Genomic DNA, 55,703 nt, shown 5'->3' on the forward strand with positions numbered 1-55,703 from the left:
GGATCCTGCCCACCAACCACTGGCGGCACTACTGGATCCTGCCCACCAACCACTGGCGGCACAACTGCTGGAAGTCGCTGCAAAACCTGAGCTAGCAAGTCCATCAAGACATCCTCCCTGCCTGGAGCACCTCCCGCTGCAACCCCCACACCCGGGGCAACACCGTGACCGACACCGGGCCCATCCGCCCTGCCGTCACCCAAACCAGCCTGGTCTCCAGACACACTAGGATGAACCTGTGACTCCGCCACCTCCTCACTGGCCATGCTCTGGGCTACACTCACACTGGCCTCAGGAACCTGACCTCGTCCCCGACCACGACCACGACCACGCCCACGACCACGACCGCAACCAACAGCATCCTCACCTCTAACCATCTGTGCCATCCAAGAACAGAAGGCTAAGCAAAACAATAATTCAAATACACAAAACACAACTCACCGTGGAATCACAAACAGGCTCGAAGGAGATGTTCTAGGACTTCATGCCACACACAATTGACCCACTCACACAATCAATCTTAGCATGGAATCCTAAACATCAACAGCAAAAGCACAATGAACCCTAGACCTAGAACCGTAAGGGCTCTGATACCAAAATGAAACAACCCTTCCCGTTTTTTTTTTTTTTTTAATACCTTAATTTACTAGTGGTCCCATACCCACTAACATCCTATCAACAATCAACAACCGCGGATAATCAAATAGCAACTTCCATTAAACCAATAAAATTCCAACAATCCAAAACAATAACCAATACCATAATCCAATAAAGAAATAGCCAACAACTAACATCCTACAATGTTCCGTTGACTTAATCTAGCAACCTAACAATAGCTAGACCGCAATCAATCAAGCCTCTAGAACATCCCTTCCTCATCGCCTTGATTCCACGATCACACTTTGCCTTTACCTGCACCACAAACACATATTGCAATGCATGAGTATTTTATAAACACTCAGTAAGGCAATCCTCCCATCTACTGGGCTATACACACAAGCAATAGAGTAACCAATAACCACACACCACAATCAACACACAACGATCAACGAACCAGGACTCAGCATCGACCGATGCCAACATGCATCGACCGATGCCAACTGAGGAAGCATCGATCGACGCAGAAGCTGCATCGACCGATGCAAGTGCAACTTGCATCGACCAATACCCAGTCTGCATCGACCGACGCATGCTCGACGCAACACGAAAACCCTAAAGTTTATCGCGCCGTCCTCGCACTTGCATCGACCGACGCAAGCAATGCATCGATCGACGCAACGTCGAGCACCGTGATTTTCCCGAAGCTTCTCGCCGGATCTCGTTCCTACAACCACAGAAACTCATTCCCAAGCCACAAGAAAGCCTCCTAACGTCCTTAACTACGATCTAACACATCTAACAACACCAAACAGGTAAGTTAAAGGTTCCTCTAGCTTAGATAAGCCATGGTCATGCACTTACCTGTGCCAAGACGAATCTGAACAATAAACAAGCAAGAACAAGCCTCTAGGAAGCTCCTACAACGATCCCAGCTACAGATCTCTACAGGAACGCACCAAAACTCCCAGAAATCTCCAGAAACTCTCAAGAACTTTTCCTCTCTTTCGTTTTCTCTCAAAAACGGCCAAACAACACGAATGGAACAAAAAGTCGACTTAAGGGTTTTTCCCTAACCCAAAACGCAGCGTTTGACTTAAGTCAAAACGCACAAGAACAACCTTGCATCGACCGATGCAGAACCTAAACCGGGATTTTGGTTCACGGGTGTTACAAGTAGCTCAAGATAAAACAGAGTAAAAGCGGCTGAATAATATTTCTACATTCATAGGTTTTTAGACATTACACATCTTGTCCTTATATAGAAGGAGACATGATAACCTAATGATTACAAAGGTAGATTGATGACTGACAACTGTCATCCTTAGTTGCACCAGATTTGTGAGGTAAGAGCTGAGAATCGGTTCCCTGTTTGGACTGTAGCATGAGCTGTGTTTGATGTCATCACCGTACTTTGCAGAGCACATGGAGCATATATCTTTCCCTCATTGCCATTGGAGACTAAGGCAAGTAAACAAACTGCAGTGGGCTTATCAAGGCCCAATCTTGTTTGTTGGACTGAGTTTTCAGTGATACTCCTTATATCCCCCCTCAAACTTGGGGTGGGTGGAGAGACCACACCAAGTTTGTACCTGAGATCAGTAAAAACCTGCTGTGGTAAAGATTTGGTGAATATATCTGCAAGTTGATGGGTTGCAGGAATGTGATAGACGACTATAGACCCTTCTTCTACTTACGCACGAACGTAGTGGTAGTGAACCTTGAAATGTTTGGTCTTCTTGTGAAGTGTTGGATTGGCAGAGAGATTATTACAATATAACTCGGGTGCATGTGTGAGTGGCATGCCAATGTTTGCGAGCAGGTCTCTTAACCAGTTGACCTCGGCTGCAGCGTCGGATAAACAACGTTATTCTGCTTCTGTTGAACTGCGAGAGACAGATGTCTGACGTTTTGCAGACCAAGAGATGAGATTGTTACTAAGGAAGGTACATAAACCGCCTGTGGAGCGGCTAGTGGTTTAACAACCCGCATAGTCACTATCACTGTAAGCTCTTAATGTGAAATCTACATTCTTGGAGAAGGAGACACCATAGTCAATAGTGCCTTTGATATATCGGATTATACGCTTGAGCAGAGTGAAGTCAGCAACAATAGGTGCGTGCATACGTTGACAGACAAGATTTAATGCAAATTGAATATCCGGTCGTGTAAGAGTAAGGTACTGGAGCTTACCAGCCAGACTGCAAAAATGAGTAGGTTGATCAAAGAGGTCATCCTGTCCTTTGACCTTTTGAAGCTCGAGAGGTAACGGTGTGGAAGCAGGAGCACAGTCTGTCATGCGTGCTGCCAAAAGCAGTTCCTCTGCATATTTATGTTGATTTAGAAACATCCCATCGGTGTTATAGTGTGCCTGTAGACCAAGAAAGTAGCTTAATCTTCCAAGGTATTTCATACGGAACTCATCATTCATCGATTGTAGTAACGCATTAATCAGCTGTGGATTGTTTCCAGTAAGAGCCATATCATCAACATAGAGTAATAGGATGATGATGTCATTGTTCTTGAGGTAAACAAACAGAGATGGATCCTTGAAGCTGCACTCGAAGCCAAACTTCAAAAGAAAGGAGCTGAATTTGTCAAACCATGCTCTTGGAGCCTGCTTCAGCCCATAGACAGCTTTATTCAACTTCCAAACATGCGATGGATAGTTACTGTCTTTAAAACCAGGAGGTTGTTGCATATACACTGTTTCATTCAAATCACCATGAAGAAACGCACTTTTGACATCTAGCTATTTGACTTCCCAATTGTAAGCTGTTGCAGCATGAAGAACCAGACGAACAGTTGCAGTTCGAACCACAGGACTGTAAGTTTCAAGGAAGTCAACCCCTTCTTCCTGATCGTATCCTTTAGCAACAAGACGTGCCTTTAGTCTATCTAAACTTCCATCAGCCTTAAGTTTTGGCGTAAAAACGCATCTGCAACCAAGGACATTCATATCTGGTTGATATGGAACCAGAGCAAACGTGTTTGTATCGACAAAGGACTCAACTTCATCACCCATAGCCGCCATCCAACCAGGATGTTTTAGTGCAGAGGCCACTTTTTTTGGTGCTTTTTCAGTGGTATGTGTCACATGGAGTGCATACTTCGGATTAGGTTTACGAACTCCATCTTTGCCTCTAGTTACCATAGCATGATCATTAACAACTGGTGCTTGAAGAGGAGGAAAGTCATCCTCTGCAAATAAAGGAGCATCTGGGAAATTTACAATGTCACTGTCTGTGTCAGTATCGCTTGAAACAACTCCTGAGTTGTCAGGTTCTGCAGGTAATGGATCCAACACCGTAGTCAAGATTGGAGTTGCAGGTGGTACAGCAGACGTAACTGTAGATATTGGAACTGATTCCTCAGGTTGAGAAGTCATTTCACACGGAGGAGACCGCGGAGGTAAGAAACTCTTTTGCCAAGCTGACAGCAAAGGTGTTGTTGCCACAGGAAGAAGAGCTGAGTAGTCAGAACCAAAAGGATACTCATTCTCATCAAATAGAACATGACGACTGATGTAAGCCCGACCTGTTGGAGGATATACACATCGGTAGCCTTTGTATTTGTCATTGTGTCATAGAAAAACACACTTTAAGGACTTAGGATAACCATAAGCTCGAAGTGTTGGATAACAGGTGGTACCAAATATTCTAAGATACGAGTAATCCGGTTTGGTTTGGAAGAGAACCTCATGAGGACTTGCAGAAGCAGAGTGAACTGAGGTTGGAAGAAGATTGATGAGATGATTAGCAGTGAAGAAGGCCTCAACCCAGTAGCATTGCGGAACCTTGCTTTCAAACATCATACTGAGACCAAGCTCACACAGGTGCCTATGTTTTCTCTCAGCTAATCCGTTTTGTTGTGGTGTGTGCGGACAAGAGATATGTTGTTTAATACCATTGTTCTCAAGGTGTGTAACTGATGTCACTATATTTTACCATATTTATGACCTTGTTTAGTTCATGTTTTGCATCATATAGAAGTCATTCCTTAGGTTTTATAGCCATTTATGTCCAAATATGCACTTAAGATGTTTAGAAGCATGCATTGCATACATTTGTGCATTTGGAGTATTATTAGGTGTTATGGAGCTCTAAAAGGGTAAGGAAGGACTTGCTGTTATTTCTGGAGCTAAACAAGAGGATTGGAAGTATCAGGAAGGGAAAAGAAGGCACTCGACCATACCACTCGAGCAGGCACACGGTCGAGTACATGGTCGGGTTCATAACGAGCTCCTCAAAGATCGATCCAAATGTAGATTTTCCGTTGCGATTCAGCTTCAGTCTTCTTCATGAGAGTTGTCGTAAATCGAGCTATCTTTCCAATGCCGGTGGTCTCAGGTCAATCGAAGCTTTCATTTAAGAGTTATTCTTGTTATACTGAACCGATATCATTCCAGATCGAAGACTGGAATTACTTGACGGACCATGCACTCGACCGAGCATGGTCGAGCACTTGCGGCCAACTCTCTGTTTTGTCCTCTAGTTAACTATGGCTTCCCCCTCTTTACTATATATATGTGCTGGCACTTGTGGCCGAAAAAAAGACCCGGTAGACACCTCATAACCTACTTTTTGCCATTTTTAGCTATTTTTACATTATTGCATCATCTCTTATCTTTTCTCTAGATTTTCATAGATTTGTAACCTTCATAACTTTGAATCTATTGAGTATTTTCTTTCACTTCTTTGTATTAAATTGTTCATCTCATCATTATCTATCCATCCATGTCTATATCATCATTTTCTGGGTTTGTGTTCTTCATGATGATTTTTAGATTTGATTAGTAGCTTAGGATCTTAGAGATGGGATAGGTTGGTAAAGAGTTATGTTTATCTAGATTGTTTAAGCTTGATTGTTTATAGATCCCTTCTAGATTAGATGTGCTTTATGATGTTCTTATACTGAGAGGGTAAGGATAGATCTTAAGCTTCTTAGCATCACACCAATGTCTAAGTTGTTAGATAAGGCTAATACTAGAGATTATCATGAAGCATGCTAAGAGATTAGATGTTTAATATGATTTTTGACATTGATGATCTGAGTTTATTGCCTGTTTAGTATGGTTTCACCAATGAGAGTTGGGTTAGGATGTTACTAAACTTGATTGCTATTGTCATGAGAATGGATTAGCAAGTATTAGAAGATCATTGTCTAGGGATAGCTTTTATGAAGTTTGTTAAACAATCTGGGTAAGCTTAGCTTGTTACCAACCAATTAATCCCATCTCTAGGACCTATTTGCTCATTGTTTATTACTGCTTTCTCTGTTTAATCGTTAGTTGTTTGCTTTACTTTCGTCCTGCTCTGTTTTGTTGATGCTCTGTTTCGGTTCTGTTCATTTGCTTGTCAACTCGACCACCCACTCGACCATGCACTCGACCGAGTGCTAGGTCGAGCTCTTGTTTACTTACTTGTTTATGCATTGTTCTGTTTCATTTCAGTTTGCTCTTAGTTGCATTTGTTAGTAGTTTTCTATTGCTTAGCATAGTTTATTGCACTTGTTCTACAGTTTAATTCAGCATTAGTATTGTCTTAAGTTGTCTTAGTTCATTGCATTTCATTATTTTCATTAGGTTGTTAGAAACAAATCAACTTGATATTTGGCTTAACTTGAATGCATTGATCACATCTTGACTGCTTACATATCATACTCTTTATGGATTGACATCCTTTATGCTACAACATCATAAGGGTATTGAAACACCTTGCCTTCCATCACATCATCTCTGTTTATGTCTTTGTTTGCATGTTCTCATACATTCATTGCATAAGTAGAACCTAGATAAATTCCTTGTTTCAGTAACAAATTGATTGCTAGTGAATTCATCTCCTCCATGACACTGAAACATCTTGATTTTCTCATTAAATTGTGTTTCTACGAATCTTTGGAAAAGTAGGAAGATTGAGTAGAAATCTGGTTTATTCTTCAAAGGATAAAACCAACAGTAACGAGAGTAATTGTCAACAAAAATCACATAGTATCGAAACCCTTGAGAAGAAGTGACAGGAGCAGGACCCCACAAATCACAATGCAGCCTCTCAAGAGGTCTACTAGCTACAAAAGTAGAAGAAGAAAACGGAAGTTGAGCACTCTTGCCAAGCTTGCAAGACTCACAAGGCTTGTTGGTGCGTTTATTAACCGAGATTATTGCAGAAGAGGAGAGATGTTGAAGAATCTCTGCACTGGGATGTCCCAACCGTTTATGCCAGACATCATCACTTGTGGCGAGCTGTCTTGTAGAGTAGTGAGCTTCGAATGCAGGATTGTTCAACATAGAGTGATCCTTAATCCTGTTTCCTGTTGTGAGGAGCTTCTTGGTATGCTTGTCCTTTACACGCACACTATCAGAGTCAAACTTAATGGAACATGGATAGTTTGTACAAAGCTTAGAGACCAAAAGCAGTGATTTGGTCACATTAGGACAAACAAGAACATCTTTCAGAGGCAGAAATTTACCTGTCAGAGTTTGCAGTGGCACAGTACCAATGTGAGTGATTGGCAAAAACTCTCCATTTCCAACCATGACAGAATCATTTCCATGATAAGCCTGAGAATGTTGCAGGTTTGCAGTAGAGTTCGTGATGTGTGCCGTTGAGCCACTGTCAGGTAGCCATTCAGTACCATTGTGACAATCACCCTTAGAGACCCGCATAGCAGCTAAAGCAGTTGTTTGTTGTTGGACATAGTCTTCATTGAAATGGTTGTAACAGTCATACGCATTGTGCCCATACTTTCCACATATTTGAGAGGTTGGTCTAGAGGAAACTGTCGTCTTGTTCTGATCATTCTGATCTGTTGCACCTCGACCATGTTGTTGAAAACCACGTCCTGTTGTTGAGTAGTTACCTCTACCTCTGTAACCTCCACCAGATCTACCACCTCGATTGCCTGAGCCTCCTCTATCGAAGTAAGTTTTCTCAGCCTGAAAAGCTAGATGAGGTGTTACCGCAGAAGTAGAGGAATACGTCTTGAGCTTATCATCAAAGGTTGTGACTTTGAAGACCACATCCTCATAGCAAGGACCCGGGATTGAATCCATCGAATACTCAATAACCGTGAAAACAGATTCATATTCTTTTCCCAAGCCAGACAATAAGCCATGAATTTTTTCCAAGTCGGTCATAGGAAAACCAATAGAATCAAGTTGATCAAAGATTTGCTTAAGTTCACTAAGATACTCTTCCATGGTTCTTCCTAACTTAAGACAAGCACGCAGACGGTTCTGAAGCTCAAACTTTCTAGTGGTCGAAACCCTATTGAACTTATTAGCGAGAGCAGTCCATACCTCTTGTACAGATTGCATACCATAGACAACTCTCAAAGCTGGTTCGGACAAGGACTCAAAGATCCACGCCATGACAAGCTGGTCTTTCTGAATCCACTTAGCAAAATCCGGATTTGGCTCTGTAGTGACTCCATCAGCACCAGTAACAGAGCGAGTAGATTCCGGACGAGTGATTGAACCGTTGACATAGCCGAGCAGCAGTTGTGGTGAGAGAAAGGACTCAAACTGAGTCTTCCATAGCAGATAGTTGGACTCTGTTAGTTTAAGAGTCACAACCTGAGAGATAGAGAGAGGGGCATAAGAGAAAGACTCTATCGTAGCCATAGCGGCGTACTACCAGAGCTCTGATACCATGAAAGCTAGAGCAGTAGCTCAAGATAAAACAGAGTAAAAGCGGCTGAATAATATTTCTACATTCATAAGTTTTTAGAGATTACACATCTTGTCCTTATATAGAAGGAGACATGTTAACCTAATGATTACAAAGGTAGATTGATGACTGAAAAGTGTCATCCTTAGTTGCACCAGATTTGTGAGGTAAGAGCTGAGAATCGGTTCCCTATTTGGACATATTAGAGCCCACAAGAAAGACAAGCCCAAGCCCAATGTGATGACATGTAACTAGGGTTCTTAGCAAGATGAATACACTAGATTGTCACCAAGAGATTAGGATTTGATTGAACTTCATACAATGATTAAAGAGGAGAGTTACCACAAGAGGCAACTCTCAAAGATACACTCTAAATTCTCATTACATCAATATATATATATGATTTTCATCTTGCTAAGAACCCTAGTTACATGTCATCACATTGGGCTTGGGCTTGTCTTTCTTGTGGGCTCTATCACATTGGACTTGGGCTTGTCTTTCTTGTGGGCTCTAATATCGTCAACGTCATAGATAATGTCAAGAACTAGTTTCTTGTAACCATTTTTGATTGTTTCTTGATCTGCAGTTGGATCAACTGCTAAAACAGCATACAAATCAGTTGATTCACCGTTGATTTTCTTCGCAAAAGCGGTCTGCACATGAGGAACGTAACTACATTGAGACGGAGAGGACAACAAAGTTCAGAATCAAGATCTTTTGTCCTGACAACAAATTTTTTGGCTCCAGCAAGATCTCCCGCTTTGTACTTCTGTACATCAATATTTGCTCTTCTAGCTTCTTTTCTAAAGCATTCTGCTATTGATCTCATTTGCATCACTTATGGGTCCAAATAGTGTCACAAGATCCTGCAAAACAGTGAGATTGATCATTGGAACAACCAAAAATTGCAATAGTGTAATCATTTATTGAAAAAATACTGTAAATATATATACCAAAACAAGGAAAAGTGGTAACGGTCAAAACACAAACTTAGTCAGGAAAAACCAAAACCACCAACGAACAGATATATTCCTATTAGACAAGAGAAAGATCGATAAAACATATGTAATAGATTAGCAAATGAGCTCAAAAGAACGTAACGTAGGTCATGAAGGTAAACATACCTCTATGTTAAGGAAAATCAAGAGTATAACAGCTTTTAAACTTGAAGGTGATTTTTTAAAGCTTCAAAACATGTAAAGTTTATTTTTTCCTATATTCAAAATTGCATCCAGTCAAAGTTTCTATTGCTTAATTTTGATTTGTTTCTATTGATGAATCTTCAAAGTTTCTATTGCTCTGATACCATGATAGATTTGATGAGAGTAAGAACACATAATGTGTTAGAGGAAGAATTATATTAGACTCTCATGATCATAATGTTACAACTTATGTTCTTTTATATACACAAGAGAATTCCTAAACTAAGATAATGTAAATGTAAATAATATACTTAGATAAATATAAATATTCCTAAACTATATCTTCTAGATTCTTCTCAATCTTCATAATTAAAATATTTTTGGGTTTGTCATCTCGACCGTCAATCTTGGTCGATCTCCGGTTTATTGATCAAGGATATGAGATCAGTGACATGTGATCGAGTATCCGTACGACTGCCCGTACGACTGTCCGTATAAGTCACTACTGGGCTATGGACCGAATAAGAGAATGGTGAACAGAGAGACCTTATGAATATCAAGTGACATTGGAAGAGAAGGATCCAGAAAATAAGAATTGCAGACTACCACAGAGAAGTCACATGTTGTCTAGATGAGCGAGATAGGCGAGTCAAACAAGGCACAAGTCGCTTTCAGTTGAGATGCTCTGTAACAAGTCTATGTTCAGTCCTTTTCATTCTTAATGTCTCTATGTAACGGCTATGGTGCAGTAGTAGCTATATATGTCATGTAACCTACAATTGATTTTTGTTAATCTAAGAATTCTATTCTGTTCTTTGTTCATTCTCTTTCTCTTTATCTGCAATTCTACTTCCGCAATTCTAACATGGTATCATAGCATATTTTTCGATTCTTGATTCTCTAAACCTACTCTTTCTATACTCGATATTCTCCTTGTTTACTCAGTATAATTTCTCTCATACTCTGTTTCTACAACAATCTCTACGGTTAAAACTCTGCTCAAAGAGCTATACTACTAAAACATGGAAAACTCAAAACCTCTCGTGTTACCAACTGTTCTTAAGGGAGGAAACTACCTCATGTGGTCAAGGACCACCAAAACCACACTATGTGGCCGCGGACTTTGGAGCCATATTGAAGGAACAAGAGCTCCAACGAAAGTCACCAAAGAAGATGGTAGAGAAACTACCAAAGAAGACAAAGAAGAAGCCAAAGAAGAAGCTAAGCTCGAAGAAGAAGCCAAATGGTTTCAAGAAGACCAGACTGTACTCTCCATACGCCAAAACTCTCTTGAGGCTCCCATTCTCGAAGCTTATTTGTACTGTGAAACGGCTAGTGAATTATGGGAGACACTGAAGACTGTATTTGGAAACATCTCCAATCTTACTCGAGTTTTTGAGGTTAAGAAAGCTATCAATGACCTAACTCCAGAAGATATGGAGTTCAACAAGCACTTTGGCAAGTTTAGGTCTCTGTGGGCAGAGTTCGAGATGCTCCGACCAAACACCATGGACCCTGCGGTTCTTAATGAGAGAAGGGAACAAGATAAGGTCTTTGCTCTCCTCCTAAGTCTCAATCCGACCTTTAATGACCTCATTAAGCATATCCTTCGGGCAGACAAACTACCTAGTCTCGACGATGTCTGCTCACAAATTCAGAAGGAACAGGGCTCACTCGGTCTGTTTACGGGAAAAGGTGAACTTCCAATGGCAAACAAAGGAACCTACCGACCTGATGAGAGAAGATCAAAGGGAGGATGTGAACACTGCAAGCGTAAGAACCACACTAAAGATAAGTGTTTGTTTCTACATCCTCATCTAAGACCCAGTGTGACCAACAAGGAGCCCAGAGCCAACATAACCAGAGTTAAAGACAAACAAAGTGACGCGGGTGCATCAAAGAATGGAGAAGGAATGGTGTCAGGAGATTATGTGAAGAAATCAGACCTGGAAGCCTTCTTCAAATCTCTAGCTGCCAATAAAGACTCTGGTAAAACCTTCTTCACCCATAGTTCAAATAGGTCTCTTGTTGTTGACTTTGGTGCATCACACCACATGATTAGTAACTCGAACCTACTTGACAATATAAAACCGGCTAGAGGTAACGTTATAATAGCTAATGGAGATAGCATTCCGGTTCAAGGAATTGGTAGTTTAAGGTTATTTGATAAGGAATCAAAAGCTTTCTACATGCCTAATTTTACTTCCAATCTTCTCTCAGTAAAAAGGGCAACAACTGATCTAAACTGTTATGCAATATTTGGGCCTAATGATGTTCAATTTCAGGATATTGAGTCTGGAAAATTACTTGGAGAAGGTGGTACCAGAGATGATCTTTACATTCTTGATGACACCTCACCAAGTGCTTCCAAATCTACCTTTGCTAGATGTTTGAATTTTTCTTTTAACGCTATGTGGCATGCTAGATTAGACCATCCTCACTCTCGAGCTCTTGAGTTAATGCTACCTAATGTTTTGTTTGATCACTCTAGATATGAAGCCTGTATTCTCGGTAAACATTGTAAAACTGTTTTTCCTAAGTCTACTACTATCTATGAAAAATGCTTTGATCTAGTTCATTCAGATGTGTGGACATCACCTTGCATATCTAGGGACAATAACAAATACTTTGTGACTTTTATTGATGAGAAATCCAAATATACTTGGATTACTTTGCTTCCATCAAAAGATCGTGTGATTGATGCATTCATAAACTTTCAAAGTTATGTATCTAACCAATTTAACACTAAGATCAAAGTATTTAGAACAGATAATGGAGGCGAATATACAAGTACTCGGTTCAAAGAACACCTATCCAAACAAGGCATCGTGCACCAAACAAGTTATTCGTACACTCCGCAACAAAATGAAGTTGCAGAGAGGAAGAACAGACATTTGATGGAGGTTGCATGCTCAATGATGTTTCACACTAATGTTCCTAAAAGATATTGGGGAGATGCAGTGATGACTGCATGTTATCTCATCAACCGAATACCAACGAAAGTGTTAGGCGATGTGTCACCGTTCGAGGTACTAAACACGGTAAAACCACCCATTGATCACCTAAAAGTATTTGGTTGTGTTTGCTTTGTGTTTATACCAGGAGAACTGCGAAACAAATTGGATGCTAAGAGCACCAAGTGCATGTTCCTTGGCTACTCGACTACGCAAAAGGGATACAAATACTTTGATCCCACCAACAACTGTATATTGGTTTCAAGGGATGTTAAGTTTCTGGAAAACCAAGGCTACTTCGACAAAAGGGACTGGAGCGATTTGGAAAACTTGGCAACAGCGACTGATAGATCGGCTAGTCTCAAGTTTCTTCTTGATCATCTTGGAGCTCAGTCAGGAACAGAAACATCACTGCAGATACAAGGCGATACGGCTCCTGAAAATGTAGAAGAAACCTCGACAGAGACTCTAGACCAGAACCTCCACAGAATCCTCCTGCAGCCCTGCTCGACTTGACGGCCAATGAGTCAGAGGGGGAGAATACGAATCCACCAAAAGAAGCAGAAGAGGTGGAGACGACTCACCAACCATTAAGACGTAGTGCTCGTAAGAGACCTCCTATGTCTATTTGGAGAGATAAAGATTTTTACTATAACAACCAAGCCGTTGCTCATCCAATCCAAGCAGTATGTTCACTCGCACGACTACCAGCTGATCATTAAGCATTTCTTAACAAAATAGAGGAACATAGCATCCCAAACACTTATGAGGAAGCTAAAGAAAGCAAAGAATGGTTAAACGTGGTAGACGATAAAGTGAGAGCCATGAAACGCAACCATACATGGGACGAAGCTGATCTTCCACCAGGAAAAAGGACAGTAAGCTCTAAATGGGGTTTCACAATCAAATACCTGAGCAATGGAGACATTGAAAGATATAAGGCTCGACTGGTGGCGCGTGGATTCACACAAACTTATGGGGAAGACTACAAGGACACTTTTGCACTAGTAGCCAAACTCCATATGGTAAGAGTCGTGTTATATCTTGCTACTAACCTATTTTGGGAGTTATGGCAGATGGACGTCAAAAATGCCTTCCTACAAGGAGAGCTAGAAGAAGAGGTGTATATGACACCTCCACCGGGTCTTAAAGACACCATTGCTCCTGGAAAGGTGTTGCGACTAAGGAAAGCTATATATGGTCTAAAACAATCCCCAAGAGCTTGGTGCCACAAGCTAAGCACTACACTCCTAAATCATGGCTTTAAGAAATCTCATATGGACAATACTCTGTTTACTCTCCAAAGTGCTGAAGGTACTGTTGTTGTTCTCATTTATGTTGATGATTTAATCATCTCTGGAGACAACAAAGAGGTATTAAAGAGATTAAGGCTCATCTTAAGTCTGTTTTCGATATAAAAGATCTTGGAGAACTTAAATATTTTCTTGGGATTGAAGTATGTCGCTCTCCAGAGGGTCTATTTCTTTCACAAAGAAAGTATACTCTTGACTAGTTATATGAGACAGGAAAACTCGGAGCTAAGCTAGTAGACACACCACTTCCTGATGGATACCAAGTTGAGCGAAAGGGGGAGAGGAAAGATCCACCTTATAAAGATCCCTCTCGCTACCGGCGACTGGTAGGTAAGTTAATATATTTGGCTCTAACTAGGCCTGATCTCTGCTATGCTGTGAACCAGGTGAGTCAATATATGAAAGCCCCTACAACGTATCATTGGAGCCTTTTGGAGAGAATCCTTCACTATCTTAAAGGGAGCCCTGGACAAGGAATTTGGATGGGAAAGAACGCTAACACTGAACTTGTGGGTTATTGTGATGCTGACTGGGGTGGTGACAAGACAGATAGAAGATCTATCACAGGCTACTGCACTTTCATCGGAGGTAATCTAGTCACGTGGAAGACAAAGAAGCAAAAAGTGGTCTCGATGTCAAGTGCAGAATCAGAATACAGAGCAATGAGGAAGCTTACAACCAAGCTCACATGGCTAAAGGCACTACTCGAAGACTTAGGCATCAAGACTTCCGCTCCTATCACTATGCATTGTGACAACCAAGCAGCTATCCACATCGCAACCAACTCTGTGTTTCATGAGAGAACCAAACACACTGAGTTAGACTGCCACAAAGTTCGAGAAAAGATTGAGGAAGGCGTTACTCTCCCCTGCTACACGCCGAGTGAAGATCAACTAACCGATATTTTTACTAAGGCTGCAAGTTGATATGCTCAAATTAATCCCTAGAGCTACTCTCTCAAATAAGAGATCAATGTAGTACTTAGGGGTCGGATTCCACAAGGACTCTAGATTACACAATAAATTGTAGAGTTTTATAATTATGCTAAACAGATTAAATTAAAATTCAAATAACAATGCAAAATATTAAATAAAAGCTGTTGTAAATTCAGAAGATCAAAAAGCTAGGCATAGGGAATTTTTCAGGAAATTACAAATTATTAAATCAAGAAATAAATAGGATTCAAGCAATTAAGAACAGATCTAGAACTCTAAACAATTCTGTAAAATAAATCAGTTCTCACTGCAAATATTATCTAAATTTAAAACCAGAAAATCCAAATCTCTTTGCAAAATTCTAGGTTAAAAATCAGCTTTAAAAACAGGTTTAAATTGTTCAAAAAATTATTAAATCAAATCTCTTTGCAAGAAATAATTCTGCTCATCAAAATGTTTTATCAGGAAAATCAATTATATTCTCATATCAATTTATTTTCCTAGGTTATTAATTCTAGGTGATCAATCAAAAATTAATATGAAGAACAACCTATGATGAAGATCTAGATAGATATTGAATCCTAAATAAACAGATCTAATAATTCATAAAAACCCTGTGAAAAAAACCTGAACCTAACAAGCAAACTACTCAGACATATTCAATGAAGAACAAGACATCATTCTGAATAACATGCAATAGATATTAAAAGAGTAAAGAAGGAGTTTAGAAATTCTTCTCTTTACAAAGGAGTTCAGATCTCTCTTTCTCCCAAAGCTCTCAGGTTGCAGAAAATAAAACTTGCTAGAAAATAACTTAAGGGTTCTCAACACCTAAAAATACTATTTATATGTCCAAAAACACGTCAGAGACTTGTCTTGCAATTATGGAAAACTTTGGGCAACTTTTGTTAATCTTCCAAAACTTGGGTCTTGAGTCGGCAGACAGGGGTGTCGACCGACACCAAGGTGGTGTTGATCGACACTATCACTCTATGATTCGAATCCAACTTCATTTCCTCCAGATTATTGCTCCAAAATAATCCAAACTGCTCCACTTTGCTCCATTCATGCTAAAATCCTAGAAAACCTGTAAAGACTCAAAAACATCCTACAAAACAAATCAAAAGACTCTAAAAGACTCTTTATATCATGGATAAAAACCACAAAAACTATGATATATCACAAGTCACAAGGTTTGCTCACATATCTATAGCAAACTTGGACTTGTGGACCTTACTCGTCCCTGATCAAAAATCCTCTCTCTCCGTGATGATCACACTCTTTTTCCCTGGATATAGTTTTGTCCTACTAAGTTTTCTATATCAAGGTTTTTAACGAGGTGGTATATCACGGAGATCCAAGTTTAGTCATTACTTCGACTAAACTTGAGGGGGAGTATTGATCAAGGATATGAGATCAGTGACATGTGATCGAGTATCCGTACGACTGTCCGTACAAGTCACTAATGGGCTATGGACCGAATAAGAGAATTGTGAACACAGAGGCCTTATGAATATCAAGTGACATTGGAAGAGAAGGATCCAGAAGATAGGAATTGCAGACTGCCACAGAGAAGTCACATGTTGTCTAGATGAGCGAGATAGGCGAGTCAAACAAGGCACAAGTCGCTTTCAGTTGAGATGCTCTGTAACAAGTCTATGTTCAGTCCTTTTCATTCTTAATGTCTATGTAACGGCTATATGGTGCAGTAGTAGCTATATATGTCATGTAACCTACAATTGATTTTTGCTAATCTAAGAATTCTATTATGTTCTTTGTTCATTCTCTTTCTCTTTCTCTGAAATTCTACTTCCGCAATTCTAACATGGTTCTCCATATCCCAATACTCCCGGCAAGCTCATACGTGGTAACACAGGTGAGATTGGACAAGTCTTCAATATAACGGCTTTATACCTGGCCGTCGGGTCATCATCGACTTTTATACCCGGTCATAAGGCATTTCTGGTCCCTATCACAAATGCAAAAGAACCCAAAAGTGTTTCAGAAGCTATGTGTGATGATAAGTGGAAGAATACGGTCGGCAGTGAAATTGGTTAACTCGAAGCAGCTAAGACATGGACACTCGAAGACTTACCAAAAGGTAAAAAGGCAATCGGGTGCCAATGGGTGTTTAAGATTAAACACAAGTCAGATGGAATGATCGAGCGCTATAAAGCGATACTTGTGGTCTTGGGAAATCGACAAATAGAGGGTGTTGATTATGGTGAGACATTTGCACCAGTTGTTAAGATGACCACAGTTCGTTCCTACCTTGCTGTAGTCACGGCTCGAAATTGGAAAGTACATCAGATGCATGTACATAATGCATTTCTTCACTATGACCTTGAAGAAGAGGTGTATATGACTTTGCCACCTGGATTTCCCTCACGTTTTAATGGTAAGGTCTGTCACTTACAAAAATCCTTGTACGGACTGAAGCAAGCTCCATGTTGTTGGTTTGCAAAGCTTGCTCAGTCTTTGGAGACCTACGGTTTTGTGAAATCTTTGGCAGATTACTCATTGTTCGTATATGAGAAGAGCATAATTGAGATAAGGGTACTTATCTACGTTGATGGTTTAGTGATTACAGGAAATAAGGCTCAATCGATTGTGGATTTCAAAAATTATCTTAGCACATGCTTTCATATGAAAAATCTAGGTGTGTTAAAATATTTTTTGGGCATAGAAGTTACGAGGAGTCCACAAGGAATATATTTGAGCCAATGAAAATATGTTCTTGATCTTTTGGTAGTCACTGGAATGCTTGGATCAAAGCCGGTTACATTCCCGCTTGAACAAAATCATCGCCTTTTTGTAGCCGATAGTCTTGTTCAACCGGATCCTGCTTCATATCGACGACTGGTTGGAAAGTTGATCTATCTTGGTGTTACTCGACCCAATATTGCATATTCTGTTAATATTTTGTCTCAGTTTATGAAAGCTCCACTTGAAAAGCATTGGAATGCAGCTCTAAGGGTAGTTCATTATTTGAAAAGCAGTCCGGGACAAGGCATTTAACTTAGAGCTGATTGTGATCTTCACATCTATGGTTGGTGTGACTCGGATTATGCAACCTGTCTTTTGACACGACGATCTTCGACGGGTTGGTTCATACAGTTTCGCCAATCGCCAATTTCTTGGCGGACAAAGAAACAAGATGTTGTTAGTCATTCTTCTGTTGAAGCCGAATATAGAGCTACAGCGTGGACAGCTAAAGAGTTGAAATGATTAAAAGGTCTGCTTGTTGATCTTGGAGTTAAGTTGACACAACCTATGCATCTTTACTCTGATAAAATGGCTGCTTTGCACATTAGTGCTAATCCAGTGTTTCAAGAACGGAAGAATATGTAACAATTCATCCCGTGGACCCCACTAGCCTACCGCTAGCTTGCTCCCATAGACCCCAAGCTGGTCTTTCAGGACATCGATCATAACCCCTCACCGTGGAAAGGAACTCACATCCAAATCCACCAGTAGGTTATTGGTGCGCCAGGCATTCCTCGAACCCTGGTCACCACCCTTTAACAACCTTCCCACCGGACAAGCTGTCACCAATTGACCTGCAACTCACAGATATTTTCACTAAAGCCTTGGGGGAATGAGAGTTCGACGAATTTCGTGATATGCTGGGCATTTTGGATCTTCATGCTCCAACTTGAGGGGGATAATGGAAAACATCCATAGTTACGGATGTGTATATATTGTGTATATTTTATATTTCCTTTTTGTCTAGATCTTTACTTGGTCAAGAATGTGAACTTGTATATATGTTCGACCTTCACGGTCAAGAGAAATACACAAAAATCTTTTCATCTTTCGATTCTTAAATTTATCAAGAATTAGTATTTGTCAAAATGAATTATTCTAAAGTATGTATTTAATAATTAATTTACTTCTCTTTTGTTTGATAAAAATTAAAATAAAATTAAAATAAAATAAAAATAAAATAAAAATAAAATAAAAACTTTGAACAGAGACATATTTATATCTCTTTAAAGAAAAATGAGATTTTTTAAGATTTTTTTTAAAAAATCATTTACTTTTTAAGTTCTATGTAAGGAGTGTGGAACTTTTTCGAATAAAGAAACAAATATATTTCTCTTAAAATGTAAAAGATTGTTTTCTATCTATAAAAAATTATTAAGTATCAAAGTTTGGTCTTAAAATCTGGCTACTGACTGGTCGTTCGGATAAGTAATTATTCTAAGAACCAATCATATTTCAAACTTGTTATCCATAAAGATTTTCAAAAGTAAAACTATGTAATGTGGTCATTTTAGAGGTCTAAACACAATTATCATAACAGACAAAACAGTTTAAGCGCATTAAACACTTTATATAACTCATTCAGCCTATTTCTTCTAACTATTATAAACATATTCAGTGATGATGTCAAAATGACCCGACCCATTTTCTTTTAATGTAATAATTTACTAGTAATCTCATACTCACTAACAACCTAACATCATTCTATTCAAATAGCGGAAACAACCAATATTAAACCAGAAATTATCAATAGCCAAAACCAATAAATTAAATAATCAATAAACCAATGAATTAAATAAAAATGAATCGGCAATGTCATAAAACAAATCATCAGCATTCTAATGACCCAACTCTAGAAACTTCCCAGAAGATAGACATCAACCAAACAATTTACTGAACACAAAATCAGAGAATCAGAAACTTAGATAAGTCATGCTTATGCAATCACCTTTCCAACAAAACTTTTTAGACAACCAATAACGAATCCAAGACCACAACAGGCCTCCCAACATGTCCTTAGCATTAGATCCCCACTCACAGGAACAAATTTCTCCAAAAAGTCTTAGAACTCTCAGGAAACTCACAAGAAACTATTTCTCTCTTCTCAAACTCTTTGGAGGACGAAAAGTGGCTAAAAGAAACAAGAGCCTTGGATTTTCTCCTTAAATATTCGAGCTCTAGGGTTTTCCACTAAACCGAGCCAAAAAGGAGAAATTAGAAACAGCCCTAGCACAAACCGCTAAATGGTGTCGATCGACATCGTTTTTTGGTGTTTATCGACATCCAAACCGGAAATTTGATTTGTGGGTGTTGTGACGTATTTCGCTTCCAAATATAAATTAAAACAGGATATGAGTAAACAAGATGGTTATTTAACTATTTATGCTAATTATTATATTTTAATATCCCCTTTTTAATAAAAAAGAAGTACACAGCATAGTTTTTGTAGACTTTATATTTTTAATAAATGGTTACAAATGGTTACAAATAGATTATAGATTAATCTATATATTAATATTAATCGGTTACACCTAAATATTAGGGATATTCCAAATTGATAATTGATATATTAATGGTAACAAATAAAATCATGGATATTTCAAACTGTATATTCGGAAGATTTTAGTCCTATATCACTTTGTTTCCAAAGATCTTTAAATAAATTACTACAAATTTATTTTCCACAGATTTTATCGATAGACCACAACGTTAACCAAAGATAGATTATGAAATTGATAGATTGATTGGTTACAAGTTAAATAGTGGGTTACAAGATAGATTACGAAATAAAATTTAACCAGTGTTATAGCACGGGTAATTATCTAGAAATATTACAATATAATACTTACAAAATATATGTCTTTTTCAAGCCTTCATATTTAGCATGTGATTTTATTGCATAATGTTTTAGCCAAAACAAAATTTTAAAAAACAATCACATAAATTATATTTTATATAAAAATTACAATATAAATAAAACAAATTTCAACATGTGCTCTAGCACGAGTCTTAATCTAGTTACCTTCTATTCTATAACGTGGGCTCCAGTTTAGAAATTGCGTTCACATTTCCTATTATTGATCTATATTGAAGAAATTGCTTACAAATATATCTTACATTATCTTCAAGTCTTTGAGACTCGGTGAAGCCTCAATTAAAACATCGTCGTCCTACAAACCACACTCAAACTAAACACCATTGTTATTAGACACAACATGGACATGAGACATTGAAACGACAAATAACACACCGAGACAGTATAGATGAGCGACTCAATCTCTATGGTGACCGGTGGGGATGGCACTCTGGCTTACTTTCTAGTGTAGTATGCATATATGGAGATATGAGTTTTAAAATGATAGAGAAAACATAAGATCAAAATCTCATTACAATCTGAAAAACCCTGCTTCAAGATACACCCATATGCTAGGAGCATCAAACAACATCCAAAAAAAAAAATTAAAAGTAAAGATAAATTCACTGAATCAATACAAAATCGATACTGACTCAGCTTCACTGTAGTTTCTTGAATCAAATATAAAAAGCAAAGATAAAACAGGGTATCAGACTCCGGTGACAACCTTGACTTAATCCTCCTATTCACTCATCTCGTCCTCAGTGAGAAGCTCGTCCTCGGAGAGATCCCCGCAAAGCTCCCGTGACAAAGCTGCTGGATCAAGCTCCAAACAATCTTCTGGAACATTCTCACCTTCCTGACCAGTGAGCCTGTGATAGACCACCTGATGTGAGAACTTGAGCAGATCTTTGACTGAGAATGCCAACTGATCAGAATCGCGACGAAAGACAGCTTTGAATCCAGGGACCTTCACTAATGGCAAAACCATTACACCTACTTCCGTATCGAAGTCTTCAACCACTTCAACGACTTCAAACTCGTTCCACTCTTCTTCATCATCGTCCCAATCATCTTCGTCTCCCCAAGATGGTGACCAGTTTGTATACAAAGCCCAAACATCACCTTTCGTAGGATAGATGTGAATAAACCCTTCAGCATCTTTTGTACACTTGAGTCTATGTGAGAATAGCTTGAGAGCTTTGGTGTTGATCATGCGTTCCCCGATTGAGAAGCGTCCGCTTGTCTTGGAAAAACCTGAATCAACCCACTTCATTGTAGCCGGTTCCTCATCGTTGGTAATATCCAGCCAAGAAATACTCAAGTTGAACGGTTCTTGAGAGACAACACTATGCACCAGTGCATAGAGTCGGGGCATTCCATCAACACCACCATAAGCAGCCCATACTTCGTTCTCTTTAAACGAACCTTCAACTCGGTCCTTGTCAAAGTCATAGAAATCATTATCTAGAACAAACTTAGATCGAAGAGGGCTTATCTCTTCAGCATCAACAGCACCAACAGCACCACCGTTATTGTCTTGAGAGGTAGATGCAGTCTTCTTAAGGCGTAGTTTGATTCCATTCCAAGCCTTTTCAGCAGAAGCACCTCCAATCATATTTGGAGTATTCTCGAGTCTGCCTCTATTTTTGCGGATATTTTGTAGGAACATGTCGATATCGTCCATTTCTTGAACAAAGTTGAACCAATAAGAGAGAATATAACTCAGTCAATTACAAATCAATGAAAACGTAAGTTGAACCAAAATTCGTTATGGATCAATCATGAAATTTAGAGTCCAACTAGATTGTTTGCGCCCTAAAATTCGTTATAGATAAATCATGAAATTTAAAATCCAACAATATTGTTCTTCTAATTAATATATATTTTCCTTAAGATCTGTTTCAAATATAGATGTCCAGATCTAAAGATGAACATAAACACTTCAATAAGCAACCCATGCCAAATCTGGAAAATCTACAATAAGTTTGTGGGCGAAAGTTCGTTGAAAATTTATAAAATTTGCGCGTGAAAGTTCGTTACATAGTAAAATCACGAACTCATGAAAACAGATTCGGGTTTCAAAAACATGTTTAGTTAGATCCGAAAATATTGATGCATGTCTCTAAAATTGAAACTAATAAATATCTGAAAACACTAAGCGTTTATGAACATGTATATAAATATGTTTAAGACTAGGAAAGGTGATACGATCGAACACACAAAATTAGTCAGGAATTCACAAACTGGATAACAGCAACCCGTTATCAAAACGAAGGAGAAGAGATTAAAACACGAAAATCAAAACTAAAGTAAAATTTCGATACCTTTACTTCTCCACACAGTTAATCTGAAGAGCCAAACACCAAAAACCACCTATCAAAAGAGAGATATTCATATCATATTACATAACATAACTGAGAAAAGAATGATGCACTGTAACGTATGTGATGAAAGTATATATTTATACATACCTCTACGTCGAGGAGAACCAAGAAAAGAACAGCTTTAGACTTGTCGGTGATTTTGTTTATGCTTCTTCCTTAGATTACTAGATGAAGAAGCTCAATTTATAGAGCTTCGAACAGCATATTTTTTTTCTTTATGGTAAAAATGTACCATGATTTTATTACTAGTTATTACAAAATGTATCTAGTCAAAGTTTCCAGTGCTCAATTTTAAATTATTTCCATTCTCAAAATCTGCAATTAGTGTTTGTCTAAATTAATCAATTTATAGTATATATGTGTTGGATTTATTTCTCTTTTTGCTTGATAAAAAAAAAAACCTTTGAACAAATTAAAGACTTGTTTGTTTCTCTGTAAACTGTAACAAGATATTTATTTATGTTTTTTTTTCATTTTTTTAAGTTACTTTTTAATATGGCTAATTATGGTCAAAGTAAGGACGACCGTATTCGAAAAAGTATATTTTTATTATTTCTCCTAAATGTAAAAGATTTTTTTCTTTCTCTATTAAAATTATTAAGTGGCAATATTTTAGTTTTAAAAATCTGTCTCCTAATTGGTCGTTAGGGTAAGTAATTGTTCTAGGAACCAATCATGTTTCAAATTAGTTATCCACAAAGATTTTCAAAGGGTAAAACTATGGAATGTGGACATTTAAGATGTCTAAACACAATTATCATAACACACAAAACTGTCTAAACGCATTAAACTCTTTTGACTAATTATCTTTTAATATCACATTGAAACAAATATGAACTCTAATTAGGCATGTTTGATGGAACCGAAGCTTGTAGAAATTGCTTACATATAAATCTTCGAAAGATCTAAATGACAATTGCACAATCTTTAAGTCTTTGAGACTCGGTGAATCCTCAAGTAAAACTTCCTAGTCCTATAAACAACACTCAAACTAAACACCATAGCCATTAGACACACCATGGACATGAGACCGCACGTGACTGAATAACAAACTGTGCCCGTGCAGACGAGCGACTCAGTCTCTGTGGTGGTTCCAGCTTGCTTTCTGGCGTAGTAGTCATAGATGTTACTAGCAATCACACCTGAGAAAACAAACGACCCTATAGGCAAAGCTGTAATCTGGAAATTATAGAGAGAACCAAAGCTCTTCAAGCCAAAAATGTCGGAGACTGAAGCAGGAGCGATGGCCCAATGAGCGCCGTAACCCATTCCTATTACAATGGTCACTACGTAGATCTTCCCGGGCCAGTCTATTGCATAGTAGATAAGCCCTAAAGACATTATCATCTGAACCGCAGACATTGCCAATGTTCTTGGAAGTGAGAATTTTCTTGTCAAGAGGAAGAAAGAGATGAAAACGTCAGTAAGAAACAGAGTTGCATCTATAACATAATATGTTTGATGTGAAAGTGAAATGGTTTTAGGGTATTGTACCGTATGATTAGCTCAGAGAAGTAGCCACCAGCAACACGGCCGAGAAAATTGGAGATGCTGATCAGTGAGACAAATATCTTGGTGTTGTTATACCCGAGGGAATAACAAATCTGACCAAGATTGTCTATAACCGTTATCCCCGAACCTACACCTAGAACCAGAGACATAAATATAAGCCAGAAGTCAGCTTGTCCCAAAGCTTGTAGCAAGGTGAAATCTTCTCCTATACACGGTGCTCTTTTCTTCTCCGGCAGTATGTCACTTCTCTCAATTAAAGTTTTAACCTCATGCTGATCCACATTGGAAGTTCCTTCTTGGGACTTCACTAAGGTGACACTATTACCCGAGGTAAAAACCGATGAAAAAGGGACAAGAACTGGAACAACCATGAAAACGACAAGGATGGCTCCAGAGGTTGTGATAGTAGTTTGAGATATATCAACAAGACTCTGAAGTACCAACAATCCTAGTAAATATACAGCAAGAACAACACAAAAACCGTAAATAGCCAGGAACCGTAAATCATCAGAACGCAAGTTCGTTCTGCAACTCCTTTCATCAACGGGTCTAACAATGAATAGCAGAGCAAGAACCACTACTGGTGGTCCAAGAGCAACCATGAGAATAACCGAAGAATCATGAGAAGGGTTGAACATCAAGTAAACCTGAGTCAAGATTGCTCCACTCAAACCAGAAAAGCCTTTCAAGATTCCAACAACAGGACCACGGCTCTCCGGGAAGTTATGAATACATGACACAAGCGATGCTGTATTGTAGTAAGTTTCTCCATTTGTTCCCACGAATATAGCAACAAACAACTATATGAACAAAAGAAAAAAAGTGTTACTTTCTATATATAGTTTACAAAACCAGAATCAAGAACATTAAATCAAGTGCTTGCTAAAGCAAGCAAGTCCCCAGTGTGGAATGAGATCAAATGTGGAATCAACTTAATGCTATAACCGATTACAAATCTAAGTATACCACAAATCAAAATTGGTCAAGAGCATCACAATTACTTAAACCAAGAAAACGAATGTGTTGATGCAAAAATTGAATCATCTCTAACCATCCAGAGAGGCAAATTAGGCAATTGACCAGTGACGACTAGCCAAACGACACCGTAGCCGATAAGGTTCTGGGTTGCACCGACGATTAGAACCACCCAGGAAGGTGAGACCTCAGATAAAGCACCGGAGACGAATCCAATTGCGTCACCGAGGTTCTTAGCAACGCCGAGTAGAGCGATTTGTTTCTGATTGTAACCAAGGGATGTCTTGATCGCCGGAGACATAGAGCCGCCGAATAAATAACCGACGCCGGCGACGGATTGGATCCACATGGCACAGACGAAGACTAGCCATCGGTCGTTGGCTAGGAGCTCAAGTTTGTGACGCCAACAAGGCATAGTCAATGGCCTCAGGAAAAAACAAGTATGAAATTTAAACTAATGAAATCAAACAAAGATCATTTTGAGAAATGAGAATAAAATAACAAAAAGCAATTCAAAAAATCCGTGTGGACAAAGATATAATTTTGCATTACAATGTAAATATAAACTAATTGTAAACATAAAAATAAATTCTCATAAAAAACAGAAAAAATAAAATTTTGCACGGGACTATATTTCTTAATTTAAAATATATAAAAATTAATTTGTATTAATTTTTTTATATATATATTCAGTTTTATATTGGTTATCACCCGTAATCACCAATTTTTTTTATATATGTGAAACAATATAATTTTAAATAAATCATATGCACGTCTATTATTGTTATTAGTTAAAATAAAATGAGATAATTTTATTAATATTTGATTAGAAAGATGTGTTAAAAAATTTTCCGTGTATAGTTCTCTAATTGCATTTTTTGTTCCATTATAAAAATCCACGTATATACTACACATATATGGTACAAAGAGGACCGGACCGGACAAACCAATCTTTATTAGTTCCATGATAGATGATTCGTATAACTGAACAATACATATATGATTTGTAAGCATTTAAATGGAGTTTTTTTCAGTAAGACCACTCGCCAACCCAGTTAATGGGAGGATCGTAGTTGCAAGTGATGAAGGTTTGACCATTCTTGCATCTCACTTTTGCACATCCCAACTTTTCAGTGTTTCTCCACACAACCTGAGTATAATGGCCACACTGTTTGTCCCAAGCACATGTGTTGGAATTATAATCATAGTCAAATTGTTCGCCCACCCACATGTCAACCGCTGCAACTCCTGTCACGCCATTCTCTCATCACTACGTCAAAATATTAGTATTGAAAATCAGAAAATATGATAAATGTATCAACAACATGAATGTAGAAAAAACCAAATAGTGTGCTAAGGTCACGTTTGATCCCTAAGCTCAAAATCAATGTTCAAATGGTTTTCAGTAAGCTGTAGGTGTTATGTAATTGGTGATGATAATTCTCGTTTATGTGTAAAATATTTATAGGGTGCTTTCTTCTCTAAGACAATAATATTTTAGTTAACAACTAATTACGAGAAAAATCTGTGTAATCAGTTTTATTAAGGAATATGCTAAGAATCACACATTATTACTTTGATTAAGGAGAATTTTTTTTTCAAATTTAGGAAATTTATATTTATTTAATTAATTATTAAATTAGTATTTAATGTAAATAATATAGTTCCGATTTTTTTGGAAAGTTACGATTATGGAAGAATAATTGTTTATAAAATCGAAAACCTTATCATAATTAAATAAATAGTAAATTAAAAAATATTTAATATAATGGCAGTCTTGTAAATAGATGGCAACTTCAGGATTTATTTGCTAAATGTACTTGGAAAATGTATATATAGATATAGATGTCTTTAAAATTCTTTTGATGGATAATTATTATTATACATTTATACTAGGATCAGACTCGCGAAAGTATTTAAAACAAAAATTAAAATTATATATTATAAATTTATTTGAAAGTAAAAGAATTGTGTAAGAGTATGTGATCCTAATAAAATTAAAATTATTTAAAAAGGAAAAAAATAATAAGTAGTATTAAAACTACATAAATATTAAATATAGAGTGTTAGTCAAACACAACCATCAACATAAAAACTAAAAGTATTGTTTATGATAAAAAAAATATTATGGCAAAAAATCGAGGCAATCTTGCCAAAAATATTGTTTAATGTATTATAAATATAAGATAATTTATAAAGAATTGTGATAAATAGTTGCAATCATCATAACAGTTATTGATATTTATATTATTAGTAAAAAAAAAACTGTTATGATAAAGTGATCTTAATTGAGTATCGAACGAATGGTTGTAATGAGTAAATGTAACTTTTTAATAAAGTAACTGTAAATATAAAATCAATTTTCAACGATTTAAAAGTATTGATTATTTTCTAAAAAGAAGAAATTATTAAGTAAGTTTACAAACTCTCCTACACATAAATTATGGTAACTAACTTATTTACCTTCTTAGATTATATTACCTCTCTTTTTCCCTTTTGTTTTATGAGTTATGACTATGTTTTATGCATCTATGAGATTTGATTACAATATTATAAGCATGTAAATGCAAAACACAATATGTAAAAGTTCATTTTAAATTTTTAAATAGTCATGGCCTAAACATAGTATCGCAAGATTATGAGCAACATTGTCTTGAACAACGGTTGCACAATCTTCTAAACATGATTACAATGCTTTTGGACACTTTTATGATGGACTAAATGCATATAGGAGAAAAATGAGAGACGTTGAGAATTCAGCAAAATTATTTTTAGTTTATTCTTTATATATATATATATATATATATATATATATATATAATTGTTTTTAAGAAAGCATAATGATGTTATCCACAAACTATTCTTTTTGCATACCTCGAGCGTTAGAAGAAAAAACGTAAAATCATGTAAAGTTCCAAACTCTCCGGCCTCAATTCTTTACAACCTTCCATTTTTTATTGGCACATGTTTAGAAAAATAAGAGAGTCGCTTATCTCGATCAACTAATGTAATGACGTCAAAATTAAGGATGATAAGATATAGAGTCAACATAGTTACATTTTATAGGTATGAATCATTATTTAGAATAGAAACGAATCATGTAAACTGGATGGATTCAAGCATATACCAAATCCTGTGATAAGTAACATGTGACCATATTCTTCCTTAGACGATTCAGGAGGAAGATAGACTGTTTACCCTTTGATACTGTCAAATACTTTTTTTTACACCGAGTAGACGAGCCGCTGTTGGTAACAATCTGGCAGACTCTTCCAGATACTTTTCAAATATATCTTCTTCACCGGTTTCACCATCAGTTTTTGGATAGCTATCATTCAGTTCCCGTGTGACTACAGCTTTGTACCTTTTGACATCGGTTGCAGGTGCTTTTGCTGTAGTTGAATAGTGAAAAGTGAGAAGGTTAACACTCTCTAAGACGGTTCCTTTGTCAAAAACGTCTGTCAACGCATCTAAATTGTTCATAGCACCCTTTGTTAATTTTCCCCTAGGCATCAAGTTTATCACTTCTTGAATAGACAAGAACTCATCATCGCCTAACAACCCCTCTAGCCTACACAAAGCATCCAAATGCCTAGTAGTGGCAATGGCATAGCATTCATTCCAGGATTGTTTCAAGACCTTTAGGACCAACTTGCTTTTATCGCCTCTATAAAAGAAGTATTTGCGATCCCTGTGACCCTTGACCTTATGCCTTGGTGGTGCTGGTGATGCGACTTTAGGCTTGGGTGTTGCGGCCTTAGGCTTAGGTGATGCGGCCTTAAACTTAGGCTTGGGTGCAGTGGTCCTAGCCTTAGCCTTCGGTGCTGCAGTGTTGGCCTTAGCATTGGCCTTGCCTTTAGGTTTTGGTGGTACTATTCTACCTATTCCAGAGAAGACAGAGAAGTTCCAGAGACTCTTAGAAAGAGGAGAAATTATCTATTACCTATTAACATGTTAGCAACATCAGAATGAAGCCTCCACTGGAAACAGAGTATTTGCTTGCTCCAACTCCAGCAAAGACGCAAAATGACGTCAATTCGACAAAGGAAGAAATGGGCCGTATAAACAAGAATGCAAAACCCACCAAGGTTGAAAAAGTCCAATGGCTATCCCTTCACCAAAAGACAAAACCGAGACAGCTTCACTGCAAGACAAAACTAAAGGAACAAAGGAGGAAGCTGCGTATGAGAAAGCATCAGCTAAAGATAAGCTCAACAAAGGGAAGGAGGTAGCCGCGTGTGCAGGCCGTACAACTAAAGCAGTTAAATGATCAGCCAATCATCAAGCTGTCAAATCGTTTCACAACCCTTGGATTCAATATGTGTAAACTAATCGTGACAAGTGTCTGTAAGCACTAGGGTTTATGTTCGAGTGTATAAATAAGCCAAGAGCTGCATTGTAAACTTTGAGCTGAAATAATAATACAAAGTTCCACATTTACAAACAATCTCTCTTTGCTTTCAAAAGGCTCATAAATAAGAGAAACGTCGGTGTTGTTCTCTCTTGACCAAATGCTCTTACATATCAAACTTATGAAGAAAATATAAACTTTTGAAATGTCCAAACATTTACCAAATCAACCTTAAAAAAAAAAAAAATCACCGTCAATACAAATAAATGTTCACTTATTTATATACAATTCATGTGTAAGGTCGAAAAACAAATAAGAATCAAGATGAGCAACAAGTTCAAAACAACAAACACGAATTAATGAAGAGGTCTACTTCGCAAGCTTTGGTTTGAAAAATTGGTTTGCAAAAGCATTCAACTTTGTACCTCCCAAAAAAGAATCTGTTAGTTTGAGTGGCGTTTAAGGTACACCAAAACTCCAAGTCCAGCAGCAAGAGCAGCCCCGGCTGCCACCGTCTTGTAAGCGGCTGCCCATGAGTTTGACTGGTCGTAGTCCATATCCACTGCGCTTAAACCTCTCATGTGCCCTCTCTCTTCTGTGTGGTCCAGATGCAATTTCAAACCCTGCACCGTTTGGAATCCCAAACCAAAATAGAAACTTCTTTAACACAAAATCCATATTAACCAAACCGAAAAAATAAGCACGTTCTTGAACCAAATAGAATGGATCTACAATTTATTACCTTCCAGCCTATTGATTTTGCGTGTTCTACAGCAGCTCCAAGATCATTATCTGATGCTAAAACGACTTTGTCATTGTCTTCATCTTCGTACTATACACACCACAAAACATGTCAAGATAAGAAGCAGAACTTTTCCTCTTCTCGTTTGTTTAAAAAGTTTTCGAATAATAATTATGTACCATTATCTGAGGCAAGTTATCAGGCTCAATGTCATCCCCCATCCTTTGTAGGATTGCTGTTATCAGAGTTGTCAAGCTCTGTGTTTCTATAATTAGAAAGTAAAATAAGGTTAACGGACTCTGCAGCATTGGCATAAAAGGTGCCCTATTTTTCAAGTGTTATGAGTTAACGTACCACACATAAATCTATGCATTCGTCCCTTTTTATCTTGGAGTTTGAAAGCAAATGTATTAGGATATGAGAATGATTTTGTCCCTTCTATCTCCGAAGATAATTTCAACGACTCTTCCTCACTGCCAAATCATGTACATGGTTCAGTTTAAGAAACCAGCCTATGGTCAAAACTAAATGGTTCAAAGGAACAATAGTAGAAACCTCCTAGTTTCATCTCCATCTTCGTTAGGAGACAAAGCCATAGCAGAATCCCAAAACTTTTGCATCATTGAGTTTGCTGTCTCATTATTTATTCCAGCCGTACTCCCAGCCTTGTCAAAAAGGAAGTACGAGAGCTTATAACAAAACAAGATTCTCAACAAGAATGGCAGGATTGTTTATCGATCTTGTCTCATGTTTCCGACTTCAACTAGAAGAGAATAATAAAGGAAAAAAGTTTTACCGTAGTAACGGCAGCATTAGTTATGTGGATCACATCAATCACAGCGACAACATCTCCATCTGTTTGAAATATCAACATTAGTCAAGTGTTGAAATAACAATGTTTTCAAACTTTTTTGCGGACGTTTTGTTACCTTTATCTAAAACAGGAAGATGCAGAAATTTTCCATTATGCATGATATGCAAGGCATCAACAATAGCCATATCAACAGTTGCAGATTCTGGATTCTGAGTCATAACCTATATAAAGAATCAACAGAGACAGGAAATGAGAATTGATTTAACTCTTAAGGAAGGGATGACTTAAGGAAAACAGTACCTTCTCCACGGTAGTTGTCTCTTGAGGAAGGTTTTGGGCTATCACCCGCATCAAAATGTCCTTTGAACTAACACAAAATCACTATTCAATATCAAAGTTTCACTAGAAAAGTTTGAAACAAAACCAAAGTAGCAGAACAAAGGCTTATATGACACTTACGTCAGAATCCCTACTAATTTGTTTTCAACCATCACCATGGCTGCACTTGACTGATATTCAACCATCTTCATGGTTACTCCTAACACCGTCTCATCCAATCCAACTTTTAAAACTCTGTATGTTTTCATTTCCAAATTTACTCGTTAAGCTTTGCATTGCTCTTTAATAAAAAAAAGTATTAAGAATAATAAGATCAAAGTGAATGATCACAGATTTTAAAGGGGGATATTACCTACTTTGTATTCTCTGGAATTATAGTTGAAAGTGAAGGCTTGAATATTCGTTCTCTAAGTGTCTCCATAAAAGTATTTGGTCCTGTATCCAAAAAAGACGCAATAAGAGACATAACTGTATGTTTAAACACAACCTATGCATACAAAAGAAGACAATTTAAAGCTGTTCTGCAGTTGTGAAGGAATCAAAAATGGAGATATACCAGCGATAGATGTACCCCAGTTCTTTTCAACGCCTTCAACAGCTGCAGCAATGGCCTTACCCTTCTCAACAGATCTTTCCATGCGAGCAATTGCATCATACAAACACTTTGCAATATCGAGAAGTGCAATAACTTCTCCATTCTCTACAACCGGCAAATGTCTAAATTTGCCTGCAGATCCACTTGTCAGTTCATATCATGGAAAAGAACATATGAAGAAAGAAATGTGTTTTCACAAACCTTGCACCATCTTTTGAAGAGCTTCCACAGCAATAGTGTCAGACAAAACAAAAACAGGGTTCTTGGTCATAACTTTAGACACAGGTGTTTCTTCAAGGTTGAGTTGTTTAGCAATTACTTTTGTTGCTATGTCCTTCAAAAGTAAATAGATCTATTCAAGCCACCAATTACAAAAAGAGAGTGAAACTGGTCATGAAAAAGTTTTTACCCTGTCAGTAAGGATCCCACAAAGCAATGCATTAGAATCAGTCAGCAATAAGGCATCAACGCGACGTGCAGCCATCCTTCGGCAAGCTTCATATAAAGTTGTGCTATCGGGTACGGTAAGGGCCTTAGACAACCTTAGTCTCTTTACAGTTCTCTCTCCACTCCTTTCCCCACTCAAACTTCTATAAAAAAACAAAACATGCAAACATATACTTTTAAACATGTATCTGAAATTAAATAGCCAACAAACCAAGTATCCTCATGGTTGCAATACAGAAGCCAAGCCATTTAGGTATAGTAATATACCAATAAAGCTAAGACGCACACCTAATGAATCCAACATTTATAAAACTGTCTCAAAATGTAATTATTAAGAGGTAATCAATGATTACATGGAAGAACGAGAAGATGTGAGAGATCTCCGAGGGAGGAGGTCAGAACCACCACCACCACCTTCGTTGTCAGGACCTTTCTTCCTCCCTTGAAATGAATTACCAGAGAACGAGAGACTTTTTCTCGAAGGACCACCACCTTGGTTTGCCATTTCAACTTTTTCCGATCAAATTCTGAANAAAAAAAAAAAAAAAAAAAAAAAAAGACAATCATCAGATTTTGAATATGGTTGCAATTTTGGAATAAACGAAACAAAGTTTCCCAATTGGAACATTACCAAATAATTTTTTCTCTTGGGAAAATTTTGGGAGATATATCAATTTACAGAGAAAAGAAAATTCAAAATGGCAAATTTTTGTAGGATCGATACGAAAAGAGGAGACCGAGAGGGAAAGCAAGAACCCAATCTGCCAGAGGAAAAAAATAATTTAATTATTAAAAAAATCCATGGGTGGTGGACATGGAACTTTTCTTCATTTGCCAATCTGTTATCGAACAAAACTACATATTTGCCCTTGAGAGTAATTATTTATCAGGCGGGAACGACGACGGTATCATTGTTTTCTTCTCTAATATATCTCTCAAAACGTTTGACAAAAAAAAAATATATCTCTCAAAACTGGAACGTCTGCCTTAATTCTATGGAAGAAAATTAAAATAAATAATCGATCAGATTGCATATTAATGAGTCAGTATTGGTTTCTAGATTTTCCTTTTTTTATGAAATAAATATTTATAAGAAGGCATATTTCTTCATTAGTCATATTTTTCCCAAATAAGTGTTTTTTCAAAGAAAAATTATTTTGGTTGTCAATTCTAAGAATTAAAGTTCATATTTGTTACAAAAAAAAAGATTAAATATAATTGTTGTAAAAAATGTTTTTTAAAAAACTCAAATTTGGTAGGTGCATTTACATATTTTTAACGGAAATAATGTTATATTAAATACGATGGAATAACAAAACTTTTTAGTCTATAAAAACTATGTATAAATTATCTTATAAATTAGATTTTCAAATATTTTAGTGATTTATATTATACAAAGTAATTAGCCTTTACGTCATTCATAAGGTTAGACATATATATATATATATATATATATATAGTTTCAATTTAAAATTATATAATGTATGTGAAAATTATTTGGTGTTGAAATTCATGTAAAATTAGGCTTATATTGTTTAATCATCCAACTGAAAAAATGCATTTAATAAAAATGAAATATCTATTTATAAGCTTTCTTATTTGAAAAATAAAAATATTTGATTTTGATAAGTTTAGTAAATATATATATATATATATATATATATATATCAATTAGTAATTAGTGTTTCGAATCAAGACTAATAAAAAGTATGAGATGTAAGCTTCTAAGGCTGTCCACATAGGATTTTAAACAACCAATAGAGATTAGCCATTTCATTATTTAACATTTTTGAAATATACAACAGTTTTCTCTATTATTAAGAAAAGGAAAAAAGTTTGATCAATGGAAATAAAAGAAATATGTATAATAGCCAACATCGGCTAGAAAAGTTTTAGAAATGGTTCAAAAATCACTATAAATAAGACATATCCTTCCAACTACGAATGAGCAGGAAAACTTGATTTATCAATCGTCTAAATTTAAAAGTTTTATTTAATTTAATCCTATGTTTTTATAGAGAATCCTTTTCAAAAATTCGAAACAAGAACTCTCATTAGTACATTTTTCTAATTTACATTTCGATTAATTTAGTACTTACATTGTTGGGACAATTTTTTTGTAAACGAGAGATGTTGTTTTAGGTCTTAAGTATTTACATAGATTAAGGTGTTGTTCGTATGAATCAGATGCAGTAACTAAACGCAATGCAAAATTGGTTCATGATTTAGTTGATTAGATTTGATTCTTAAACACAATTGAATATGAGAAAACAAAATTGGTTTATGATTCTTTTGATCAAATTTGATTCTTAAACAAAATTGATTTTCATATATTTTTTAATTGTGTATTTACAATGAAATTATTGCCTTAATAGTAATGTAAAGTTTTTATAAGATAATATTTCATAACTATCATTAATTATATATAATTTTATGTAAATATATTAAATAAACTCATGCGTAGCTTGAGTTTAAAACCTATAGTATAAAGAAATTAAAGTGTTTGGAAAGAAGAATAGTGGAGTTTAATTAAATGAAAAATAAATAAATAAACTGAGAACAATCTCACACATTAACACCAAAAAAAATATTTTAATATGCAGAGGATTGGTTACATAATCTTTAGTCAAAGACGTGAAAATAGTATTGACTAACACATAAATCATAATTAATGGTGAAACAAAAGCATTATCTGAATGAACAATGTACTATCTCTCTATTATGCTAACTTTGGGATTGCATTTGCTCACGGTAGAATACGCCGATCATTTTAAGTGATCATTTTCTAGTAATACCAGTACTTTATTAGGTTACTTTTCAGTCTTTTCTGATTGCTATGTTTCCATTATGCACAAAATAAATCATGTTTAACCATTTTCTTTCGTTTTTAGCCTTTTCTACAATCACGAAAAAAATGTAGTTCATATAATTATAGAAAAAATAAAATAGTCTCTCAAGTGATAACATTTTTAATCGATTATTTCAAATAATTTTACTATTAAAAATTATACATTATATTTCCTATCGCAAATTTACTAAGATTTTATTTTGTGTTTGTTGTAGTAAACACATGCTAAAGCTAGATCACCAGTGAACATGAAAAATATTTCAAATTCAATGATATAGCTAGGTAAGATGAATGCAATAACGGATGTATGTTTTTTTGTTATTAAATAGCAAATTTGATGAACAACTAAATAAATAAATAAAAACTTGATTTACATTATTTACTAGTACAAAAATCTTATAAAATAACATAATTAAAAGGTAAGGTCCCATGTTATACATGCTATGTACACTATTTACCTTATTCTTCCGTTCATTTGTTATAGTTTTCAAGCTCTTGCATTTGATGGTTATTTTTAGGATTTCACTTCAAATTTAAAATTTAGTGAATTTTAGGTTAATCCCTCATTTTTTCTAGTCAACTGTACAATCAATTGGTCACCATGTTAACATGTACAATCAATTGGTCACCGCATTGACTTTCTCTCATTTCTAAGATTTTCTCTGCTCATTAAGGATCAATTTGTTACTGTATAGCTACCGATTGATCCAATGATTCGAAAAAAAAACAAATGAAATTTGTCAAGGAAGAAAAAATAAAATCATTCAAACTTTTTTACTTTCGGTTCGGTTTAGCAGGTGATTAGATCAATACATATCTTTTGGTTCAAGGGCAAGGCTTTTTGAAAAGGTGAGAACATATGTACGGTTTCTTGTATTCAATTGACAGACTCTTTATTTTAGCTCTGTAACATTATCCGATTTCCGCCCGTATACTCTCAACTAAGGGTTACTACACTACTTTTGGAGCTGGCATCTACAATCCAAAACCTGATGAACTCCCTAATGAAAAGGACGATTGCCATCTTGTTTTGCTCATGGGTGTTTGGGTTTATCCAGAAACAGGCATCCCCATATTTGAAGTTCAGGACTACTGAGGTGTAAATTGGGGGCAGGATGGGTTCATTCAAATTGTCATCTCCAGCAGGGTTGTGACCGATTACTATATATGAGTTAGGTTTTCCTGATCACGATCCTCTTGGATAGAAGGATTCTACTCCAGCAAGGTCCTCTTTTAATATTGACACTCTTTGAATGGGTGAGGTGCCTTTTTTGGTTTATTAAAACTTTGAAGTTCTTGTATGACAATACAGTTTATGGAAGGTATATCAAAACTTAGAAGTAAGTTTAAGGTAAAAAAAAAACTTAAACTGTGATTTTTTTTTATAATGATATTGTTGTTAGTTGGTGTGGGATCGGATTTTCTCTACAACATCGAATGGCTTAAAACCAACACACAGTATTATACTCTTTTAAAGTTTTCTTAGACTTGGTGTTTTATATTTGTGTTTTTAGCAGGTCGTATCTTGGGATCCTTCGCATTCCCAGCCAAAGTATCCGCTTGTTTGTTTTGGCTCCTATGAATAAAAATAAAAGAGACAAACTCGAAAGTATCGGTGAGGGAAAAGACATCGTGAAGAGTCCCGTGAAGTTCCTTGATCTGGATCTTCTGATTCAAAGCTTGGACCAACGATTGCGAGTCGGAAGCGAATGATATGGAGCTGATGTTCGATTCAGTTGCAACTTTAACTGCAGTTAGAGTTGCTACCGCTTCGGCCATCAAGGGTGAGAGTATGTGATTTGAAGAGGCGGAACCTCGGATCTTGATCTGATCTTCTGGGGTTTTGATGATCCATCCGAAACCCGCCGATCCGTCTTCTTTCCAGGAGGCATCAGTGAAGCATTGAAAGGTACTAGGGGGATCAGGAGGCTTCCTGGTAGTGATAGGGTTTCACATTGGAGTGGGGGAGGGGCTCTGTGCCTTCTGCCATTCTTTGGCTCTTGCCATGGCAATGGATAAAGTTTCCTCAGCAGGGATGTGTTTCTTATTGAAAATTAACTGGTTGCGGGTAGTCCAGATTGACCAAAGGAGCCAGGGGCAATAGGTCTGATACCAACACCGGTCGGAGGTAAGCAGATAAGATTATTTGCTTTTTCTATGCCTTCCTGTATTGATCTGATGGTTCCCAATTGTAATATAGATTTCACTGGAAGTAGGGACCAAAGTCGTGTCGAGAAAGGACAATGGAAGAAGAGATGCAGAATGGTTTCTTCTCCATCGCAATGGGGGCACTTCGTAGAGTCACTTATATAACGATATAGAAGGTTAGCACCAACTGGTAGGGCATTTTGTAAACCTTTCCAGAGAAGCAATTTGGTTTTTGGGGAGGTTTTGAGGGACCAGATGCTCTTATGCCAGTTGAAAGCTTCTATGCTGGTAGGATTGCTCTGGCTCAAAGCTTTGAATTCATCCTCCGGCTTGGTAGACTCGAAATAACCAGACTTTGCGAGTAGATACCATCTTTTGTAGGTAACCATGCCCAAATATCCTTTGCTCCTCTTACACTTGTTTTAAAAGACGGATTTCCTTTTCATACGAAGGTAGGATATGTCTAATGAGGTTCACAGTCCATTCTCTGGTATTTGGCAGGAGGAGATCGGCTACCATGAGATTCTGTGTAGCTTCATTGGGAGGGCCCATTGGGGCAATAGGTGTAGAAAGAGAAAGCCACGGGGTTCTCCAGATAGGGATGGAGGCTCCGGAACCTATTAACATTCCTAAGTTGGATTGGAGTAGATCTCTTCCCATACAGACGCTTCTCCAGCAATGGGAGGCTGATGGTGGTATCTTGTATTCTAAGATGGATGAAGATCTGCAGTATTTACCTAGGAGGACCTTTGCAAGAAGGGTATGAGGCTTTGTAAGTAATCTCCAGCATAATTTGGCTAAGAGTGCCCTGTTGAAATGTTTTATGTCCCTGATTCCTAACCCTCCTAATTTTGTTGGTTTTGTGATCTTTTTCCATGCAACCCAGGACATCTTTTTCTTAGTCGTCCTTGTGTCCCACCAAAACCTTGTGAGTGCTGATTGTATGCGCTTACAAAGAGATCCGGGAAGGTGGAAACAAGACAAGGTGTATGTTGGCATCGCGGACAGGACCGATTTGATCATAGTGAGCTTCCCAGCTATTGAGAGAAATCTCGAGGACCAACTGAGGGCTTTCTGCTTGATACGATCGACTATCGAGGTAAATAAATCCTTTTTCTTTCTACCAAAAAGTTCAGGTAGTCCCAAATATTTGCCTTGCCCTCCCTTCTTTTGTATTTCAAGAAGCTGTTTTGCTTGTGTGCGCCTGAAAGGTGGAGTTTTTGCAGAAAAAAGTAATAGATGATTTGGCCTGATTTATCTTCTGACCCAACGCAATTTCATACTTGTGCAGGATACTTTTTAGTTTACGACAACTCTATTGATCAGAACAGATGAAGAACATGGTATCGTCTGCAAAAAGTAAGTGCTTATCTATGGGGCTTCCTTTTGCAACTTGTATGCCAATAAGGTTTTCGTCTCTTTGAGCTTTCAGGCAAAAACCCGATAGTACCTCACTACAGATGATAAAGAGATAGGGAGAGAGGGGATCACCTTGTCTAATGCCACGTTGGGGAGTTACCAAGCCTTTTGCTTGGTCATTAATTAGAAAGGAGTAGGAGACCGTGGTAACGCATTGCATAAGCCATCCTATCCAGGTTTGATGAAAACCTAACCTTTCTAAAGCTGCTTTTATGAAATCCCATTCGAGTCTATCGTACACCTTGCTCATGTCTGTTTTCACATCCATAAAGCACCTCTTCTCAGCTCCTGATGTTTTTAGATAGTGGAGAGCTTCATGTGTTATCAACACATTGTCCGAGATGGCTCGTTGAGGGACAAACGCTGATTGGTTTTTAGAGATGCAGTCATGTAAAACAGGTTGGAGTATTTTAGCAAGGAGTTTTGTAATGATTTTATAATAGACTGAGCATAGGGCAATTGGTCTGTAATCGGAGACTTTCTGAGCTGTTGTCGTTTTTGGAATGAGTCTTACATGTGTATGGTTTATCTTATGTGGTAGGATCCCGGAGATGAAAAAGGTTTGAACCTCTGCTACGACGGTATCACCTACCGTGCTCCAGTTAGACTGGAAGAAACTCGCAGAAAAGCCATCTGGTCCTGGTGCTTTGTCAGCATGAATGTCAAAGCAGGCGTTTTTAATCTCTAGCGAAGATGGCATGGCGATGAGCATTTTGTTCATTTCAGGGGTAATACATGGTTGAAGGGCTTCTTGGACCACATTTAACCTTTCACCCTCCTGCAAGGTAAAAATATCCTGAAAGTATTCAGAAATAGTTTTGACAATTTCACATTCCTCATACACTTTGTTTCTTGAGGTTGACTCTAACACTGATATATTTTTTATGGCTCTGCGTGTTTTGGTCGCAGCATGAAAGTATCCCGAGTTCTTGTCCCCAAGAGTGAGCCAGAGTTGTCTATTGCGTTGCTTCCAGTACTCTTCCTCCCGTTTGTAAGCTAAAGTGAGTTTCTGATTTAAGTTGTCGATGGTAGTCTGACTCACTTCATTATCGCACATGGATTCTTCTAGCTGATCACTAAGGGATAAAATCTCCTTTTTGCTGTTTAATAATTGTTCTTTACTCCATCTGATGATAGCGACTCTACATAGATGCAGGCGGTGGTCAATGGGAGCAGCAGGTTCCGAGTTCCAGACTTGAAGAATAAGGTTGCTGACTTCTGGATTGTCTTTGAATCTTCGATCATATCGAAAGAGGCTCTTACGGTGTTTTTTGACAGAATCAAAAGAGGTGACAAGAGGACGGTGATCATATCCTTCGAATCTTAGATATTCACTCCTTCCAGAAGGGTAAGCCATGACCCAATCACTGTTTGCCATTGATCTGTCGAGTCTGCATCTAACCACATGTGAATGCTACCTCGCCAGGATAGAAAATTTTCGGAATGCTTTAGATCATAGAGATCACAGGTAGACATGAAGGACCTAAGGTCAGTGTAGGAGCCTTCTGATCTTTCCCAGACGGCCTACACTTTCTGTTTTCGGACATAGTAAAATTACAATAGATCATCAGGAACACTTTTTATGTCCTCATCGAACTAAAAAAACATTAACATTAACTAAACTATAAAAAAGTAGTTTATATAATCTATGGGTATGATGACTTGATGATAGAAAGCTACAAAAAAAAAAAAAAAAACGCTTCTGAACGCATGAAAAATGTGCTTCTTTCATATTCGTTAATAAAATTTGAATCTCGTTCCTATCTACTAGTATAGACCCCAGTGCGATGAAATTTTGAACTTCTTTTAGTCAAGGAGACCCAATGATTTAAGTGATTAACAATATTAGAAAATGAGAGAGACCACCCAACCATCGTCTAACGAATCTCTCAGGACATTAACCAAAGACCAAGTCATCAACGACCAACAGTTTGACCACGACATTTATTGTCGTGTAACACCAAGTCACTAGGTATTATTTATGCCATTTCACCAACCGTACCCCAAGGGTTCAATATCACCAACGCAAGTAATATAACTTCTCTTTCTCTCCCTCTCTTTTTAATATAACCTCTTTCTCTCTTTATCTTTCGTTGGGATACAAAAGAAGGATAGGAACATGTCGGATTGGGTTGCGGCGGTGGTAGCGACCGTTTTGTTTGTGGTTCTGACGCCGGGATTGTTGTTTCAGGTTCCGGGCAACAACCACTTTGTAGACTTCGGGAAGATGGAAACGAGCGGATACTCAATCCTTCTCCACGCCTTCATCTACTTCGGCCTCGTCACTGTCTTCACCGTCGTCATCCACTTTCCAGGCACTTAATAATTCTACGTAATCTTTTACTTATTACACAAATATTTCTTCTTTTTTTCTTACCTATATATATATATATGCTTTTTTTGACATTTTGTTATCAGTTGTACCATATTTTCCTATATTATTCACGTGATTATTATTATGCTATTGTTTTGTGCCGTACGTTATAATGATATCAAGTGTAATTCACTTACCAAAATGAACAAAGAAGAAGAACAAACAAAACTTGCGATGCATATAAGAAATCTGTTTCGAAATTTCGAGTAATGACAAAATGGAGAGTTGACCGATTATACATTTTTATTACGAAATTTGATAAGTTAAGAGTATATAATTATTTCAAATGTTATTAAAAATTTGGCCTAAAAAGACAGGGCAACAAACATAGGCGTATATAATATGAATCTCTTTGGAACATCTCAGCAGCCATCTGTTTTATGTTTTCGCCAAAAACAATGACAAAAATAGCTATAATTTTTTAATGACTGAAAAACATGACGTTCTGATATCACTTGTTGCAAATCTTGCATGAACCTTTAACCACAATAGAAACTTAATACTCTATACTCATAATAAAACCATTCGCATTCGAAGAACAAATTATTCGAACATGTTCTGTTGAAGAATAAAGAAGAAATGGGTGACTAACGAAGTTTACGATTTTAGATCAACCGGTTAAGATCGATCCCTATGTCTAGGCCAGAACGAAATCTAGCAATCTTATCTACTACCTTAAGTTTACTATCTCATAGAGAGCTCAACAACTCCGAAGGTTCACAGTTACAAGGACGACATCAAAATATGGCTCTTGTTCTGTTTTGACTAACAAATTACTAAAACCGGCCAACAACTAATTTAGTTCAATCTGTCTTCCATTTAATGTTGTTTACTCGAACTTAACCAATTGACTTGAGTTCACAAATCAATGATATCTCTAGTTAAAAATTACAAGCAAAACAAAACAAAACAAAGCCTCTAAGCAAACAAGTTTGGAAATCCATATTAAAATATTTGCCATATATGTAACCAGAACAAAGTTTATATAGATTTGAAATGTTTTAAAATGCATATAACCCAAAAGGATAAGAATGGCTCTAAGATTCTATACTTGGAATAAGATGTGTACATAAAGAGTTATCAACTCTCAACTGTTAACTTGCTGCTAATTGGAGACTACACGACCAATACAAACTACAAATCAACTAACCAAATGTCATTAAACACCCACAGTTCAGCATTTAACATAAACAATGATGATATAAAACATCGAAAAATTGAAGGAGAAGAGGAGAGAGACACATAGTGATCTTTGTGATTCTACCTACCTACTTCTTTTTCCTACTACTCCCAGTGAAACGGGAACGTCTGAGGAAGAGTGACAGCCTCGTTACCGGATATAACCGATCCATCAGAGACTGCACTCACATTCTCAAACAACCCCGACCCGTAAAAAACTGTCTCTACTGCTTCTTGGGACAAAGAAAGTGGTGGCTGAAGCAAATGAGGGACTGACGACGAGGAGGATGACAGAAGAGAGAGAGCACAATCAGAGTCATGGATGCAACTCGTCATTCTCTCACACAACGATGCTGTTCTCGAGCTTTCTTCTTCTTCTTGCAAGAAAGGGAACTGTTTCCCTGTGCTTCTATTGCTGTTCAGAGACGAAGAGATTGGGAACATTAACCCTGTCTTTGCGGGAGAAGAACCAACATAGCTCTGGTTCTGCCCGTAGCTCGAACCATTGGCTGCCACAGCAACGCTTACAAGACTATTTCCCCAGCTCGGATTCACCACAGATGTAGTTGGAAACACATGTGAACCGCCTGAAAACTCAAGCAATTTGCTACCTGAAAGATATAAAACAATGCTTCTATATCAACCAGGACAGGTCTATTGGATCCAAGAAACCAAGTTTGCTTAAAGCAAGAACCTTGAAAGCCGGTAAAGAAGTTCGCAGGACGAGTCATATGGTCAGGCTGAGGCTTCCGTCTTCTTCGGTTATGTCCATCAAGACGTTTCCTACAACTTCTCTTCCCTTCATCAAACTCTTCCAAAGAATGAAACCTAAGTAGACACAAATGTTAACATAATTATTACATACAAACATGTTCACTAACACAACACAAGAAGCTTAACCATTAATTTACCTGCTGCATTGTTGACAAAACCTCTGCTTATGGCCATTGATTGTAACCACAGGAGTCTTAGAATGAACCTCACAAACCTTATGTCTCTTATGATACTCTCTACAGTTACTAAAATCAGAATCACAACCATCCACAAGACAAATCGGCATCTGGTTGGTTCCAAGACCATTCCCTCTTGTCCTCTTCGAACTCAAGCTTCTTGAACTCTCAGGTTTTGCTACAACACTCTCTTTCCACTTACTTAGACTTATCACTTGCTCTGTTGTATCACCAAAAACAGAAGAAGAGTTGCCAATGTTTCTTCCAAGTTTCAGATCAAATGAAAAATCCCCTTTTGGCTGTGTTGTTGATGATGATGACCCACCAAACGAGATCGAACCATCCATTGGTGATAAATCCGGTACAGATTCTTGATCGAATCCAGATAAATACCCAGAGCTGAGTTTAAAATTCCAATCCATTTAAAGATTCTCTTTTTTTTTTCTTGACACTTCACTCACTGTAGACAAGAAACAACACACAACACAAACCACAATCTCAAGATTTGTTACTCTAAGTTCAAGAAAAAACATCAACAACAACTGTTACAACACAAAACCCATGAATTTTTTAACTTCAATTTAGAACATTTATGAAGAAACAAAAAAAAAAGAGAAGCAGAAGCAAAAAAGCAAACACAAAGGTATGTGAATTTAAAAGGTACACTAAAATTACAGTTGAAGCTCTTTAGCACAATTTTCTATATATTTTTGTTTATGTAAAAAGAAAAAAAGAAATCCCAAAAAAGGCAAACTTATAGTACTGTAAAAACGAGATAGGAAGTGCAGAAATATAGAACTAGAGAACAGATCCCACGAAATGGGAACAAAGCAAAAAACAAGAAAAAAATAAAATGAATAAATTTGCAGTTTTGAGTTTTTTTTTTCACTTCATCATTATAAAAAGCCTTTCTTCATCTTTTTTTTTTTTGGTTGTCTACTCAATTCCAAACAAGAATTTTTTTAAAAAAATTGCAATAAAGATTAAAGAAAGATGGAAACATGTAAAAGAAAAAATTATATAGAATTAAGGAAAAGTTGAGAAAGCTTACCAAATCCATACACCTACCAGTAGAGTCAGTCAGTAGAAGAAACTCTCCAATAGAGAAAAATATGTTTTAAAAAATTGGACAAAGAGAAAGAGAAGATGGGTTTGAACTTTGTAGTAAGTAGCAAGAGAAAGTGGAGACAACAAGTGTGGCTGCTGCATCAATAATGCAATAAGAGAGACATACAGAGATAGAAATAGAGATAGAGAGAGAGAGAGAGTAATTGATAATAATTGCTATTACTAAGTTAAGGAATGATTTGCTTACTATAATTGTTTCTTTCCTTACCTGATTTAGGGTTTATTGGATATCATTTTTATTTACTTTGACTCAGTAAGAGAGAGAGAGAGAGACGAACAAAAGTGAAGAAGAAGAAGAAATTGAGGAAAGTGACAGCTGTTTTTTGCTAACTTTTTAGTCTTTTTGTTTACTTTTCTTTTTTTTTCAATCTGCCATTTCAACAAAGTCTGAAGTCTCTGAACATCCGATTAAATTATGAATGAAAAGAGTAAAAGGCTAAAAGACTATAGGGGACAGACATAGTTTAAATGCTTGAAGTAAATTTTCAAAATACTCAAAAATCTTGATTCCTACAGACCTTATCCATAAACTACACTCCATTATTATAGTAAAATAATTGTAAACTGAAAAGTTAAGGACCGACGTACTATTTCTCCTTCGGAACTATCGTATCTTGCCAGTTTCCCATCGATCTTTGACTTCTTACCAGTTCTCCTTCAGACTTATATCCTCCGCCTATTTCTCCCTGAATCCATACTTCTGCGCCTATTTCCCCATCGAACTTAAACTTCTCATCTAATTTCCCATCGTCTTGGTTTTAACGGTTTACTGTTTTGATTAACCAACAACGAACCTTATTAACCAAATTAAACCGGATTACAACTCGATTACAACCCGATTACATAACTAAACCTAACTTAACCTAAAAATAAAAAAGAGCAACCCTTTGCTCTCTTCTTCTCGCTTCTTTTCCCGACCAACGTTCATTCCAAAAATCTGATGAATTCAATAATTTAATCAATTGTGTTTTGAACAAAGAAAATTAAACCTTAAGAAGACAATTTCTAGTGAACATTAATCGAATCAAAATTTCCAACTTATTTTCAATTTAAATTATGAACTGAAAATTACATGTTTGAGATTGACAAATCTTGAAGACAATTGTTCCAAACAAGGCGCCTGAAGTATTTACCGGCGACCAATCGATGTGGAACTCACCACCGAGCAAACCGTATCATCATGTAATTGTTTCTTGCTTATTTGTTTCTCACCACCCAGCAAACCGTTGCCTTGTTTCTCACCACCGAGCAAACCTTCGTCGTCACTGGATCTCATCATCACCACCATCTCATATGCAGTATCATCTTCTTCGTCTCATCCTTACCACCATATCTCGTCATCTTCGTCACTGTCTCGGACCTCTCGGTCACCGGATCTCATCAGCAGCAGCAGATTTCATAATTGTCACCACCGTCTAGTTTATCGGATCTCATCATCACCATTCACCACCATCTGGTTCGCAAACTCGTTATCATCACCACCGGCTCTTCTCCTCATCGCTATAACACTAATTTAAACGATGATATGATTCGACTTCTTTTTTTCATTTTTTATTTAATATCAAACAAAGATGAAAATGGGGACTAAAGATGAGATTTGATTTTCATTACTGATCTTCTCAAATCAATAGAAAATAATTATAATTTAGTAATAGCATACGTGTAATATTTTACAAAAATAATTGTTGTTTAAGTCTTTTACTTTGTGAGTAATGGCTAAGAGAACACCTATGAATATGGCATGATGCAATAATTAAATAAAAAGAGAGGAAATAGAAGAAGAAGTCCGGTCGGGTTGGATATATTACCCAGGTTATAAATTGGCTTTATACCGGTTTAACATAGATTTATATCGGATTTAATCTTAAAATCATGTAAATCCAGTTAGATGGGAAAATAGACAGAGAAGTATGGATTCAGGAGGAAATAAGTGGAGGATATAAGTCCGAAGGAGAACTGGTAAGAAGTCAAAGATCGATGGGGAACTGGCACGATACGATAGTTCCGAGGGGGAAATAGTACGTCGGTCTAAAAGTTAACAATAAGTTAACATAATTATTTTTGACTTAAATATGTGTGTAATTTTTGTACCGTTACATAATTGTGTTTCTGTCATATAAAATATATTAATTTGGATTTTGTGTTATGATTTGGCGTTTTAAATATATCATTGTTATTCAACTAACTCATATTCAGTCCAAATAGGTCGTACTAGCTTGTGATGATAATCCAAAGTTTTTACTCTCTTCTTTTTTTAACCATCCAAAAATAACTTACTTTAAACTTATGGTGAGATTTTATAGATCTTTGGAAAGTAATAGTAAAAGGTACTTATATAAGATGCTTAGTTGATTACGGAAAAAACTTACGGGTTTTGATCATCTCTTTTAGAACTCGCTGCTAGGGTTTCACAAAAATCTCAGCTTTCGAGAATGGACGGAGAAGAGCTCACGGAGCAGGAAACTGCTCTATACGACCGCCAAATTAGAGTTTGGGGAGCTGGTGCTCAAAGGAGGTAACTTTACATTGGAATCTAACTTCTATAGCTGCAAGCAAGAACCTGTTTTTTATTTGCTGTTATGAGTCGCTTGGTTGGATTTGTGTGAGTGCTTTCAAAACTCGTAGAAGGGTTTCTTGTTTCCACAATCAATTTATCTCTTTCTGGATTTTTGAGTTAAATTGTCTAATTAAGCAGTTTATTTGGATTTGATCTGTTCTGTTGCTATGTTGAATCTTTGGTTTGGATGTGTGCAGATTGAGTAAATGTCATGTATTGGTATCTGGGATTAAGGGGACTGTTGCTGAGGTAGCTCTTACTTTGAAAGTTCTCATCTTTACTGTTTATTTAGTGAATGCTTTTAGGTAGTAGTAGGAGTGTAAGGCATCTTACTTGGTTTCTCTTTGGTGGGCAGTTTTGTAAGAACATTGTGTTGGCAGGAGTTGGTAGTGTGACTCTGTTGGATGATCGGTTGGTTACAGAGGAAGCCTTCAACGCAAACTTCTTGATTCTTCCGGATGAGCATGCTTATGCGGGCAAAACCGTAGCTGAGATCTGTTGTGATTCACTTAAGGAATTTAACCCTATGGTCCATGTTTCAATTGAAAAAGGTTTCTCTCCCTTTCTTTCGTTTCTATCTAATCTCTGAGAATAAGGAAAGGTAAATGATTGTAGTATCGTAATATACTCTCAGGTGATTTGTCAACACTTGGTGTTGATTTTTTCGAGAAGTTTGATGTTGTGGTTATTGGCTACAGTTCCCGAGTTACTAAGGTACTGTATACCCTCCTTTGCCCAATTGCTTTATTTCGTTGCTATGCACATCATTTAAGATAATGTGCTTTGTTATGCAGAAAGCTGTAAATGAGAAATGAAGGAAGCTAACCAAACGTGTGGCGTTCTACACAGTTGATTGTAGAGGTTCATGTGGTGAAATCTTTGTTGACCTGCAGAATTATAAGTATACAAAGGTACTTATCTGGTTTGCTCTTTCGACAGTTGTATATGGCATGCGTTGTTGGTATATAATGATGTGTTAACTTTGTAATATATGTATTTTTTGGCTTCATAGAAAAAGCTTGATGAAACTGTGGAATGTGAACTAACGTTTCCGAGTTTTGAGGTACAAACAAACTCGACTTCTTAGTTGCTCAGATCATACTTTTGCATGAGAAGTCATATAATAATCTATTGGCGGGTTTTTTTCCTCCAGGAAGCAGTTTCAGTACCATGGAAACCGATTCCAAGGAGAACAGCGAAGCTCTACTTTGCAATGAGAGGTCTTGGCGACAACATCTAATCACTGAAAGCTTTGGTGACTTTCTACATAACTAAACTTGTTTTCGTGATATTCTTGCAGTGATAGAACTATTTGAGGAAACTGAAGGGCGTAAACCTGGAAAATGTTCGCTGTCTGATCTCCCAAGCGTCTTGAAACTCAAAAACGAACTCTGTGAGGGAAATGTAAGTTTCTTTAAACCTTATTTCTAGAGCTCTAGAATAAAGATAACAAAGAACAGACTTTGCCACTTAACTTTGAATCCGGTATGTCCCAACAGTCGGTTAGCGAGAATCACATTCCAGATAGCCTCTTGGAGAGACTTGTATCTGGTAACACAGAATTCCCACCAGCTTGTGCCATCATTGGAGGGATTCTAGGACAGGTTATAAGTTTCTTCAATGAGGACTTTTTTTGGTTATATAGATAAGCATTTAGCAGAGCTATATGTGACTTAAAAGAAACTTTTATTGTACGTACAGGAGGTGATAAAAGTTATATCAGGCAAAGGAGAGCCGTTGAAGAACTTCTTCTACTTTGATGCAGAGGATGGGAAAGGTGTAATCGAGGACATATCCCATTAAGCTTCGCCTCAACTTCTAATCCTTAAAAGTGCTGTAAAATGCTGCTCTTAGTAAGTTAGTTCCTTGTTGAAGATTGTATTTAGAGTGCTTAGAACTTGGCTCCTTGTCTTTTTGTACCTACTAACTTGGTTCGGTTTAAAAGACAATCTGAAATCCACTAGCTACTTTATAATCCAATCTACGTGAAGGTACTGGTTCTAAATTCTGTTGGGTTGTTGTTTCGGCTTTTATGGAGAAGTTGTCCTTGTCAGTGTGGCATATCTATGATTAAATGCAACTTTGAGAGCGTAAGCGTGACGTTGTTATGGTTTTATTGCAGAGTGACATAATCTGTCGTTCAGTGAGATTTTAAACAGAGTTGGAAGTGGCAACCAAAGTTTTGTCCACAAGTTGAGAAAAATATTTGATAAAACATAAGTTAAATGAAGACAAAGATTGAACGTAGAATAGATACCATATTATGTTTTGAAGATTCGTTTACTTTGATTGTTAAAATATTAATTAAGACAGTGACATTCAAACAGCAGAAAACTCGAAAATTTATAAATTTGTATAAGCAAGCAACCTCTTTGTGAAGGAGAATCTCAAGCACAAAAGTCAAGGTTATGGCTATGTTCAACAAGATCCTTAACATCCTTCTTCCTATTGTCACGGTCTCCTTTCTTTTAGTGTTTATGCCATTTTCAATATTCTTCAAGCTCCTCAGCTTCATAAGGAGATACAAAGAGTCCGAGAAAGTCAATGGAAAAGTCGTCATCATCACCGGATCTTCCTCAGGAATTGGTGAGGTTAGTTGATTAAGTTACCCCTCGTTTCAACAAAGTCACCAAGAAAAGCCTTATTTAAAGATTCAAGTTTACTTAATAATGGTGTAGCACCTCGCGTACGAGTACGCGCGTAGAGGAGCATACTTGACATTGGTAGCTCGGAGAGAGGATCGTCTGCAAGTTGTGGCTGACAGGTGCCGCAGGCTTGGTTCACCGGACGTTGCCGTGGTTCGTGGTGATGTCTCAGTCATTGAAGACTGTAAAGGTTTCGTTCAAGAAACCATCGCTCGCTTTGGAAGACGTGAGTTAGTCCTCGATTATTCGAATAACTAATATAGCTTCTTGCTAAAACAATATAAGAAGAATCTAAACAAAATTCAGAACAGTGGATCACCTGGTGAACAATGCGGGAATTATGGAGGCCAAAATGTTCGAGGACTATTCAGAAATTTCTGATGTTCTTCCCATTGTGGTATAAATTTTTGGATTTAATGCATACTTCATTCTTTTTCTACAGTTTATGAACTTTCACATAATCTACTATAGTAGTCAAATCTTACTATTGTGTGTTCATTTTATAGTCTCCATAATAATCTCAGTGAGCTTTCACATCTGACCTTGGTTCCAATGTTGTGAATAATTTGTAGAATACGAACTTTTGGGGACCGGTTTACGCGACACATTTCGCTATACCGCATCTCAAGAAAACCAAAGGAAAGATCATAGCGGTTGCATCGCCTGCTGGATGGGCTGGAGTTCCAAAGATGAGCATATATGCTGTAAATGTTTCTTTCTTTTTTTTCCTCTAAATTAGCTAATTGTTACGTAATTAATGTTAAAACATTTTTGATTTAGGCAAGCAAAGCAGCTATGATAAACTTTTACGAGACTCTTAGGATCGAGCTTCATCCACAAATTGGTGTGACAATCGTGTTTCCGGGTCTAATCGAAAACGGAAGTACCAATCCGGACCTTTTGACTGAGGTATTTTACTATCATCATACTACAAAACCGTTCGTTTCATCTTTTACCTCCGTGTTTGTCAGAATATGTATGTCTCCTTGCAGAAACAAGACTGGTCGCAAGTTGTGGCCATCGAGTCAGCAGCGGAATGCGCCAAAGCGGTTATTAATGGAATCTGCCGAGGGAAAACCTTTGTGGCAGAGCCGTCGTGGGTTCGTGTCCTTTTCTGGCTTAGTGCTATCTGTCCTGAGTTTTTGATCTCTAAGCCTAAAAAGAATTGACCAGTTGTATTGTTTCGTATAATTGCAGAACAGTAAAATAAAACTCACGACATTTGGTTCGGACAATACATATCTAGAAGAGAAATGACTTGTTCTACAAGCATGTTCTGTATTAGGCAACTTACTTATTCTTGAAGACACAGATAGTGTTAATATACATAGTCAAAAGTACTACCATTCACAAAAACAAACCTACATGTTTGATTATTATTACTGATCGCACATATTCTAAGATACGTACTTCTCATCTATTTATTATGTAATCAACCTCACTCTACTCCGACTTGATTTCCGGCGGCGTCCTGATAGATTCCGGGTACAGAGCACTACGCACACCAGGAATGTCCATGATCCTCTTGTTGAGAGCATTTTCCTCGGACATACTACTTCCAGTCATATACATTAACCGACAACCCCACTCAATCAACTCCGGACATAGCACTTTCCAAAGATATGTCACCTTAAACCACGATGGCTCTGTCACATATCTCTGTTTGCGGCACACACCATTCACTATCGCCTTGGCGCATCCTGATGCAGATGCTACCGGAAATGGTCCTATTTGAACCTAGTTCCGGGCAAACAAACATTACATTACCATTAATCACAACACATAATTTCAACAATAATTGTTTAAGGACGTTAGATAAGGACGTTAGATATGGACTCACATCTCTGACGTCTTGGTTGACTATTAACTCGCCTTCCCCGGAGAAGTACTTGCCTTGTGTGAGCTCGGATTCGATATAACCAGGTGTGACGATTGTAATGTGTACATCGCCACCAAGTTCAATTCTCATCGTCTCAAAGAAGCTCAACAAAGCTGCTTTGCTTGCCTAATGGCACATATTATTAATTATAATATGTAAAATGTTTCTCAGTCCCTATAGAGCTTACTTTACTAAGAAAAAAGTATATATATATATATTGACTTACATTGTAAAAACTCATCCTTGGAGCCGTTAGCCACGCTGCAGCGGAAGACATAGCCACGATCTTACCATTGCTTTGTCGAAGGTATGGAAGCGCAGCACGAGTAGTATAAACTGACCCCCAGAAGTTGGTATCCTAATAAATCACAAAACATTCATTGGAATATTACCAATATATGGTTTAGAATTGCTTGCTTGATATTTTATAAATCATCATAGTTATAATGTTACCAAAACTGCTTTATTCCTGGTTATATCTTCAACGTCCTCAAACATCGAGATCTGCGTTATCCCAGCGTTATTTACAAGATGATCCACTGCAAAGACCAAAGGAAGACAATTTCTCTTTTGTTATCCGGAACAAAACTTGTATGGTAACTAAAAAATGGTGGGTTTTGACCCATGCACGATTGATTAGTTAGCCCTGACTTACATCTCCCGAAATGGGTGATGGTGTCATCAACGAGTCGTCTACAATCATCAGGTTTGGAGACATCAGCATGAACGGTGAAAACATTGGGAGATCCAATTTCACGAGCAATCTCTGCCACTTCTTCTAGACGGTTCTTCCTTCGAGCGGTCAAGGCCAAACATGCACCTCTACTTGCATACTCGTATGCCAAGTTCTGATAACGTAATATACGCAATAAACAGATCAAATGAATAATATTCTAACTAATAATTAATTATTATTTTTAGGTCTACAATTATTAATTAAAAGAAATTAAAAGTTTCTAAAACTAATTATTAAAAAAAAGGGTTCATAACTAAACCTCGCCAATGCCGGAGGAAGCACCAGTGATGAGAACAACTTTCCCGTGAAGGTTTTCCGAGAAAATGGTCGAGAAAATAGACTGCACGAACTTAAAGAAGTAAAAAGGAGGCAAGAAGAAGCAGAGACCAAAGAAGGTGAAGAAAGGCGCAGTTAGATTGAGGAAATAGTTTATCAATTCCATTTTTTCGATCAAAAGACAATACGCATATATTGATAATGGCTCTTATCGAACATGATCTATACGTACGTTGTTTGAATATTTATCGCCAAGCTCAACCAAATTGGATTTTAGACAAAAACGGTGGTGAGACGAAGAGAGAGACAAGACACGAAGATCAGGTGGTAGTGTGGCAACATTGCATGGCAACGAGACGACACGTTGTGTCAAGATGTGGAAAACGCACGTCGACGACATCTTCTTCTCGTTATCCACTTAACATCTTTGGTAGATAAGATCAATTTTTCTTTCCACTTATAAGTTATTGTCGTTTCCTAACTACGCGCGTTAGTTATATGTCTTTTGTATTATTACTAACGAATTATTTAGAAAATATCACTCTTAAGCGATTTCATTATGATACCAATCCTGAATATTAATTAACAAATCAAAAAATTTACTGTTCACAAAAGAAACTAAATATCAAAAATATTTTTGATAAAACTTTGAGATTTATTTTCATATCTTATTTTAGGTTACCAATTTGACTCCAAATTTAATAATTAATCCGTAAAATCAGGTCAATGTTGTTTTAGACAATATAAAGTTGGGAAATATTTATGAAGTATAGAATGATTGTCGTATAAATTATCTACCACCGTACCACGGATTAAAAGAACTTATGGACATGGTGGGCTGGGCTTGTAAAACAGATAAGAACTACCACATATTTTTTTTTTCTTCTTTTTCTTAAGAACTACCACATATACGAGGGGGCATCCGAAACTAAACTTTTTCTCATCACGTTTTATTTCCCCTACAAGACTACGGAACCCATCCTAAACTGAAGTTGGAGAAATCAGAGACTTTGAGAAACCGTGACCGTAGCCAAAAAATATCCTTGACTTAGTTTCTCCTATTTTTGTTTTTATGTTTTTAGTTTTATTGCAATATATACTGTAGTTAAGCTGTAAATTATATTAATATATAAATATATTTGAATTCCTAACATGAATGAAATTTCACAGGAAGGACTGATCATGTCTTTTTTTTGTATTTTCATATATGCTTTACACTTTCGGTTCCACTGGTAATTATATATTTCTACACATTTGATAGTTGGGGGCAAAAGACAAGCACATCACTTTTACTTTCGACGTGTGCACGTAAAAAAGTACACCATCTTAAGAATTGGTCCTCAACATGCTTTAATGCAGCTTTAAGGATTGGTCCTCTACATCCAATTTAACTACGCATTCGAAAATGAATTTGGTGAAAAACAACACAATATTAAAATTAGTAGAAAAGGCAATTAATAATTCAAAAGTGTTTGCTCTCCCACATGGTTACCAAGAGCTAAACTAAGTAAAATAAAATGCTCGGGCATGTGATTAGTTTAGTCTTAACGTTGAAGAACCCTTAAGCTTATATCATACCTCATGCTGTATGCAAGCACACACGCACTATAAGTATTATCGCAAAGTAGTCGAGCTATTTCATGTCCAGTCACATTCTTATAAGTTTTCTTTGTTACTTCTTCTTGATCAAGATATATTTCCATCTTTTTTAGCAAACCTTGGTTACACTTATAGCTAGTTTTAGTGTGGTGATAATGGATAACGTAATCGCCATGCAAGAGACCCGATATAACAACGGATTAAGTACCTACAAGAAGCCATTTCTTCAATTTCTTGATCGCCTTTCGTTTTCTATTCTTGTAGTTGTTTTTTGCGTTATAATATTGTTTAGCCCGCTTTGGCTTCAAGTTGTTAACAGTTTCTTGTTCACCATCCCTAGAGTTATTACATGCTATATCTTAAACCCTAAGGTTTTATTCGTTCTGACAAATATCATCGTGATCACCCTCATTGGAGAATCAAGGATTTCTAGTTCAAGCTCTTCTCTTCCAGCTAGCGAGTTACGCAAAGAATTCAGTGTAAGAAGCCAATTTTGTGACTCGTGGTCTCATGGGAACGTGAGGGTAGAAATGGGATGTCAACGATTTTCGAAAGAGTATATTGATCGACCGAGGCTCGACGAGGGTAAGAGATGGAAGCTTAGTCCGTTGCACAATATGGATCCATTGAACCATATGGATCAGGGCTGATGATCTGATCGCTCGTGTGAACAGACAGAGGAGGCTTGAAATTGGGCTTTTACATCATAGGCGGTAGCCGTATATCATAGTAATACATGGCCAAATGTGGAGAAAAAGCATTTTCTGTTACCAAGAAACCAATTAATATAATAACAAATGCAAACTTTTTAACAATAAAAATAAATAAATGCAGTTTGTTGAAGATAATAACGAAAATATAGAAGATTATTATATATATATGTATGTTTATGCAACTATGTAATTGCACAAAGAAAATAGAAAAGAAACGTGAGGTGAGGGAGAGAGTGAGGAAGAACAACACTAACACATCTCTTCACTTTGAAATCTTCTCTTGTCTATATCTCACTCTCATCACATATTTATAGGTACAAAATTAAGGATGAGTCACTTAATCAAAGGAGATAAACATGACAAGTGTTAAAACATGTGTCAAGTTTAGTGATGAATAATCACTTCTTTATAACACTCCCCCTTGAATATTCATCACTATATAATTACGTACTGCCTCGTTAAAAACCTTATCATGGAAAAACCCATTAGGATAAAAACCATGACAAGGGAAAAAAAGTATAGTGACGTAATCTCCCCCTGGAAAAGATATGAGTGGTCTTTTCTTCAAAGATCTCGTAGATGACGCATTCCGATGTTATGAATATGCTTTCTGAATATGGTACGGAAGCGCTTTGTGAATAGGTCTGCTGCATTGTCACTTGAGCGGATATGTTGGATATCAACTTCCTTCTTTTGCTCGAGTTCTTGAGTGTAGGAGAAAAATCTTGGAGGTATATGCTTTATTCTATCGCTCTTGATGTAACCTTCTTTGATCTGGGCGACACAAGCAGCATTGTCTTCGAATAATGTTGTTGGCTCTTTCTTGGTGATTATTCCACTTGATTCTTGTATGTGGTTAGTC

General features: G+C 37.0%; 9 protein-coding genes and 1 pseudogene across 9 annotated transcripts; 4 read left to right on the plus strand and 6 right to left on the minus strand.

Annotated features, from left to right (window-relative positions):
* On the minus strand, window positions 2,576-3,298 carry LOC109126778 (uncharacterized mitochondrial protein AtMg00810-like). The gene has a single exon (XM_019230573.1). It carries the CDS (start codon window positions 3,296-3,298, stop codon window positions 2,576-2,578), a length of 723 nt encoding a protein of 240 aa, XP_019086118.1.
* Window positions 20,971-21,915, minus strand: LOC104752401. The gene has a single exon (XM_010474526.1). It carries the CDS (start codon window positions 21,913-21,915, stop codon window positions 20,971-20,973), a length of 945 nt encoding a protein of 314 aa, XP_010472828.1.
* LOC104725270 (protein NUCLEAR FUSION DEFECTIVE 4-like) lies at window positions 23,449-25,560 on the minus strand. The gene is made up of 3 exons (XM_010443902.2): window positions 25,179-25,560; window positions 24,110-24,927; window positions 23,449-24,005 (listed from the first exon to the last, which is right to left on the minus strand). The coding sequence occupies exons 1-3, from the start codon at window positions 25,515-25,517 to the stop codon at window positions 23,543-23,545; spliced, it is 1,620 nt and encodes a 539-aa protein (XP_010442204.1). The 5' UTR covers window positions 25,518-25,560; the 3' UTR covers window positions 23,449-23,542.
* LOC104725279 (CBS domain-containing protein CBSCBSPB5-like) lies at window positions 29,573-33,310 on the minus strand. Its single transcript, XM_010443911.2, has 15 exons — window positions 33,022-33,310; window positions 32,744-32,917; window positions 32,353-32,533; window positions 32,145-32,277; window positions 31,905-32,075; window positions 31,705-31,783; window positions 31,469-31,582; window positions 31,310-31,376; window positions 31,125-31,230; window positions 30,992-31,050; window positions 30,751-30,860; window positions 30,550-30,668; window positions 30,375-30,460; window positions 30,196-30,285; window positions 29,573-30,076 (listed from the first exon to the last, which is right to left on the minus strand). Exons 2-15 carry the CDS (start codon window positions 32,893-32,895, stop codon window positions 29,897-29,899), a joined length of 1,647 nt encoding a protein of 548 aa, XP_010442213.1. The 5' UTR covers window positions 32,896-32,917; window positions 33,022-33,310; the 3' UTR covers window positions 29,573-29,896.
* On the plus strand, window positions 40,818-41,269 carry LOC109127366. Its single transcript, XM_019231987.1, has one exon. It carries the CDS (start codon window positions 40,925-40,927, stop codon window positions 41,126-41,128), a length of 204 nt encoding a protein of 67 aa, XP_019087532.1. The 5' UTR covers window positions 40,818-40,924; the 3' UTR covers window positions 41,129-41,269.
* On the minus strand, window positions 42,204-44,693 carry LOC104725289 (squamosa promoter-binding-like protein 13A). Its single transcript, XM_010443923.2, has 4 exons — window positions 44,360-44,693; window positions 43,270-43,768; window positions 43,053-43,186; window positions 42,204-42,969 (listed from the first exon to the last, which is right to left on the minus strand). The coding sequence occupies exons 2-4, from the start codon at window positions 43,728-43,730 to the stop codon at window positions 42,464-42,466; spliced, it is 1,101 nt and encodes a 366-aa protein (XP_010442225.1). The 5' UTR covers window positions 43,731-43,768; window positions 44,360-44,693; the 3' UTR covers window positions 42,204-42,463.
* On the plus strand, window positions 46,779-48,998 carry LOC104725299 (annotated as a pseudogene).
* LOC104725306 (11-beta-hydroxysteroid dehydrogenase-like 4A) lies at window positions 49,283-50,964 on the plus strand. Its single transcript, XM_010443941.2, has 6 exons — window positions 49,283-49,584; window positions 49,672-49,864; window positions 49,950-50,035; window positions 50,211-50,342; window positions 50,419-50,547; window positions 50,631-50,964. The coding sequence occupies exons 1-6, from the start codon at window positions 49,402-49,404 to the stop codon at window positions 50,805-50,807; spliced, it is 900 nt and encodes a 299-aa protein (XP_010442243.1). The 5' UTR covers window positions 49,283-49,401; the 3' UTR covers window positions 50,808-50,964.
* Window positions 50,880-52,838, minus strand: LOC104725315 (11-beta-hydroxysteroid dehydrogenase 1B-like). Its single transcript, XM_010443951.2, has 6 exons — window positions 52,513-52,838; window positions 52,173-52,365; window positions 51,971-52,056; window positions 51,744-51,875; window positions 51,479-51,643; window positions 50,880-51,375 (listed from the first exon to the last, which is right to left on the minus strand). Exons 1-6 carry the CDS (start codon window positions 52,693-52,695, stop codon window positions 51,082-51,084), a joined length of 1,053 nt encoding a protein of 350 aa, XP_010442253.1. The 5' UTR covers window positions 52,696-52,838; the 3' UTR covers window positions 50,880-51,081.
* Window positions 54,153-54,895, plus strand: LOC104752414. Its single transcript, XM_019232628.1, has one exon. It carries the CDS (start codon window positions 54,284-54,286, stop codon window positions 54,776-54,778), a length of 495 nt encoding a protein of 164 aa, XP_019088173.1. The 5' UTR covers window positions 54,153-54,283; the 3' UTR covers window positions 54,779-54,895.

Source organism: Camelina sativa, chromosome 2 (genome assembly GCF_000633955.1).
Source record: "Camelina sativa cultivar DH55 chromosome 2, Cs, whole genome shotgun sequence".
NCBI classification, from domain to species: domain Eukaryota; kingdom Viridiplantae; phylum Streptophyta; class Magnoliopsida; order Brassicales; family Brassicaceae; genus Camelina; species Camelina sativa.

What these genes read in the sequence shown, in the direction of transcription:
- LOC104725306 (XM_010443941.2), top strand. Translation starts at nt 49,402, where the DNA reads ATGGCTATGTTCAACAAGATCCTTAACATCCTTCTTCCTATTGTCACG. An exon ending in CTTCCTCAGGAATTGGTGAG is followed by an intron (nt 49,585 to 49,671) that starts GTTAGTTGATTA and finishes ATAATGGTGTAG; the next exon opens with CACCTCGCGTACGAGTACGC. An exon ending in CATCGCTCGCTTTGGAAGAC is followed by an intron (nt 49,865 to 49,949) that starts GTGAGTTAGTCC and finishes AATTCAGAACAG; the next exon opens with TGGATCACCTGGTGAACAAT.
- LOC109127366 (XM_019231987.1), top strand. Translation starts at nt 40,925, where the DNA reads ATGTCGGATTGGGTTGCGGCGGTGGTAGCGACCGTTTTGTTTGTGGTT.
- LOC109126778 (XM_019230573.1), bottom strand. Translation starts at nt 3,298, where the DNA reads ATGCAACAACCTCCTGGTTTTAAAGACAGTAACTATCCATCGCATGTT.
- LOC104725315 (XM_010443951.2), bottom strand. Translation starts at nt 52,695, where the DNA reads ATGGAATTGATAAACTATTTCCTCAATCTAACTGCGCCTTTCTTCACC. An exon ending in CAAGGATGAGTTTTTACAAT is followed by an intron (nt 51,644 to 51,743) that starts GTAAGTCAATAT and finishes ATGTGCCATTAG; the next exon opens with GCAAGCAAAGCAGCTTTGTT. An exon ending in TCAACCAAGACGTCAGAGAT is followed by an intron (nt 51,376 to 51,478) that starts GTGAGTCCATAT and finishes GCCCGGAACTAG; the next exon opens with GTTCAAATAGGACCATTTCC.
- LOC104725270 (XM_010443902.2), bottom strand. Translation starts at nt 25,517, where the DNA reads ATGCCTTGTTGGCGTCACAAACTTGAGCTCCTAGCCAACGACCGATGG. An exon ending in CTAATTTGCCTCTCTGGATG is followed by an intron (nt 24,928 to 25,178) that starts GTTAGAGATGAT and finishes TTGTTCATATAG; the next exon opens with TTGTTTGTTGCTATATTCGT. An exon ending in TTCTCTGAGCTAATCATACG is followed by an intron (nt 24,006 to 24,109) that starts GTACAATACCCT and finishes CCTCTTGACAAG; the next exon opens with AAAATTCTCACTTCCAAGAA.
- LOC104725289 (XM_010443923.2), bottom strand. Translation starts at nt 43,730, where the DNA reads ATGGATTGGAATTTTAAACTCAGCTCTGGGTATTTATCTGGATTCGAT. An exon ending in TTTTGTCAACAATGCAGCAG is followed by an intron (nt 43,187 to 43,269) that starts GTAAATTAATGG and finishes GTGTCTACTTAG; the next exon opens with GTTTCATTCTTTGGAAGAGT. An exon ending in CTTCTTTACCGGCTTTCAAG is followed by an intron (nt 42,970 to 43,052) that starts GTTCTTGCTTTA and finishes TATATCTTTCAG; the next exon opens with GTAGCAAATTGCTTGAGTTT.
- LOC104752414 (XM_019232628.1), top strand. Translation starts at nt 54,284, where the DNA reads ATGGATAACGTAATCGCCATGCAAGAGACCCGATATAACAACGGATTA.
- LOC104725279 (XM_010443911.2), bottom strand. Translation starts at nt 32,895, where the DNA reads ATGGCAAACCAAGGTGGTGGTCCTTCGAGAAAAAGTCTCTCGTTCTCT. An exon ending in ATAACTTGCCTCAGATAATG is followed by an intron (nt 30,286 to 30,374) that starts GTACATAATTAT and finishes TGGTGTGTATAG; the next exon opens with TACGAAGATGAAGACAATGA. An exon ending in CAAAATCAATAGGCTGGAAG is followed by an intron (nt 30,077 to 30,195) that starts GTAATAAATTGT and finishes CAAACGGTGCAG; the next exon opens with GGTTTGAAATTGCATCTGGA.
- LOC104752401 (XM_010474526.1), bottom strand. Translation starts at nt 21,915, where the DNA reads ATGGACGATATCGACATGTTCCTACAAAATATCCGCAAAAATAGAGGC.